We start from the raw sequence: 72,089 nt of genomic DNA, 5'->3' as shown, positions 1-72,089 counted from the left end.
AAAAAATGTTCATGGAGAATTTAAAAAATGTTCATGTAAAATTTTAAATATATTCATGAACAAAATAGTTCACAATTGCTTTCGGGCAAAAATGGTCACCAGTTTGAAGAACATTCTGAATTAAAATTGTCTGTGAACTAAAAAATGAACCCTTTTTGAAAAAAGTGAACTATTTCTGAAATCCAAGCAAAGAATTTAAAAACCATGGACAATTTTTAAAATTAATGAAAAATCTCTTGAAATTTTGAACTACATTTGTAATTCCGAACACTAAAAGGTGGGAACATTAACAATTTTTAAAATTTCAAGTATTTCCTGAAAAAATAAAAACCATTTGAATATTTGGTAAAATTATATTAATTATTATAAAATTTGGAAAAAATAAAAAGGGAAAAATTGAAGTAAGTACAAAATTGGAAACAGATGTAGGAAAAAGATGAAAAATGTAAAACGTAAACAAACCAAGTAAAACCAGCTGCCTTGTGAGCATGTGTCGCACGATTAATGGCCAAGCCCGCTCCAAGCGTGTACAGCGGGCCATATACTGCGGGCTCGTCTATACCTCGCTCCACGCTAGTTTGACGGTATCCTCGCCTGAAGCGAGCGCCATACAAGGCTGCACCACGTGCGCGGGAGTCTAGTACCTGTTTTTTTTCGTCTTAATTGTTTTTACTTTTGTTTATACCTCCAAATATTCTAAAAATTTCAAACATATACTTTACATACCTTTTTAAAAAATATTAATCATGCATTTTAAAAATGTTAAATATGTATAGAAAAAAGTATCCGACAAAAACATATACAACGAGCATGGGAGAAAATGGACATAAAACAAATGTATAGTAAAATGTTAATCATTTATTTGGAAACGTGTAAACATGTATAAAAAAATGTTCCCAATGTACGCAAAAAAAATAATATGTATGAAAAACAGTAGACATAAATAATATATGCTTTTAAAATTTGTTAATAATTTGTTTCAAAAATGTTAAATGTGTACAAAAATGAATTCTGATGTATCCAAAAAAATGTGGAATGTATATTAAAAAAATTGAACATCAAAATATAATTCCTTAAAATGTAGATCATGTATAAATATAATGTTAATCATATATTAAAAAAATTCCAAACGTGCATCGAAAAATGGTCTTGATGCATACGAAAAATGTAAATTTGCAGGAAAAAGTAGTACTCCAACACAAATATTTCAGAAAATGTTAATCATCTATTCCACAATGTTAATCATGTACAAAAATGTACCTTGTGTATACGAAAAATGTAGAACATGTATTAAAAAAATTGAACAAAAACATAAATTATAAAAAATGTTTGCCATGTAGCATTTTTAATCTTCTATTAGAAAATTATAAACATGTATTAAACATTTTTCCTGATATATACCAACAATGTACAACATATATGAAAAAGGTAGTCACGAGACATTATTCTTGTAAAATGTTAATCAGCAATTTAAAAAACGTTAAACATGTACAAAAAAATGTTCCTAGTGTATACATAAAATGTACAAATGCGCCTTAAAAATATAAACATGTGTTGAATTAAAAAGGAAGAAAAAATGTAAATACCAAAGAAATGAAAGAAAGAAACAAAATAAACACCTCAGAATTGAAGAAAAACATGAAACCCCCGAAGGCCATGAAAACGCATGTGGAAACGAAGAATGACTCAGAAAAACAAAACCAAACCAAAGAAAAACGAAGAAAACTGATGAAAAATAAGAAAGTAGAAAAAAACAAAGAAAAATAAATTTAGTATAAAATAAATAAAAATAATGCAAGAAATAAAAGAAACCAAAGAGAAAAAGGAACACAGGAGAGCTGGAGAAAAACAGTGCAGAAACAAATGTAAAACAAGGAATAAACAATAGAAAACCGAAAAAACGGAAAGGAAAAGGAAAAAAGAAAAGCCCTTGAAGAAATCAAAACCCCAAAAGAAAATTAACTAAAAATCAGGCCAAAACTGGAGTAGAAGCCGACACAAAAAAAGACAGGAAAAAACCCACGAACTAAACCCAGCTCACGAAACTCAGAAAATCCGAACAAAACATAACGAATTGAAAATACAATAGACGAAATTGGCCGGCCCAGTAGCTGCAGTGCAGCGATGAAGCTACACTCGAGATGGAATGAACACTTGTACTAAGTGAGATATAGCTCCCACGATATACGGCAGTTGCCACAAACTGGAGGGGAAATGCACAGTGTGCAAACTGATGGACCGGCCCAATCCAATTGTGAATATTTTTTGAAACTACGAACAATTTTATATAAAAGGCGACCATTTTTAACATGTTTTTAAATTTCTTAAAGAACAAAATGTTTAGAAAATTTGGATATTTTTGAAACACTCAAATATTTTTTGAAAACAGGAACATTTTTCAAAAAGTGCAAATATTTTAATTTGGAACGATTTTATAAAATCCGAACAAATTATTTTATTTTGAACATTTCATGTTATTGAGAACAAATTTTAAAATTCTGGACATTTTCTAAAACATAAACAGTTTTAGAATTTTTGATCATTTTCTGGAATATCATTGAATTTACAAATTAAAATTTTTCTAAATGTCTGAACAATTTTTCAAAAAACAAGAACACATTTTTGGATAGGTTTGAACATTTATTGAAATTTTGATGTTTTTTAAAAAATAAGAAAAAAGTGAATCGGAAAATTGAAAAACTTAAAAAAAATTAGAAAACGGGTAATATTCACGATGGAACCTTGGTCCCAAAATTGGGAGCCCTTAGCTCATAAATGGCCGGCTCATATCTTGACGCTCATTCGGTCCTTATACACAGCGTTGACACTTTGCTGCAGAATGCGGCAAATAGGAAAACACAAGAACCAGGCCACAACATGTTTCAAGATAGTCACGTCATTTCGGACTACAAAACTGAATTTGGTTGCCAAAAGCATGAGAAAAAAAACAAGAAATAGAGAATTTAACTCAATCTCAGAAAGGAGACACATATGGGTTTATTATAAAATAATTACACGCGTCCTCCCATTATAATGCTGACAATGATCCTAGAGATGGATAGACAGAGATCAAAAATAATGTTTAGGTTGAGGAAGTACTTATTGATAACACAAACGTCGACATTGATAATAATGATGATAACATCAGGACAACTAGTATTGATGTTAATTGGATACTTCGCCTATTGCGGATGTTGGTGGTTTCTTTTATGTTGTTGTATTTGATCCAATAATTTTGGTTTGTCTTAATTCTAAATAAATTGACATTTTCTAGCACAAAAGGGCACTAAAAGTGACTTATAAAATTTGAAATGTCCTATGGGTAGATATTCTAGAAGCGTTTTGGAACTATTCTATATCAGGATTCTGTCAAATGGGAAACATTCGATAGGGATTGGCTTGTCTATTCTAACGACCTCAACGGAATCTTTTGATTTGGTTGTAAAGGCAAGTTGACAAATGAGGGGCAAGATGATTGGATACATCTTGGTAGTAGACTTAAAGAGCATGAGACAAGTGCAAATTATGTTTTGAATATGATCACTTGGTATGAGCTGCGTACCAGATTGCGAAAGTATCAAACTAGTTATAAAGATGCTCGGCGACAACTTGAAAATGCGAAGGAGCGCGGGAGAGAAGTTTTTTTCTTAGAATTGGTGCATTATTAAATTTCTTGCCAAGCATAATCTAGACTTTCATGCTATTAACAGCAAAAGGTATGGAGATAGCAATGCATATCTCTTGGGTTTGGTAGAAATGTTTTTGCAATTTGACACAATTATTTAAGAGCATGTTCATCGTATTATTACAATTTACATATGAAGAAACTCCTACTCATTATCTTTATTATAAGAATCAGAATGACTTGATACACTTGCTTCCTTCTGCCATTAAGTCTAAGATTATTAAGAAAATAAAGAGCGCAAAGTATTTCTTGGTCATACTTGTTTGTACCCCTGATGCAAGCCATCAAGAACAAGTGTATTTAATTATAAGGTATGTGGACTCGTCTTCAAATGCTCGTTCGCACTCTATATGGTTGCACATATGAACTGGTTGCATTACAACCATCTTTATTAACAGAGTGAGCATGTTGTCATTCTCTTGGACAACTAATCACATGCAGGCAAGGTGGTAAAGCTGACAATATATTGACCAACTCCAATGCTTAAAGATGTGAACGCAGTCCCTGCATTCGAAATTGATGGAAGTTCTAGTTTTGTTCTGACTGAAACTTCTGTATATTTGACCAAATCTATAATTTTTTGGCTAATATACAACATCAACGAAAGTATATTTAATAATGGATGTGATGGAGCTAATTTGATCTCATACATGTTTATATATTTGCAACAACAGAGTAGATGCTAGGTTGAAAAACTTAGCGGTGATGCGAAGCTAATACCTTAACTTTTTATATCCATCTATATAACTTAACTAGACTTTTTCCCTTCCAATGGGAAACTAGTAGAATGCCCGTGCGTTGCTACGGCCATAATGCATATAAATGATTCAAACAAATTAGTAAAGTTGTCTTCAAGGTCGAAGCAAATTTCTCCCTCATACATTCAAGCATGTTCCGACAACCAACGACCACCGCTTCCCGGACAGTCTAGACAATGACTTTTAAATAATAAATGTTGACATAAACTTTTTTTAGATGGAAACCTTATACCGCTTACCGGAATCATGCAAAGAAGATATATTGTTGGAAAGCCACAAACATGCCCTATAACTTCATTTCCACCACAGCTCAAAAATGTGCACTGCTTGGTACCAATTTAAAAAGACTATGTTATTACCATTTGTTCAACTACCAAAAACAATTGTGTTTGCTTGATTTGGTTTTCTGATGGAGAGGTTACCTTCAAGCCTGGAAAACAAGTTTGGGATAAACTGGTCGAATTTTGGGTGGGCCTAGTCTCTTCCTTTCTATCTTTCTCCCTTTCCCTTTTTTATCTTTCTTCTTCCCCGTTCCTGGTCGTTTGATCAGGCAAGAGAGGGCTTGCGGCAAGAAACTACACATTATCTTAAGTTATTATTTTTATCTTCGCCTCCTTTTTTCTAACCCCTCGGCAACACGGCAGCAAAACAGTTGAGAGCAACATCCCTAAACTGCCCCTTTCCTTCAAACTTTTTTCCTCTGCTTCTCCCTTGTATTTTCTCTGTGATTGATTGATCGACTTTCTCCCAATTTTCTTAGTACAACAAGAAGATGGTGACTCACAATAATGATCAAGAGTGGCTAAGAATATACTATCGGCATAAAAAAATACAACAATCCAAAGATATTTTTGAACTCATTTGTGGCACATTAAGTAAATTGTCATTTTAGAGTGAACAAGACAAGAACTGAACCTCAACTCCATGGTACATATGAAAACATGATCAATACGAACGATGGATAATATTTTTTGTACCAACAACCATGTGTAATACAAAAGAGAACATAAACACTACCACTTGTGCTAAGAAGCACACTGATCATCTTGGATTAGTCATTGTATGTCATGTTTGTGTCCTTGACAAGGTACCTCTTGTATCAGCCTTTTCATTCTAGGCAAGTGAAGAAATACAACTTTTCTAACCTTAAATATATTTGTAGATTACTTCCTCTGTAAAGAAATATAAGAGCGTTTAGAACACTAAAATAGTGATCTAAACGCTCATATATTTTTTTACAAAGGGAGTAATAAATATTAACATAGATCTATAAAGGAAGTGATTCTCTCCCATTTTTTTCTGTTTTCCATCTAGTGGCTAAGAGATAATGTGGTGAAATAGAAATATGTAGGCAACAGGGAATAAACCTGAGCTTAGTTGCAACTTACATCACCCTTATGAAGGTGGACCCGTTTTTAATCAGTTTGCAGAAGTAAACACAACTTTGACAACCATTACAAGTATTTCTTCAACTCGACAGTGATGCTCGGCCCCGGCATATCAAACCTAAAAGAGGACACAACCATAAGTATCTATCCAGGAAACAAAAGAAACTTCTCTAATTCCTAAGTGGGACTCAACTAACAGGCTTATTAGGTTTTGATATAAAAGGCTAAGAGATTAATGCGATAAACTTTATGATGGAACAAAATTTGAAATCCGAGCACAGAAGAATGAAAATCGCACCTCAAAAATTTGTAAGAAACTATGAAGTATCATCACAAATGGAACATGCTGAAAGAAAGAAATTGTGTATTTATCGAGAATTGCACGAAGTTCCTCTGAAATATCCTCAATTTGAAAGATTACAAACGGAATTGATACATCAAGTACATTTGAAGTTGTGGAACACGCATAAATACTTCATAATTTCCTAACACCAAAAATTAGTTCCTCACTACCAAAAAGGTATAGTTATTTTCCACAGTTGTATCGTTCACACAATCATCTACACTAAGGTTGTGCAGAATTGCTAGTAGACAGGCTATGAAGATAATAGAAACAAATCCACAATTGCGCGGAGAGCTCAAGGTCAAGTTCATATTTCTGTTAGGCTGCACAACATTACATGGTGAAGAGACAACATATGCTGGTGTTAGATACCATGGAGGCTGTTTCTGTGCATTCTGTTATCCCCCCGTTAAACAATGCAAGCCGCAAAAGCTGTTAGAAACAGTCAAACAAACGGTTTGTGTGGTGTGGGCCCGACATGCAAGAAAACTGGTTATAATTTCAGCAACTGCTCATTGATTTTCTTGAAACAACCTTAGTTGACACCGTGAGTCCTAAATAATTATGTACTATTTGTTTTGTATAAAATATACAGTTCCAATGAGATGGATAACATTACTCTGTTTTAGTAATTCTGAAGTTGAAAATGAGCTACTATGTCTTTTCTAACAGGTTTGTCCTTGTCTTAGATTCAATAATCGCATAACAATGTTTCATCAATTAGTTTTGATCACCATAGGATAAGAACTGATGTAGTAATTTGAGCTGCCAAGTAAATAGCGGTCTATTTTTCATTTTGCTATACCAATCGAGTTCAATGGCTTAGGGTCTGCATAATGCCTGATACATGAGTTGAGATATCTCCGACTCCTTCATGTTGGCGCCCACCCCGCTCTAGCTCAGCCTTGAGTTCCTCATAACTGATCTGCCTGCCAAGTGCTCTGCAATCACCTGCAGGCACATAGGCACACAATGTGTAGATTCCCTTACATCTGAAGACTCAAATGGATATTGGTGAGGCTATAAAATAGATGATGGCAATCAAATTAATTTATCTCCCGGAAATCGGCATGGACGAACACCTGATTTCAAAATCCCTAGGACCCGAAGAAATAAACAACAACAAATTCAGACTGGCCCAGTGGCAGTGGATCCCGCATCCTGTCGAGTGCGGCCACGCTCAGGTCCTCATCTGCCAAGGAGGGACGCAGAGAAACAGTGGCGAGGGCAAGTGTTGCGGAACCAGCATCTCCCGCGTATCTAGTGCTCACCCTTTCTCGGCGCGCACAACTACATTCCAACAATATACATGAATCAAGACTGAAAAGATATGAATGGATTTATACGCTAGACTGTTATAAATGTTTTAATACTTCAGTAAGGAATTGGCAACCGGGCACCAACAGACCAACTCCTAAGGGCAAGACGACCCAGAGCTTTGGCATCGGCTCCGGCGGTGGCTTTCGAGAGAGACCACTCCTAAGGGCAATACTCTAAGAGGTGGCTTATTATCGGGTTAAATATGCTGACAGTAAGTGCATAAGTAAACAACAAAATATAGAGAGCAAAATGATAATAACATAGCTGCAGAGCCACATCCTCAAAAACTAACATTACCACTTGTGCACAAAAGAAATCTGAAGTTAGTCCAACACACAACCATTGAAATTCACTCTCCTAGAAAACATAACGAGTCATATACTTTTTTGTCAAATAAGATATATACCAACTGAACTATTTTGCAATATTAGTTAGCTAATAGAATATTGGTAATTAGTTACGTGCTTTTTATTTTGGCAAAATGTCAATAATCAGGAAACAGTTGACCAATCTACCATTGTTCACTACCATAAATTAGAGGCTGGAGCAGTTGGCACTTTGTAAAATCACATAATCATCCTTGCACATTTTTAAATAACTCTACATTGTTTTCTCAAATCACCACCACCCGGTGATGCGACCATGGAGTATAACCAACGATGAATTTTTCGTGTATCTATCTACAGAGGGGAAGTGTACAAATATGCAAAACCATTAAATTGATCGCTCCATGGTACCCCCATGAACAATAAATAAATAAATAGTAAAAAACAAAAAGATCTGAAATTTTGTGGCATTGTTTATGACCAAAAGTCTTGCATGCTTGCAAAATTTGGTGCTATATGACATCCGACGAGCACAAAACAAAAAAAAAAGTTCTGCTCAAAAGTGCACACAAGTTTGAGCACCAACTGTTTTTTCTGTATGAGCTCAAAGAATGCTATTTGGACACAAATTTGCAAGCGCATGCAACACTTTGTCATAATCAATCCCACAAATTGTCAGATTTTTTGGATTCTTTTTCTATTATTTTTATTTTACTGTTCGTGGGGGTACTGGAGCTGAAGCTCTGAAAAACCACTTTCCAAATTCAACCACTAACTGAGAAGCTAAATATACATTGCTCGTGCGTTTGCAACGGGGGCACACACTGTTAAAACACTGACATGGCAGTGAAAACAGGCCAGTTCACTATTTTATCTCCCATGGGGCGTGCATGCTGATTCTCTTTTAATTAAAAATAGCATTAATTTCAGTTCATTGGTTTTAAAGTGTGTAGTGGAAAAGAACAAAAGATTTTTGAGTATGTTTTATAACCAAGAGGAAAAATGTAGCAGAATATGAAAGCAAATAAACAGGAAATCATAGAAACATTTATCTCTCTTTTCAACCAGGCAACCCTTTTTCCATTAATTTCTCAATGGCAATAACCAGTACCATTACGTAGCACAAGAGACATGAAAGTCAGATGCGAGTTGAAGTATATACTCATTGGTTTGAGAAGGTGTTTCAACATCAGTTTAATATAGATGTAGGCTATTATACTGTCAGTATGAATATAGTAGCAATACCCTAACTTACCAAATAATCAGGAGCCACAAATGAACAACCATCAATCCAATGCGGTGGCAACCCAGTACTCATTCAGATATTGCGCGCTCTGCCTTGTGCCATGTCACTCGATACTGAAATGTTCTTTCACAGAAAACTGCTAGCAGCGAATACGAATATCTTGTGAAATGGTTAAAAATCATATGCATGTCCATCTGCACACATGACTATGCTTATTCATAGAAGGGAGAATGATTGTTTATGTGAGACGGGCAGGGAACAACCTGAAAGTCAACATATAAGTATTAGGAGTAAATAACTAAGATTTAGCAACATCAAGAGCAACTAAAATACAATGGGGAAAAATGAGCAGTGCATTGTCTAATACAAAACCACAAAACATAATGTCTGTATCATCATCTGAATCACTTGACATATACATTGCGTGGAGCAACAAACAAGCAGCAAATCAGTCGTCAAATAAATATAACATGAGCAGCAACGTCATCATTGTAGCAGCAACGTCATGAACTGAAACAACAACGTAGACACAAATATCTTGCTCTCTCTCAAAATATAAGAGCATGCAACATGCTTAGACGAACTCTGCACTGTACTTCTGAAACCGGCAACAATTTGAAGATATAATAGAGAGAGGTATTCAACGATGGGCACTAAAATGGTCACCCAACAAGGACCCACTTATATTGGCTGCGGATGAGGCTCCAGCTTCACGGTGTCAGGTAATCCGGGATACTGCAATCAGCGAGTGCTGGGAGAAATAGGGTTAGCCTAAGACGAGAATGATATTGTAGCTGGACAGAAATTACAGCTCAAATCGGATACATACCAGAAGATGAAGCAATACCTATCCTCCATGGGCACATCATCGTCCATTGGGGCGAGTGGGGTTGGTTACAAGTTCGAGACGGTCCATGGGACTCCGTGATTGGACGCGGGGTCAGATCGATCGGCAAAGTACAAGAAGAGGATGACGTTGGGCTTGGACGCGGGAATGGATCGGCCAGCAAAATTCAAGAAGAGGATGGCGTTCTCGATCTGCTGCGACAGTTCACCCGTGGAAAGACCCCGAGCACCACTTGTACTTCGCGGCGGCATGAAGCCAGGGCGGGACGTGCCTCGATGCCGTTCGTCGCGGCGGCATGGAGCGACGGCAGGACTATCTCCGCTGCGGGGTTGGGATTTGGGATAGAGGAGACGGGCGTAATTGGCGGGGAGGGGGTGAGAGATTGCGGGAAGAGGAGGCGGTGATTTAGGAGATAGAGGAGATGCGTAACCTTCAGGTTTTTTTCTGTTATTTTTTTTCGTGTGGGATTCGGTTGGCGAATAAAAATCGGTGCGGAGCGACAACGTGCGAGAGGTGGAGAAGGGGGACGAACGAACGAGGACGAACCACCGACGTACGGACTCGCACGTTAGGAGTAGAGATAGATTCTCCCTCCGTTCCTAAATACTTGTCTTTCTAGGCATTTCAACAAGTGACTACGTACGGACCAAAATGAGTGAATCTACATTCTAAAATGTGTCTATATACATCCCTATGTAGTAGTCTAGAAAGACAAATATTTAGGAACGGAGGGAGTAGAAAGAAAGAAAGGGAAGTTTTGTACGTACCAACCAACAACGTACAAGCATCATATACTTTGATTAGCTTACCCCGCAAAAAAATTAAAAATATTGATTAGCTGGCAAAGATTTGTTTTTAACACAACTGGCAAAGATTTTTGTCTCGCGTTGATAGTGACACACAACCTAAAGATTCTGTAGAGAGAGGTGGAGCTTAATTAGCTCCAACAGAGTACTGAGAGGTATAGCATGATGGGAATGCTGGACGCCGAGGCTCCCTTCCTTACGGAGCACACGGAAGATGGGCCACCGCTCGCAGGCGTCTCCGACTTCCGTGGCCGCCTCGTCTACCGCACCACCTCCGGCGGGTGGCGCTCCGCCCTCTTCGTCGTCGGTAAGTACACACGCGTGAACCGTCCTAGCTAGCTAAGCTTTTCATTGGCGACAACTGATCAATCTGCTATCAATATGGCCGGCCGGCCGGCGGCATGCATGCAGTGATGGAGGTCGCCAGCGCTTTCTCCTACTATGGCGTGTCGGCGAACCTGATCACGTACCTGACGGGGCCGCTGGGCCACTCTAACGCTGCCGCAGCTGCCGGCGTGAATGTCTGGTCGGGAACGGCCACGCTGATGCCGCTGCTGGGCGCCTTCGTCGCCGACTCATGGCTGGGGCGCTACCGGTCCATCATCCTTGCCTGCATCCTCTACGTCATGGTAATTTTTCCTTCATTTAATTCTTTTGATACATTTCAACGTACGGCACCATCAGTAGGGGATGGCAACGACCTTGACATCTGAAACTTGATTGCGCGGATGAGACTTGCCTGAATCGTAGTATGCAATAATGCAACTCCCAAAAAAAAAAGCTCATGTGCCATCAACTAACGGTAGGTTGAACAACAAATATGGATTTTTTCTGATACGGATCATGTATGTATTTGTTGTATTATGACGTGATGCGGAGTGCTTGCGATATATATAAGAAAAATAGTTGTATGAACTATCTTTAAGTAATAATCAAGTAACAATGGCAGGGGCAGTGGCCATACTGTTTGTGGGGGAATGACTATTAATTCCTACTCCCTCCGTTCGGAATTACTTGTCTCGAATATAGATGTATCTAGAACTAAAATACGTCTAGAAACATCCATTTCTGCGACAAGTAATTCCAAACAGAGGGAGTACATATCTAAAAGAATAATAATACTCACTTCGTCCGGGTTTATTAAGCCCCCTTGTATTTAGTGTCAAACTTTGACCATGAAATTAACCAAAAATATTGTATAAACTATATGTCACAAAAATTATATGTAGTGAATCCTCTTTCGAATATGGATCCTTTTTATAGCATATAAAACATATGGTGTAATTTATATAGATGGTACCACGTGACACATGTGGTAAGCAATTCAAAAAATTCCAAAATAAGATAAGATAATTTATATAGATGGTCAAAGTTTGGCCGAAAATGTTGGAAGGAGCTTAGGAGCCAAGTATCAATCCGGAAGAAGGAGGCAAGACCATTGTTGGCAAGAACAAAGGATATTTGCTCGAGGGTGGGTATGTGGTTGTTTATGGCAATCCAGAGGAAGGGGGTGGAGTGTTTATCATCAACTCTGTGGGAGTAGTGGAGAAGGTAGCATTGCACCCATCGAAGGTTGGGGCATTTGCAACAGTTTGAAAGTGAACATCCCAAACAATCAGTTATTCTTGTGAAGCACGTTGTTGATACCTAGATGGCAAATTTTTTTTTCTGTGGATGATGGGCTGAAAAGTGGAGGGGGGACGTTGATGGAGAAACTTATAAACCTAGGTAGGTCTGTGGGAAGGAAGAGCTCATGAAATAAAAATAGTGGCAATGTCAATCGCGTGGTGTAGGGGTTATTGTGAATGTGGACGAAGGTGGTTTTATGGAACATTAATGCCAAGTCTGGAGCAATGGCTTTGGCAAAGTCATCGAGGATGGTCTTAAGCTGGTTGTCAGCCTCTATGGAATTGTGGGCTAGAATCAGTGTATCTTCGGCGTATTGGAGGGCGGTAGGGGTAAGTTAGGGTCGATTAGGTGATGTAGAAGGTCATCTGAGTGGTCTTTGAGTATTTGATGTTGTACTAAGTCTGCAATGATGATGGAGATGCAAGGGGAGAGCGGATCACCTTGACTTAGTCCATTTTAGCAAATGTAGTCATGATATTAGTATGTTTTTTTAGAGTCATGATATTAGTATGTTAGGACATTTACCTTTGGGTCATGTGAAAAGAATTTGAGGCCATTAAATTTCAAAATTGTAGATAATATATTTATAATTCAAAACAATCATTCTTTAACCAAGAAGTACTCCCTACTTTCATTGCAAATCCAAAGGACCGTCGAGGTCGATTAGCTAATATTAGGATGTAATAGTTAATTATGCATGAAAAACGGTCACTCCGTGTAGTAGTTATTAGTTGCGTAGCATGTCTAGTAGATTAATCCATTGCAATCTCAAGTGTTGCTTGCCATTTTACATTAATTATATAGAGGGAGGGAGGGATTAATGAGATAAGTAGTTATCTCCCTTGGCCTTGCCAAATTGATTCTGGGACCTCACAAACCTGAATATATGGAGCACAATTTCTAAGATTTTATAGCCGATAAAGGGTTAGAATTAAAGCTTAATTGAATTTTCTAATATATATAATTAAATTACCCTAGATATATTCTAAGTGAGATTTTGAAACTGAAAGAAGTAGAAGATTAGTATGTTGTAGAATATTTCAGAGATTTTGTGAAATATAAGGGGCTACTCTATTCATCCATACCAACGTAAATTCAAATTTGACTACTAAAATCAATATAGAAAACAAGTAATTTCTATTGTAAGTTAGGTTATATGTTTTCAAATGTTTTGACAAAATATGATTTAGAGTTAAAATGGACTGATGTGATTGTTTGACTTTAAGAAAACCACTATATTTTTTCTAATATCTGTGACATGCCATCCATATTTGTGTCCGAGTTAGTCGTTCGATGAGCCTGGCATCTTGGTACGTCTCTCTCAGGCATGAAAATCATGGAATAAATAAACACAAGTATTAGACAAGTTCACTTAAATCTGGTCATTGTCTCGCACTTTGGAACAACGGGGGTTATCAAGGATGAAAAAGTGTATGACCCTTTAAGAAGCCGGTCAGTAAGGTGTTTTTTTTGCCTCGGTAATAATCTGGTTTTGAACACGTGTTCAAGATATACACGTAGAAAATGTTTCTTGTAGTTTGGATTTGTTCTTTATGGGTTGACGTTAAGCAAACACTAACAACTAAAAATTGTACATGTGCAGGGGTATGCCATGATCACTCTATCATCGGTGCTCTCGACACATCATCCATCATTACCCGATGACACCTCTTCTCATCCCTTGTCGTGGCAGGTGGCCTTCTTCTACGCCTCCCTCTATCTCATTGCCATCGCGCAGGGTGCAGACAATCCATGTGCACTGGCCTTTGCTGCTGACCAGTTCGATCCCGACCACCCTAGGGAGTGCGCCGCCCGCAGCTCTTTGTTCAATTGGTGGTACTTCTCCTTGGCTATAGGTATCACCATTTCTGTTGGTGTAGTCAGCTACATCCAGGAGAACCTTGGATGGGGAATTGGATTTGGCATGCTCTGTGCCCTCATGCTATGTGCCTTCGTTGTCTTCCTCCTCGGCACCCCTACATATCGCCTCTATGATGCCACTCCTGGCACGGATAGCCCCTTCGTGCTCCTTGCTCGTAGCCTCTCTGCGCTAGCCCAGCATGACAATGCCACTTCAAACTCAATGCTTGGTACAAAAATAGAATGCCAGCTAGAAGCCAAAGACGTTGCAGCCAAGAAGGAGGACGCACGTGCTGTGCTGCGGTTGTTGTCGATTTGGGTGGCGTGCCTGGCTTATGGTGTGGCATTTGCACAAGTCATGACGCTCTTTAACAAGCAGGGCCGCACCCTGGACCGCCGCATCTTTGGAGGCCTGGAGCTGCCGCCAGCGGCGCTGCAAACGTTGGGGCCTGCATCAATCCTATTGTTTATCCCCATATATGACTTTGTGCTTGTGCCAGCGCTGAGGCGCACCACGGGTACCTTGTCGGGGTTGACGTTGCTGCAGCGTGTGGGCACGGGCATGGCACTGACCCTGGCCTCGATGTCGGTGGCGGCATTGGTGGAAACACGTCGCCTTGAGACAGCACGGGAGCACGGCCTGGTGAACGACCCGGAGGCAACGGTGCCGATGTGCTGGGCGTGGCTGGTGCCACAATACGTTTTGATTGGGGTCGCAGGTGTGTTCGCGGAAGTGGGGATGCAAGAGTTCTTTTACGACCAGATGCCCAGTGAGCTACGCAGCTTGGGCATGGCACTCTACTATAGCGTGATCGGCATGGGTAACTTCATCAGCGGCACTCTTGTCTCCCTAATCGACCGCATCACCAGCAGCGGTGGTGGCGACAGCTGGTTCGCGGACAACCTTAACCGTGCTCACCTCGACTACTTCTACTGGTTGCTTGCCGGCTTCAGCGCCGCCCAACTCGCACTCTACCTCCGCTGCGCAAGTACCTATGTCTACAGCCACAAGAGGCTCCGCTGAAGTAAGGGCCTACCGGCCGGTGGATGTGCACTAGTACAATGTTTTTTTTAGTTGAATACCATGTTGTTACGTACTGAAACTTCTGACAATGGATGTATATACATTATTTTTTATCTATCTTTGTATATAAAAATAAAGAAAAAAGTCCATTTTACTACCCTGAACAAAGTTGGTGGTTCACATTACCCCCTAATATATTTTTCTGCTCTTTTCACCCCCTAGACAAACCCATACCGGACAAAAGACCCCCCTGGGTGGTTTGTCTCAACTTACAGCTGACGTGGCGCTGGTCAATGGTGGTTGTGACCTGCGGGTGGGGCCACGAGGATGAACTTAACTGAAATAGGAAATTAGCCTGCAGTTAATTAGGCAGTGGGACCCACTTGGTAGTGACTCAGGGGGTGGATTAACTAATTACTAATGATAGGTTTAGCCGGTGGCTAACCGGAGCACGAGGAAGCTAAGGGCACGGACGGCGGGGAGGTGCTGCAGCGGCTGGCGATGGAGCAGCGCTGGGCGTAGAGGTCGCCGGCGTGGAGGGCCTCAGTTCCGACGCATCGACGCGGTGGTGCTCTGGTGCAGCCGTGCGCAGAGGAGCTCCGGGCAGCGGTCATGGCGGCTGCAGAGGGCGTGGCCTCCCGTCGACCAGAGGCGGCCGGCCATGGGCGTGGAGGCGGCAACAAGGGCCGGCGCCGCGAGCAGGGCGACATCTAGGGGGTAGGGTCGGCGGGCCAGTGGAGCAGGGCGGCGCTCCGGCGACGGGGCTCGAGTAGGCGAGCCGAGGCACGTGCCGACAGCATAGATCCAGTGTCCTGCGGGAGGACGAGGGAGCTGGTGAACCAGGGCACAGGGGCGGTTGCCCTTAGCCGGCGGCGGCCATGGCCGATGGGGCACAGGGGCGAGGATTTAGGGTTCAGCGGGGTATGTGCCTTGGGCCCACTGGTCAAATACAACCTTTGACCAGCAGGCAAATCAGCCAGGGATGATTTTTGTTCGGTTTGGGGTTGTTTAGGGGGTGAAAGGAGCAGAAAAATAGATTAAGGGGTAATGTGAACCACCAATTTTGTTCAGGGTAGTAAAATGGACTTTTTTCAAAAATAAAAGAAATTGAGGAGCTCACCAGAACAAAGAGAAATATGCTATAAAATCACTTAAAAACTAGAAACATCTAACCGTTAATTTGATACATAATAAAATTACAGCCGCCAACAGCCTTCGACATTAAACTTGATGAAAACTACCTATGTACATGTGCCATTACGCAGAAAATAACCTTTGCGGATATCCTCTAAGCCTAGTTAGTCAAATCACCTATATTTCTCTTCGTAAAAAAAAATCATCCACAAAAAACTCAAGAAAAAAACCCTCAAGCATATGTACGCCACATGTTGGTTGTCGCCATCAATTGCATCTGTGCTTTGCGGTCTCCTCTCACCGCCTCACTGCCGTATCGCCCGGTGTGTTGGGGAACGTAGTAATTTCAAAAAAATTCCTACGCACACGCAAGATCATGGTGATGCATAGCAACGAGAGGGGAGAGTGTGATCTACGTACCCTTGTAGATCGACAACGGAAGCGTTTGGTTGATGTAGTCGTACGTCTCCACGGCCCGACCGATCAAGCATCGAAACTACGCCACCTCCGAGTTCTAGCACACGTTCAGCTCGATGACAATCCCTGGACTCCGATCCAGCAAAGTGTCGGGGAAGAGTTCCGTCAGCACGATGGCGTGGTGACTATCTTGATGTACTATCGTCGCAGGGCTTCGCCTAAGCACCGCTACAATATTATCGAGGACTATGGTGAAAGGGGGCACCGCACACGGCTAAGAATATGATCACCTGGATCAACTTGTGTCTCTAGGGGTGCCCCTGTCTCCCTATATAAAGGTTCAAGAGGGGGAGGCCGGCCGGCCATCATAGGGCGCGCCAGGAGGAGTCCTACTCCCTCCAGGAGTAGGACTTCTCTCCCAATCCTAGTTGGAATAGGATTCGCGAGGTGGGAATAGAGAGAGAGAGAAGGAGGGGGCGCCGGCCCCCTCTCTCCTTGTCCTATTCGGACTAGGGGGGAGGGGCGCGTGGCCCAGCCCTGGCCGCCTCTCCTCTTCTTCCACTAAGGCCCATTAAGGCCCATGTACCTCCCGGGGGGTTCCGGTAACCTCCCGGTTTTTCGGTAAAATCCCGATTTCACCCGAAACACTTCCGATATCTAAATATAGGCTTCCAATATATCAATCTTTATGTCTCGACCATTTTGAGACTCCTCGTCATGTCCGTGATCTCATCCGGGACTCCGAACAACCTTCGGTACATCAAAACGTATAAACTCACAACATAACTGTCATCGAAACCTTAAGCGTGCGGACCCTACGGGTTCGAGAACAATGTAGACATGACTGAGACACGTCTCCGGTCAATAACCAATAGCGGGACCTGGATGCCCATATTGGTTCCTACATATTCTACGAAGATCTTTTATCGGCCAGACCGCATAACAACATACGTTGTTCCCTTTGTCATCGGTATGTTACTTGCCCGAGATTCGATCGTCGGTATCCAATACCTAGTTCAATCTCGTTACCGGCAAGTCTCTTTACTCGTTCCGTAATACATCATCCCACAACTAACTCATTAGTTGCAATGCTTGCAAGGCTTAAGTGATGTGCATTATCGAGAGGGCCCAGAGATACCTCTCCGACGATCGGAGTGACAAATCCTAATCTCGAAATACGTCAACCCAACATGTACCTTTGGAGACACCTATAGAGCACCTTTATAATCACCCAGTTACGTTGTGACGTTTGGTAGCACACAAAGTGTTCCTCCGGCACACGGGAGTTACATAATCTCATAGTCATAGGAACATGTATAAGTCATGAAGAAAGCAATAGCAACATACTAAACGATCGGGTGCTAAGCTAATGGAATGGGTCATGTCAATTAGATCATTCAACTAATGATGTGATCCCGTTAATCAAATGACAACTCTTTGTCCATGGTTAGGAAACATAACCATCTTTGATTAACGAGCTAGTCAAGTAGAGGCATACTAGTGACACTCTGTTTGTCTATGTATTCACACATGTATTATGTTTCCGGTTAATACAATTCTAGCATGAATAATAAACTTTTATCATGATATAAGGAAATAAATAATAACTTTATTATTGCCTGTAGGGCATATTTCCTTCAGTCTCCCACTTGCACTAGAGTCAATAATCTAGATTACACAGTAATGATTCTAACACCCATGGAGCTTTGGTGCTGATCATGTTTTGCTCGTGGAAGAGGCTTAGTCAACGGGTCTGCTACATTTAGCTCTGTATGTATCTTGCAAATCTCTATGTCTCCCACCTGGACTAGATCCCGGATGGAATTGAAGCGTCTTTTGATGTGCTTGGTTCTTTTGTGAAATTTGGATTCCTTCGCCAAGGCAATTGCACCAGTATTGTCACAAAAGATTTTCATTGGACCCGATGCACTAGGTATGACACCTAGATCGGATATGAACTCCTTCATCCAGACTCCTTCGTTTGCTGCTTCCAAAGCAGCTATGTACTCCACTTCACATGTAGATCCCGCCACGACGCTTTGTTTAGAACTGCACCAACTGACAGCTCCACCGTTTAATGTAAACACGTATCCGGTTTGCGATTTAGAATCGTCCGGATCAGTGTCAAAGGTTGCATCAACGTAACCATTTACGATGAGCTCTTTGTCACCTCCATATACGAGAAACATATCCTTAGTCCTTTTCAGGTATTTCAGGATGTTCTTGACCGCTGTCCAGTGATCCACTCCAGGATTACTTTGTTACCTCCCTGCTAGACTTATAGCAAGGCACACATCAGGTCTGGTACACAGCATTGCATACATGATAAAGCCTATGGCTGCATAGGGAACATCTTTCATTTTCTCTCTATCTTTTCTGCAGTGGTCGGGCATTGAGTCTGACTCAACTTGACACCTTGTAACATAGGCAAGAACCCTTTCTTTGCTTGATCCATTTTGAACTTCTTCAAAATCTTGTCAAGGTATGTGCTTTGTGAAAGTCCAATTAAGCGTCTTGATCTATCTCTATAGATTTTTATGCCTAATATGTAAGCAGCTTCACCGAGGTCTTTCATTGCAAAACTCTTATTCAAGTATCCCTTTATGCTATCCAGAAATTCTATATCATTTCTAATCAGTAATATGTCATCCACATATAATATCAGAAATGCTACAGAGCTCCCACTCACTTTCTTGTAAATACAGGCTTCTCCGAAAGTCTGTATAAAACCAAATGCTTTGATCACACTATCAAAGCGTTTATTCCAACTCCGAGAGGCTTGCACCAGTCCATAAATGGATCGCTGGAGCTTGCACACTTTGTTAGCTCCCTTTGGATCGACAAAACCTTCCGGTTGCATCATATACAACTCTTCTTCCAGAAATCCATTCAGGAATGCAGTTTTGACATCCATCTGCCAAATTTCATAATCATAAAATGCGGCAATTGCTAACATGATTCGGACAGACTTAAGCATCGCTACGGGTGAGAAGGTCTCATCGTAGTCAACCCCTTGAACTTGCCGAAAACCTTTTGCGACAAGTCGAGCTTTGTAGATAGTAATATTACCGTCAGCGTCAGTCTTCTTTTTGAAGATCCATTTATTCTCAATTGCTTGCCGATCAACGGGCAAGTCAACCAAAGTCCATACTTTGTTCTCATACATGGATTCCATCTCAGATTTCATGGCTTCAAGCCATTTTACAGAATCTGGGCTCACCATCGCTTCTTCATAGTTCGTAGGTTCATCATGATCTAGTAGCATGATTTCCAGAACAGGATTACCGTACCACTCTGGCGCGGATCTTACTCTGGTTGATCTACGAGGTTCAGTAGTATCTTGTTCTGAAGTTTCATGATCATTATCATTAGCTTCCTCACTAATTGGTGTAGGTGTCGCAGAAACAGGTTTCTGTGATGTACTACTTTCCAATAAGGGAGCAGGTACAGTTACCTTGTCAAGTTCTACTTTCCTCCCACTCACTTCTTTCGAGAGAAAATCCTTCTCTAGAAAGGATCCATTCTTAGCAACGAATGTCTTGCCTTAGGATCTGTGATAGAAGGTGTACCCAACAGTCTCCTTTGGGTATCCTATGAAGACACATTTCTCCGATTTGGGTTCTAGCTTATCAGGTTGAAACTTTTTCACATAAGCATCGCAGCCCCAAACTTTAAGAAACGACAACTTTGGTTTCTTGCCAAACCATAGTTCATAAGGCGTCGTCTCAACGGATTTTGATGATGCCCTATTTAACGTGAATGCGGCCGTCTCTAAAGCATAACCCCAAAACGATAGCGGTAAATCAGTAAGAGACATCATAGATCGCACCATATCTAGTAAAGTATGATTACGACGTTCGGACACACCATTATGTTGTGGTGTTCCGGGTAGCGTGAGTTGCGAAACTATTCCGCATTGTTTCAAATGTACACCAAACTCGTAACTCAAATATTCTCCTCCACGATTAGATCGTAGAAACTTTATTTTCTTGTTACGATGATTTTCAACTTCACTCTGAAATTCTTTGAACTTTTCAAATATTTCAGACTTATGTTTCATTAAGTAGATATACCCATATCTGCTTAAGTCATCTGTGAAGGTGAGAAAATAACGCTATCCGCCACGAGCCTCAATATTCATCGGACCACATACATCTGTATGTATGATTTCCAACAAATCTGTTGCTCTCTCCATAGTACCGGAGAACGGTCACTACAAGAGATAGGGCCTACTATGACGAGCTAAAAAATGTCATCGAATAGCTAATAACGTCACAAATTACCCCTAGTGACATTTTACGGGCGTCACAAGTATCGTCACAGAATCCCCGTCACAGATTACTCCTAGTGACGGCGCACGCGCAAAAACGTCATCGAAATTGGGACCTTCAGTGACGTTATATAGAACGTCATCGACTTCCTGTTTCCATGACGGTCAATTAATGTCACATGTTAGGAGAAAATATGCCATATTGTACCATATTCGATGATGAGGCAGCGTCACTAACATTATGCCACATCATCACCCGAGCGGCTATCCCACTACTAGTGCCATTACTTTTATTATGGATGTAGATGTCATCAAAATATATTTACTTTCTTTCGAATCTAAATTGCGATGAAAATAAGCATTTACTTCACATCACATCAGATTATATAAAAAAGTTGTAGAGAAAAATCACATCATAAATTGATATGTAAGACAAATCATATTATATATGAAATCGTCTCAGCCAAATCATTCTATAAACAAAAATGAGGGTAAAAAATTGACTCAAGTTTGACACAAGAAAATAGATAAGATGAAAACTAATATTAACTAAAGACCACATATGTTGTCCTAATGATTGCAATGTAAGGATGGCTTTCATGAACCATCTGGTTTGGACTGGGACTGCAAAGTTGGTTGCTAAGTTGCTTGAGCCCAAGAGAAAATCAAGCAGATTATCCATCTCCTTTTGCTTCTTTGCCTAGGCTTCATTCTTCTCTTGTTGGATCTTCTTTAGAGCTTCCAATTCTTCTTGCTGCTTCTTTTGTATCTCTTCAAATGATCTCTCTTGTGCTTCAAGTCTTGCGGCTAACTCCTCTCGATGCCTATAAATGACAAACACAACAACGTTGCATCATAATGAGATGAAAACTGACAAGATAACATGCATAACCTAGAGCTAGAGGTATAATGGTTAAATTACATGTAATCAATGCACCCCTTAGCTTAGCATACACATCACCCATGCGTTTATGTTCCGCCAAGAATGCCCTCCTTTCCCTCTCACTCTCCCGAACTAGTGGCATGATTGTAGTACCTGAACCTGCAAGATGAAAAAGAGTGGAACTAAATGAATTGCAAAATACTTACTAGCATGTGTCATAAAACTAACTAAATGAATTCCACTTCAACTCGTTTGGAATTGGACCTTAGACAATGCAACAATTTTTCATGCGCATATGTACTTTCCTAAGACAAACATGAATGTAATAAAGTAGCAAAATTCGCACGCAAATACATGTTTGTCGTTGCATTGATGGTAAAAATTAACAAAACAGATTATGTAATGTAGTACTTTAAATAAGCATTTCACGTAATATTGTATTAACAAGAAATGAAGGTTTGAACGCTTTGGGGTCTAACGAGTGTACCAAGTAGCATAGAAGACCCAGCCAGCAAGCCTATGAAAACAAGATGAGAAAATTCAGAAGAGAAAAATGGCAAAACTTAAGATTACTATAGGTGATACGCAAGTGCTTGACTAGAAAGATTACTTACAAAAACTTGCCAATAATGGTAGCAAAGATTTACTAGTACATTATGAAGCTATTTACTCAATCAAGCAATTTAATTTGATGGCAATGTGATAAAATATAATATAAGAAACAATGATTCCTTAAATATTAGAGCATCTCCGAGTGCAATGCTGGGACCAAAACCCGTCCATGCCCTCCTCCACCTTCAGCCTGCTCAAAAAGATTTCAGCTAATCAGGCTATCACTGTTCAGATATATGTTCTGTGTTAGGGTTTGCCTATCATATCCCCAATAGTCGGTGCTGCTCATTCTTGCTGCACTCATGTAATTGAAAAATAAAAGTATAAAACTCCTAGCGATTGCATATTTCAGTTGAAAAACATCAATTGCTATCTAAGTGTTGATAAGCTTGCAGGTGCCAACGTTAGTCATTATCTCCAGAGTATACACATACTAATAGAAGCATGGGTAAACACGTCAAAAATACAACAAGAAACATTTTGCTCACCTTGGGTTCAGTCTCATCGACGATGTCAGCTTTGAACTTGAGAAATCCCACACGCACTGAACATGTCCACTCCTGCACAGCCAGAAAGCGCCATTGATTTCCCGCTCAAACATTTAAATGGAGAGAATGATAGGAGGAGCGCTACAACAAAGCATCTGGATGGGAGCAGCGCCGCAAAATGCCTGCGACAATGGCCTCGTCAGGGAAACAGAGAAGGGCGGCATGGTCTCGAGGAGGATGCAGCGGGCGTGGTAGAGGAGCGTCACGGTGGCTGGCTCCGGCTAGAAGCCCAGAATCCGCCCAGCTGTAAGCCAAGTGAAAGAACTGGAGCAAGAGGTCAGCGTGGTTGGAAGTAGCTGCAGCGGAGATCACGCCATGGACGAGCAGCGCCGAGAGCGTCCATAAGAGCAACCGCACGACACAGAGTTCTTCAGGTGGGTCGACCGCTTGCTTCACTAGATCATGTGGAGATTTGTCCCGTGCAGAGGCTGCTCCTACCAAGCGCGGCTGCCTGCGGCGTCGGCGGGCCTCTTCCACCACCGGTGCTGCAACGGCTTCCTCCGCGGTCTCGATGGCGGCGGTGGCGGTGGTTGTTGCGTCGATGGTGGGGGCGGCGGAGGTGAACGGGGTGGGAGTGGGAGCATGGGGGCTGCTGCAGAGGAGCGGCGGAGGGGATGCTAGCAGATTGGATCGAGACGGTGAAAGGAAGGAGACGGCGCAAGATTGGATCGGGGCGACGCCAGATGAGATAATGGGGATTAGGGTGGAACTATGGGTAGTTAAATGGGCTTCGTTGAGAAAGTTTTGCCATCGAGCCTAATTAACTTAAAATTTTAATTCTTGGCGCATAGGGGAGAATAAATTATATGCTTAAATTAGAAAAAATTGTGGGTTTGACACGCTCACGTAGAAAATTGTGTTTTTTATAGGGGTAAAAAATGAGGGTTTGTCACGTACGATGAATGTCTATAATTTGAGCAGAAAAATTAGAAAGGCACATACCATGTTTGTGTATATTCTCCTAATAAAAAAAGTAAAAAGGCACCAGGGGATCTCTCTTTTCGGAAAAACATACCATATACGCGTATAATCTGATCAAAAAATTATGAACATTGAAAAAAAGTCTGCTCTACATGTGGGTTAGACATAAATACAAACGTTTGCCGTGCAAGAATAGCGAAAAATACCAGCAGATCAAAATGTTCACCTCGGAAATATTCTTACCATAGGTCGTGTAGTACAATGACATGATAAAGATATATTCGCATTGTTTAGATCAACGCGTGAACTCTACCCCGTTGGAAATCCCTATAGGAAAGACCATGTGGGAGGGAGTACTTTTTTCTGTTAGGAAAACAACTGTTGCACTATACTGACATACCCACAACTCACCAGCTCAACCAATGAGCATTTTTTTCGGCCACTACTTATTTATATTAGACTCAAAAAATATTTACATTGCTCAATACGCCGTAAAGAAATTCTCAAGGGTCCTACGTGTGGACCCCATAGAGAAACACTGAAGCATAGGTCCCGTAGAAAAATCCTCCTACCAAATCATTCCCAACCAATCTCGTATTTACTTTTTTGAGATGGAGCGAAACAACTGCAATGTCACCCCTCAAAAAAAAAAAAGAAACAGCAGCAACGTCATATTCATCAGCTCACGATCCTACTAATGAACTTTTTTCTGGCCACCACATATTTATATTAGATTGAAAAAAATAATGGCATCACACAATAACCTATGAAGAAATTATGGCGTGTTCAACTACCGAAATTGACACATGGGTCCCATAAAAACACGACGTGTTGGTCCTACCACTCAATAACCAGTGAAGCAGATATGGCAGGTCCCGCTACTAGTAGTTACATTTGTAAGTCGGTGACTATAGCAAGTTCGTCATGAAAATTACCGAAACGTCATAGAAATTGGTAGCTGGGTGGTGCTCAGCGTCCGAGTCGATTCAATGACATTAATCGTCACTGATTTACAAAAATCAGTGACATGACCTCTAGACCGTCACACATTAGGTACATATGTGACGTTGTCAACCACCGTCATGAGGATTTTCGTCACAGTATCTCAATTTTGTTGTAGTGGGTGTTTTAGTCATCTTGCCCATGAGGCACGGTTCGCAAGTACCAAGTGATTCATAATCAAGTAGTTCCAAAAGTCCATCAGTATGGAGTTTCTTCATGCGCTTTATACCGATATGACCTAAACGGCAGTGCCACAAATAAGTTGCACTATCATTATCAACTCTGCATCTTTTGGCTTCAACAGTATGAATATGTGTGTTACTACTATCGAGATTCATCAAAAATAGACCACTCTTCAAAGGTGCATGACCATAAAAGATATTACTCATATAAATAGAACAACCATTATTCTCTGATTTAAATGAATAACCGTCTCACATTAAACAAGATCCATATATAATGTTCATGCTCAATGCTGGCACCAAATAACAATTATTTAGGTCTAATACTAATCCTGAAGGTAGATGTAGAGGTAGCGTGCCGACCGCGATCACATCGACTTTGGAACCATTTCCTACGCGCATCGTCACCTCGTCCTTTGCCAGTGTTCGCTTAATCCGTAGTCCCTGTTTCGAGTTGCAAATATTAGCAACAGAACCAGTATCAAATACCCAGGTGCTACTGCGAGCTCTAGTAAGGTACACATCAATAACATGTATATCACATATACCTTTGTTCACCTTGCCATCCTTCTTATCCGCCAAATACTTGGGGCAGTTCCGCTTCCAGTGACCAGTCTGCTTGCAGTAGAAGCACTCAGTTTCAGGCTTAGGTCCAGACTTGGGTTTCTTCTCTTGAGCAGCAACTTGCTTGCTGTTCTTCTTGAAGTTCCCCTTCTTCTTCCTTTTGCCCTTTTTCTTGAAACTAGTGGTCTTGTTGACCATCAACATTTGATGCTCCTTTTTGATTTCTACCTCCGCGGCTTTCAGCATTGCAAAGAGCTCGGGAATAGTCTTATTCATCCCTTGCATATTATAGTTCATCACAAAGCTCTTGTAGCTTGGTGGCAGTGATTGGAGAATTCTGTCAATGACGCAATCATCTGGAAGATTAACTCCCATCTGAATCAAGTGATCATTATACCCAGACATTTTGAGTATATGCTCACTGACAGAACTGTTCTCCTCCATCTTGCAGCTATAGAACTTATTGGAGACTTCATATCTCTCAATCCGGGCATTTGCTTGAAATATTAACTTCAACTCCTGGAACATCTCATATGCTCCATGATGTTCAAAACATCGTTGAAGTCCCGATTCTAAGCCGTAAAGCATGGCACACTGAACTATCGAGTAGTCATCAGCTTTGCTCTGCTAGACGTTCATAACATCTGGTGTTGCTCCAGCAGCAGGCTTGGCACCCAGCGGTGCTTCCAGGACGTAATTCTTCTGTGCAGCAATGAGGATAATCCTCAAGTTACAGACCCAGTCCGTGTAATTGCTACCATCATCTTTCAACTTTGCTTTCTCAAGGAACGCATTAAAATTCAACGGAACAACAACACGAGCCATCTATCTACAATCAAACATACATAAGCAAGATACTATCAGGTACTAAGTTCATGATAAATTTAGGTTCAATTAATCAAATTACTTAAAGAACTCCCACTTAGATAGACATCCCTCTAATCCTCTAAGCGATCACGTGATCCAAATCAAGTAAACCATAACCGATCATCACGTGAAATGGAGTAGTTTTCAATGGTGAACATCGCTATGTTGATCATATCTGCTATATGATTCACGCTCGATCTTTCGATCTCAGTGTTCCGAGGCCATATCTGCATATGCTAGGCTCGTCAAGTTTAACCTGAGTATTCTGCGTGTGCAAAACTGGCTTGCACCCGTTGTAGATGGACGTAGAGCTTATCACACCCGATCATCACGTGGTGCCTGGGCACGACGAACTTTGGCAATGGTGCATACTTAGGGAGAACACTTTTATCTTGATAATTTAGTGAGAGATCATCTTATAATGCTACCGTCAATCAAAGCAAGATAAGATGCATAAAAGATAAACATCACATGCAATCAATATAAGTGATATGATATGGCCATCATCATCTTGTGCTTGTGATCTCCATCTCCGAAGCACCGTCATGATCACCATCGTCCCCGGCTCGACACCTTGATCTCCATCGTAGCATCGTTGTCGTCTCGCCAATCTTATGCTTCCACGACTATCGCTACCGCTTAGTGATAAAGTAAAGCATTACAGCGCGATTGCATTGCATACAATAAAGCGACAACCATATGGCTCCTGCCAGTTGCCGATAATTCGGTTACAAAACATGATCATCTCATACAATAAAATTTAGCATCATGTCTTAACCATATCACATCACAACATGCCCTACAAAAACAAGTTAGACGTCCTCTACTTTGTTGTTGCAAGTTTTACGTGGCTGCTACGGGCTTAAGCAAGAACCAATCTTACCTACGCATCAAAACCACAATGATAGTTTGTCAAGTTGGTGCTGTTTTAACCTTCGCAAGGACCGGGCGTAGCCACACTTGGTTCAACTAAAGTTGGAGAAACTGTCACCCGCAAGCCACCTATGTGCAAAGCACGTCGGGAGAACCAGTCTCGCGTAAGCGTACGCGTAATGTCGGTCCGGGCCGCTTCGTCCAACAATACCGCCGAACCAAAGTATGACATGCTGGTAAGCAGTATGAGTGTATGACTTATATCGCCCACAACTCACTTGTGTTCTACTCGTGCATATAACATCAACATATAAAACCTAGGCTCGGATGCCACTGTTGGGGAACGTAGTAATTTCAAAAAATTTCCTACGCGCACGCAAGATCATGGTGATGCATAGCAACGAGAGGGGAGAGTGTGATCTACGTACCCTTGTAGATCGACAACGGAAGCGTTTGGTTGATGTAGTCGTACGTCTCCACGCCCGACCGATCAAGCACCGAAACTACGGCACCTCTGAGTTCTAGCACACGTTCAGCTCGATGACGATCCCCGAACTCTGATCCAGCAAAGTGTCGGGGAAGAGTTCCGTCAGCACGACGGCGTGGTGACTATCTTGATGTACTATCGTTGCAGGGCTTCGCCTAAGCACCTCTACAATATTATCGAGGACTATGGTGGAAGGGGGCACCACACACGGCTAAGAATATGATCACCTGGATCAACTTGTGTCTCTAGGGGTGCCTCTGCCTCCGTATATAAAGGTTCAAGAGGGGGAGGCCGGCCGGCCATCATAGGGCACGCCAGGAGGAGTCCTACTCCCTCCGAGAGTAGGACTTCTCCCCCAATCCTAGTTGGAATAGGATTCGCGAGGTGGGAATAGAGAGAGAGAGAAGGAGGGGGGCGCCGGTGTTGGAAATATGCCCTAGAGGCAATAATAAAAGTATTATTATATTTCATTGTTCATGATAATTGTCTTTTATTCATGCTATAACTGTATTATCCGGAAATCATAATACACGTGTGAATACTTAGACCACACAATGTCCCTGGTAAGCCTCTAGTTGACCAGCTCGTTGTGATCAACAGATAGTCATGGTTTCCTGACTATGGACATTGGATGTCGTTGATAACGGGATCACATCATTAGGAGAATGATGTGATGGACAATACCCAATCCTAAGCATAGCATAAAAGATCGTGTAGTTCGTTTTGCTAGAGCTTTGCAAGTGTCAAGTATCTCTTCCTTCGACCATGAGATCGTGTAACTCCCGGATACCGTAAGAGTGCCTTGGGTGTACCAAACGTCACAACGTAACTGGGTGACTATAAAGGTGCATTACAGGTATCTCCGAAAGTAGCTGTTGGGTTGACACGGATCGAGACTGGGATTTGTCACTCCGTATGACGGAGAGGTATCTCTGGGCCCACTCGGTAATGCATCATCATATTGAGCTCAATGTGACCAAGGTGTTGGACACGGGATCATGCATTACGGTACGAGTAAAGTGACTTGCCGGTAACGAGACTGAACAAGGTATTGGGATACCGACGATCGAGTCTCGGGCAAGTAACGTACCGAATGACAAAGGGAATTGCATACAGGGTTTGATCGAATCCTCGACATAGTGGTTCATCCGATGACAACATCGAGGAGCATGTGGGAGCCATCATGGGTATCCAGATCCCGCTGATGGTTATTGACTGAGAGAGTCTCGGTCATGTCTGCATGTCTCCCGAACCCGTAGGGTCTACACACTTAAGGTTCAGTTACGCTAGGGTTATAGGGATATGTATATGCAGTAACCCAAATGTTGTTCGGAGTCCCGGATGAGATCCCGGACGTCACGAGGAGTTCCGGAATGGTCCGGAGGTAAAGATTTATATATGGGAAGTCCTGTTTCGGGCATCGGGACAAGTTTCGGGGTTATCGGTATTGTACCGGGACCACCGGAAGGGTCCCGGGGGTCCACCGGGTGGGTCCACCTGTCCCGGGGGGCCACATGGGCTGTAGGGGGGTGCGCCTTGGCCTAATGGGCCAAGGGCACTAGCCCCACATAGGCCCATGCGCCTAGGGTTTAAGGGGGCAAGAGTCCTAGGAGGGTAAGGCACCTCCTAGGTGCCTTGGGGGGAGGGAAAACCCCCCTTGGCCGCCGCACCCCCTAGGAGATTGGATCTCCTAGGGCCGGCCACCCCCCCTTGGCACCCCTATATATAGTGGGGGAGAGGAGGGACTTCATACCTGAACGCCCTGGCCTTTGGTTGCCTCCTTCTCCCCCCCAACACCTCCTACACCTCCATAGTGCTTAGCGAAGCTCTGCCGGAGTACTGCAGCTCCATCAACACCACGCCGTCGTGCTGCTGCTGGTGCCATCTCCCTCAACCTCTCCTCCCTTCCTTGCTGGATCAAGAAGGAGGAGATGTGGCTGTTCCGTACGTGTGTTGAACGCGGAGGTGCCGTCCGTTTGGCGCTGGTCATCGGTGATTTGGATCACGTCGAGTACGACTACATCATCACCTTGCAAGCTTCCGCACGCGATCTACAAGTGGTATGTAGATGCAAACTCTCTCCCTAGACTCGTTGCTTAGATGAACTCATAGATGGATCTTGGTGAAACCGTAGGAAAAATTTTAATTTTCTGCAACGTTCCCCAACAGTGGCATCATGAGCTAGGTCTATGCGTAGTTCTCTTTGCACGAGTAGAACACAACTTTGTTGTGGGCGTGGATTTTGTCATCTTACTTGCCTCTACTAGTCTTTTCTTGCTCAACGGTATTGTGGGATGAAGCGGCCCGGACCAACCTTACACGTACTCTTACGTGAGATCGGTTCCACCGACTGACATGCACAAGTTGCATAAGGTGGCTGGCGGGTGTCTGTCTCTCCCACCTTAGTTGGAGCGGAATCGATGAACAGGGCCCTTATGAAGGGTAAATAGAAGTTGACAAAATCACGTTGTGGTGATTCGTAGGTAAGAAAACGTTCTTGCTAGAACCCAATTGCAGCCACGTAAAAGATGCAACAACAATTAGAGGACGTCTAACTTGTTTTTGCAGCGATTGATCATGTGATGTGATATGGCCAGAAGTTGTGATGAATGATGAATTGTGATGTATGAGATCATGTTCTTTGTAATAGGATTCACGACTTGCATGTCGATGAGTATGACAACCGGCAGGAGCCATAGGAGTTGTCATTATTTTTGTATGACCTGCGTGTCATTGAATAACGCCATGTAAACTACTTTACTTTATTGCTAAACGTTAGTCATAGAAGTAGAAGTAGTCGTTGGCGTGACAACTTCATGAAGACACGATGATGGAGATCATGATGATGGAGATCATGGTGTCAAGCCGGTGACAAGATGATCATGGAGCCCCGAAGATGAAGATCAATGGAGCTATATGATATTGGCCATATCATGTCGCAACTATATAATTGCATGTGATGTTTATTATGTATTATGCATCTTGTTTACTTAGGACGACGGTAGTAAATAAGATGATCCCTTATAAAATTTCAAGAAGTGTTCTCCCCTAACTGTGCACCGTTGCTATAGTTCGTCGTTTCTAAGCACCACGTGATGATTGGGTGTGATGGATTCTTACGTTCACATACAACGGGTGTAAGACAGTTTTACACAGCGAAAACACTTAGGGTTAACTTGACGAGCCTAGCATGTGCAGACATGGCCTCGGAACACGGAGACCGAAAGGTTGAACACGAGTCGTATGGAAGATACGATCAACATGAGAATGTTCACCGACGATGACTAGTCCGTCTCACGTGATGATCGGACACGGACTAGTCGACTCGGATCGTGTAACACTTAGATGACTAAAGGGATGTCTAATCTAAGTGGGAGTTCATAATTTGATTAGAACTTTATTATCATGAACTTAGTCTAAAACCTTTGCAAATATGTCTTGTAGATCAATGGCCAACGCTAATGTCAACATGAACTTCAACGCGTTCCTAGAGAAAACCAAGCTGAAAGATGATGGCAGCAACTATACGGACTGGGTCCGGAACCTGAGGATCATCCTCATAGCTGCCAGGAAACAATATGTCCTAGAAGGACCGCTAGGTGACGCTCCCGTCCCAGAGAACCAAGACATTATGAATGCTTGGCAGTCTCGCGCTGATGATTACTCCCTCGTTCAGTGCGGCATGCTTTACAGCTTAGAACCGGGGCTCCAAAAGCGTTTTGAGCATCACGGAGCATATGAGATGTTCGAAGAGCTGAAACTAGTTTTTCAAGCTCATGCCCGGGTCGAGAGATATGATGTCTCCGACAAGTTCTACAGTTGTAAGATGGAGGAGAACAGTTCTGTCAGTGAGCACATCCTGAAGATGTCTGGGTTGCACAACCGTATGACCCAGCTGAACATTAACCTCCCAGATGAGGCGGTCATTGACAGAATCCTCCAGTCGCTCCCACCAAGCTACAAGAGCTTTGTGATGAACTACAACATGCAGGGAATGGAAAAGACCATTCCTGAAGTGTTCTCGATGCTGAAGTCAGCAGAGGCTGAAATCAAGAAAGAACATCAAGTGTTGATGGTCAATAAGACCACTAAGTTCAAGAAGGGCAAGGGTAAGAAGAACTTCAAGAAGGACGGCAAAGATGTTGCCGCGCCTGGTAAGCCAGTTACCGGGAAGAAGTCAAAGAATGGACCCAAGCCTGAGACTGAGTGCTTTTATTGCAAGGGGAAGGGTCACTGGAAGCGGAACTGCCCCAAATACTTAGCGGATAAGAAGGCCGGCAACACCAAAGGTATATTTGATATACATGTGATTGATGTGTACCTTACCAGTACTCGTAGTAACTCCTGGGTATTTGATACCGGTGCCGTTGCTCATATTTGTAACTCACAGCAGGAGCTGCGGAATAAACGGAGACTGGCGAAGGACGAGGTGACGATGCGCGTCGGGAATGGTTCCAGAGTCGATGTGATCGCCGTCGGCACGCTGCCTCTACATTTACCTACGGGATTAGTTTTGAACCTTAATAATTGTTATTTAGTGCCAAGTTTGAGCATGAACATTGTATCTGGATCTCGTTTAATACGAGATGGCTACTCATTTAAGTCTGAGAATAATGGTTGTTCGATTTATATGAGAGATATGTTTTATGGTCATGCTCCGATGGTCAATGGTTTATTCTTAATGAATCTCGAGCGTAATATTACACATGTTCATAGTGTAGATGCCAAAAGATTTAAAGTTGATAACGATAGTCCCACATACTTGTGGCACTGCCGCCTTGGTCACATTGGTGTCAAGCGCATGAAGAAGCTCCATGCCGATGGACTTTTAGAGTCTCTTGATTATGAATCGTTTGACACGTGCGAACCATGCCTCTTAGGTAAAATGACCAAGACTCCGTTCTCCGGAACAATGGAGCGAGCAACCAACTTGTTGGAAATCATACATACCGATGTGTGCGGTCCAATGAGCGTTGAGGCTCGCGGAGGATATCGTTATGTTCTCACTCTCACAGATGACTTGAGTAGATATGGGTATGTCTACTTAATGAAACACAAGTCTGAGACCTTTGAAAAGTTCAAGGAATTTCAGAATGAGGTGGAGAATCAACGTGACCGAAAGATAAAATTCTTACGATCAGATCGTGGAGGAGAATACTTAAGTCACGAATTTGGTACACACTTAAAGAAATGTGGAATCGTTTCACAGCTCACGCCGCCTGGAACACCTCAGCGAAACGGTGTGTCCGAACGTCGTAATCGCACTCTATTGGATATGGTGCGGTCTATGATGTCTCTTACCGATTTACCGCTATCATTTTGGGGATACGCTCTAGAGACAGCTACATTCACTTTAAATAGGGCACCGTCTAAATCCGTTGAGACGACACCGTATGAATTATGGTTTGGAAAGAAACCTAAGCTGTCGTTTCTAAAAGTTTGGGGATGCGAAGCTTATGTCAAGAAACTTCAACCTGAAAAGCTCGAACCCAAGTCGGAAAAATGCGTATTCATAGGATACCCTAAGGAAACTATAGGGTATACCTTCTACTTAAGATCCGAAGGCAAGATCTTTGTTGCCAAGAACGGATGCTTTCTGGAAAAAGAGTTTCTCTCGAAAGAAGTAAGTGGGAGGAAAGTAGAACTCGATGAAGTACTACCTCTTGAGCGGGATAGTGACGCAGCACAGGAAACCGTTCCTGTGATGCCCACACCAACTGAAGAGGAAAACCATGATAATGATCAAAGTACTTCGGATCAAGTTACTGCTGAACTTCGTAGGTCCACAAGGACACGTTCCGCACCAGAGTGGTACGGCAACCCTGTCCTGGAAATCATGTTGTTAGACAACAATGAACCTTCGAACTATGAAGAAGCAATGGCGGGCCCGGATTCCAACAAATGGCTTGAAGCCATGAAATCCGAGATAGAATCCATGTATGAAAACAAAGTATGGACTTTGACAGACTTGCCCGATGATCGGCGAGCGATAGAAAACAAATGGATCTTTAAGAAGAAGACGGACGCGGATGGTAATGTTACCATCTATAAAGCTCGACTTGTCGCTAAGGGTTATCGACAGGTTCAAGGGATTGACTACGACGAGACATTCTCTCCCGTAGCGAAGCTAAAGTCCGTCCGAATCATGTTAGCAATTGCCGCATACTATGATTATGAGATATGGCAGATGGACGTCAAAACAGCATTCCTTAACGGGCATCTTAAGGAAGAACTGTATATGATGCAGCCGGAAGGTTTTGTCGATCCTCGGAACGCTAACAAAGTATGCAAGCTCCAGCGATCCATTTATGGACTGGTGCAAGCATCTCGGAGTTGGAACATTCGCTTTGATGAGATGATCAAAGCGTTTGGGTTTATGCAGACTTATGGAGAAGCCTGCGTTTACAAGAAAGTGAGTGGGAGCTCTGTAGCATTTCTCATATTATATGTAGATGACATACTCCTGATGGGAAATAATATAGAATTTCTGGACAGCATTAAGGCCTACTTGAATAAGTGTTTTTCAATGAAGGACCTTGGAGAAGCTGCTTATATATTAGGCATCAAGATCTATAGAGATAGATCGAGACGCCTCATAGGTCTTTCACAAAGCACATACCTTGATAAGATTTTGAAGAGATTCAGAATGGATCAGTCCAAGAAGGGGTTCTTGCCTATGTTACAAGGTATGAGACTGAGCTCAGCTCAGTCACCGACCACGGCAAAAGATAAAGAAGAGATGAGTGTCATCCCCTATGCTTCAGCCATAGGATCTATTATGTATGCCATGCTGTGTACCAGACCCGATGTAAACCTTGCCGTAAGTTTGGTAGCAAGATACCAAAGTAATCCCGGCAAGGAACACTGGACAGCGGTCAAGAATATCCTGAAGTACCTGAAAAGGACAAAGGACATGTTTCTCGTTTATGGAGGAGACGAAGAGCTCGTCGTAAAGGGTTACGTCGACGCTAGCTTCGACTCAGATCTGGATGACTCTAAGTCACAAACCGGATACGTGTATATGTTGAATGGTGGAGCAGTAAGCTGGTGCAGCTGCAAGCAGAGCGTCGTGGCGGGATCTACGTGTGAAGCGGAGTACATGGCAGCCTCGGAGGCAGCACATGAAGCGATTTGGGTGAAGGAGTTCATCACCGACCTAGGAGTCATACCCAATGCGTCGGGGCCGATCAAACTCTTCTGTGACAACACTGGAGCTATTGCCCTCGCAAAGGAGCCCAGGTTTCACAAGAAGACCAGGCACATCAAGCGTCGTTTCAACTCCATCCGTGAAAATGTTCAAGATGGAGACATAGAGATTTGCAAAGTGCACACGGATCTGAATGTCGCAGATCCGCTGACTAAACCTCTCTCGCGTGCAAAACATGATCAACACCAGAACTCTATGGGTGTTCGATTCATCACAATGTAACTAGATTAGTGACTCTAGTGCAAGTGGGAGACTGTTGGAAATATGCCCTAGAGGCAATAATAAAAGTATTATTATATTTCATTGTTCATGATAATTGTCTTTTATTCATGCTATAACTGTATTATCCGGAAATTATAATACACGTGTGAATACTTAGACCACACAATGTCCCTGGTAAGCCTCTAGTTGACCAGCTCGTTGTGATCAACAGATAGTCATGGTTTCCTGACTATGGACATTGGATGTCGTTGATAACGGGATCACGTCATTAGGAGAATGATGTGATGGACAAGACCCAATCCTAAGCATAGCATAAAAGATCGTGTAGTTCGTTTTGCTAGAGCTTTGCAATTGTCAAGTATCTCTTCCTTCGACCATGAGATCGTGTAACTCCCGGATACCGTAAGAGTGCCTTGGGTGTACCAAACGTCACAACGTAACTGGGTGACTATAAAGGTGCATTACAGGTATCTCCGAAAGTAGCTGTTGGGTTGACACGGATCGAGACTGGGATTTGTCACTCCGTATGACGGAGAGGTATCTCTGGGCCCACTCGGTAATGCATCATCATATTGAGCTCAATGTGACCAAGGTGTTGGACACGGGATCATGCATTACGGTACGAGTAAAGTGACTTGCCGGTAACGAGACTGAACAAGGTATTGGGATACCGACGATCGAGTCTCGGGCAAGTAACGTACCGAATGACAAAGGGAATTGCATACAGGGTTTGATCGAATCCTCGACATAGTGGTTCATCCGATGACAACATCGAGGAGCATGTGGGAGCCATCATGGGTATCCAGATCCCGCTGATGGTTATTGACTGAGAGAGTCTCGGTCATGTCTGCATGTCTCCCGAACCCGTAGGGTCTACACACTTAAGGTTCAGTTACGCTAGGGTTATAGGGATATGTATATGCAGTAACCCGAATGTTGTTCGGAGTCCCGGATGAGATCCCGGACGTCATGAGGAGTTCCGGAATGGTCCGGAGGTAAAGATTTATATATGGGAAGTCCTGTTTCGGGCATCGGGACAAGTTTTGGGGTTATCGGTATTGTACCGGGACCACCGGAAGGGTCCCGGGGGTCCACCGGGTGGGTCCACCTGTCCCGGGGGGGCACATGGGCTGTAGGGGGGTGCGCCTTGGCCTAATGGGCCAAGGGCACCAGCCCCACATAGGCCCATGCGCCTAGGGTTTAAGGGGGCAAGAGTCCTAGGAGGGTAAGGCACCTCCTAGGTGCCTTGGGGGGAGGGAAAACCCCCCTTGGCAGCCGAACCCCCTAGGAGATTGGATCTCCTAGGGCCGGCCACCCCCCCTTGGCACCCCTATATATAGTGGGGGAGAGGAGGGACTTCATACCTGAACGCCCTGGCCTTTGGTTGCCTCCTTCTCCCTCCCCAACACCTCCTACACCTCCATAGTGCTTAGCGAAGCTCTGCCGGAGTACTGCAACTCCATCAACACCACGCCGTCGTGCTGCTGCTGGTGCCATCTCCCTCAACCTCTCCTCCCTTCCTTGCTGGATCAAGAAGGAGGAGACGTGGCTGTTCCGTACGTGTGTTGAACGCGGAGGTGCCGTCCGTTTGGCGCTGGTCATCGGTGATTTGGATCACATCGAGTACGACTACATCATCACCTTGCAAGCTTCCGCACGCGATCTACAAGTGGTATGTAGATGCAAACTCTCTCCCTAGACTCGTTGCTTAGATGAACTCATAGATGGATCTTGGTGAAACCGTAGGAAAAATTTTAATTTTCTGCAACGTTCCCCAACAGCCGGCCGCCTCTCTCCTTGTCCTATTCGGACTAGGGGGGAGGGGCGTGTGGCCCAGCCCTGGCCGCCTCTCCTCTTCTTCCACTAAGGCCCATTAAGGCCCATGTACCTCCCGGGGGGTTCCGGTAACCTCCCGGTTTTCCGGTAAAATCCCGATTTCACCCGGAACACTTCCGATATCCAAACATAGGCTTCCAATATATCAATCTTTATGTCTCGACCATTTCGAGACTCCTCGTCATGTCCGTGATCTCATCCGGGACTCCGAACAACCTTCGGTACATCAAAACGTATAAACTCATAATATAACTGTCATCGAAACCTTAAGCGTGCGGACCCTACGGGTTCGAGAACAATGTAGACATGACCGAGACACGTCTCCGGTCAATAACCAATAGCGGGACCTGGATGCCCATATTGGTTCCTACATATTCTACGAAGATCTTTTATCGGTCAGACCGCATAACAACATACGTTGTTCCTTTTGTCATCGGTATGTTACTTGCCCGAGATTCGATCGTCGGTATCCAATACCTAGTTCAATCTCGTTACCGGCAAGTCTCTTTACTCGTTCCGTAATACATCATCCCGCAACTAACTCATTAGTTGCAATGCTTGCAAGGCTTAAGTGATGTGCATTACCGAGAGGGCCCAGAGATACCTCTCCGACGATCGGAGTGACAAATCCTAATCTCGAAATACGTCAACCCAACATGTACCTTTGGAGACACCTGTAGAGCACCTTTATAATCACCCAGTTACGTTGTGATGTTTGCTAGCACACAAAGTGTTCCTCCGGCACACGGGTGTTACATAATCTCATAGTCATAGGAACATGTATAAGTCATGAAGAAAGCAATAGCAACATACTAAACGATCGGGTGCTAAGCTAATGGAATGGGTCATGTCAATCAGATCATTCAACTAATGATGTGATCCCGTTAATCAAATGACAACTCTTTGTCCATGGTTAGGAAACATAACCATCTTTGATTAACAAGCTAGTCAAGTAGAGGCATACTAGTGACACTCTGTTTGTCTATGTATTCACACATGTATTATGTTTCCGGTTAATACAATTCTAGCATGAATAATAAACTTTTATTATGATATAAGGAAATAAATAATAACTTTATTATTGCCTCTAGGGCATATTTCCTTCACGGTGGTGCCCCTGCCCTCCTCCCTAAGCTTCACCGGCCTGTTCGGACATCATAGGCTGCTCGCGATCGCCCAACATGACCAAATAACACCTTACCCATCCATCACAACAGCATGGGGAAGCAATCTGCACGGGTGATGTCATGCCACTGGTCTCAGAAGACGAGATATGGAATGTGTTCATTGCACAATTTGAGCAAACCAATGTGCAATCCATTTGCTTTTTCCTTTCCTACATCAAACTGTGAATTTCATGGCTACCGTGTTGATGCATAATGTTAAGTATTGGTTTAGCTTTCTGTATTATCTATATATTTATTACTTTTGCTTAGGCATTTGTTTGTAGATTGTCATAGCAAAACTGCCATGGTGTAATTATTTCTTGCTTTTTATAATTTCTTGTTCATTTTTGAATACATGCAAACTTTTTCCAAATACTCGTTGAACATTTTTGGTGTACAGGTTGAACATTTCCAGATACACGTTGACCATTTTTCAGATATACGTTGAATATTCCTCTGAAATAGACGCTGAACATCTTATGAAATGTGCAGTGAACTTTTTTTTTAATTCAAGGTGGACATTTCAACCCACATTTAACATTTTTCATAAATGCCATGAACATTGTTTTTAGAGCATGCTGAACCTTTTTTCACATTGTATAAATTATTTTTAGGATGTGACCAAATTTTGGAGACGTGTAATTTTTTTATATAAATTATTAAAAGTTTTTAACACTGCATTAATATTTTTAAAATGTGTGACGTTTTATTTAAGATGTCACAAACATTTTTTCCTTAATATTCGAACATTGTTTTAGAACCGCGAGAATAAAATTTTATCACTCCCTGAACAATATATAATACATGGTGAACCTTATTTTAAAACTAACCAGAGTTATTTTTCCCAATTATATAGATTGAGAGAGAGAGAGAGAGAGAAGTTTCCGAATTTTAATATATGTAAGAAAACAAAAATGAAAAACAAACGGCCTTGCACCGACAAGAAAAGATAAAAAAAATCCTATAGTTGGCTGGCCCAGTAGAGGTTGCCCTTGAACCGAGTGGTTTGTCTGTCTAGCACAAGATATAGACACACCCCTGGAACTAAGCTGATCCGAAGGAGACCTCCTAATCGGTGCCTTCTGAGCCAGTTAGGGTTTATGGCGCCCATGCGCATGCAGATATGGGCCAGCCCAGCGAAACGATGTGATCTATCGCCCACTATGCAATGGTTTCCTTTCAGTCACCCGCTGACCAGTCAACAGAAAAAGGCGCTAAAAATAAAAATAAATCAATACAAATAAAAATATGTGAATTAAAAGGTCAACTCATTTGAAAAAGTTTCACTCATTCGAAAAAGTACATGAATTTGTAAAAGTTCATGAATTTTCAAGAAAAACATGAATTTGAATAAAGTTGTTCAATTTTTTAAAAGAAATCACGAATTTGAAAAACGTTCATCAATTTTGATTTTTTTTGAAAATAAGGTTAACGGGATTATGAAAGAAATTACCGGATTTGTATAAGAGAAAATGTTTAACATATATTAAAAATACAGCGTGTATTTTAAAATTATTCCCTATATATTTAGAAAAATGTTTATTGTACAGAAAATAAAAATAAAAAAGTACAAAAACAAAATAGACTAAAGAAAAACAGGACCGAAACGAAACCCAAAAGGAACTATGAAAATTGAAAAGCCATTTAAATATGAATGAAAATCGGATAAAAATATAAAATAATAGAGGGAAAAGGAAAAATAAAAATACTTAAAGCAAACAAAAAAGTACACACCTTTGGGAAGAAAAAAAGAGTGTGCTGACCACAAGAACAAGACACACTTTCCGTTATATTTTATGTTAAATATTATTTTGTTCAAGAAAAACTTTGAATTCAAAACATATTGATGAAAAAATCTGGACTTTCTGAAATATTTTAAAAACCGGATTCTTAGGCCCCTAAAAATAAACCTTGCTCCTTCGACCATTTCTCCCTCTTGTCGAGCACCACCTCATCGTCAATGGCCGGGACTTTTCATGAGCATCGTTGCTCACCATTGGAGTTCGAGGTGCATTTGATGTGCAACCATGATCTGTGACGAAGAGCCGCGTGGAACTTCAGCTAGCGAGAGTTACCGGTACCAAACTCACGGTGAAGAAGCTAATGGTTCGAATGTTATGTGTGTGATGGTGAGTGACTAAAGATTTACTAATTTGTGTTGTTATTTTTGCATGCATGCCATGGATGTATATCTTTCTTGTTGCGTACAAATGGATGGTATATATAAGATGCAATGGTTCTACATGTCTTTTGCATATATAGTTTGTGTCCAGGTTGAACCCATGTTTTTGTGTTGTTGCATAAGTTAGTCACTAACTTACCATGCAACCTTTGTTTTCCTTTTGCTTTTCACTTCTTGGGAAAATGGCCTCGCATTATAGATATTTCTACTTCTACGAACCCATCAAACGATTGTCGTTGGCTTTAAAATCTTTAGATGGGAAAATATCTTATGTACTTCGAATGCATATTGGTATGCCACGTGATTGCACATAAGGACCGTCTTGATGAATAGAGTGAGCACATTGTCTTCGTCTTGGACAAATAATCACACCCGAGCAAGGTGGTAAGGCCACAAGATATTGACCAACATCAATGCTATAAAAGATGTGAAAGCACTCCTTCGTTCCAAATAATTGAAGTTCTAGATTTTTCCTAAGTCAAACTTCTGTATATTTGACCGTATCTATATAAAAAAATGTCTATATCTACAACACATCGAAAGTACATTTAATAATAGATCTGATGCAACTAATTTGATCTCCTAGATGTTTATATATTTGGAACAAGGGATAAGGTACTAGGTTAAAAAACTCCACCGTGATGCCAAGCTAGTACATTAATTTTTCTATATACATTTATAACTTAATTGGAATTTTTTTCCTTCAGAAAGAAAAGAAAGGGAAGTGTTGTTGAATATCCATTTCGGCTCCCGAGCTCATCTGATCTCGGTGAACAGTAAAATCAATATAAATACAAAAAAATTCAAAAAGTTCTGCATTATTTTTGCATGGAAGACATTGTAGTGTGTGAGGTCCGCTCCAAATTTCAGCATATTTGGACGTCCGAGCAGCTCTCGGAAAAAATTATCAGTCCGGAGCGGTTAACTTTTTCAAAGTCCCCAATTTTGTTTTTTTCCTGAGAGCAGCTTGGATGTCCAAATGAGCTGAAATTTGGCACAAACATCACGCACTAACACATCTTCCACGCAAAAACAAATTCATTTTTTTATTTTTTTCTAGTATTTCTTTTGATTTTACTGTTCACGCGCAGGTTCAGATGAACTCGGGAGCCATTTAGCTGCTCTCAAATCTTGTAACTAATCCAACCAACAACGTACAAGCAGCATATATATAAGCTAAGCTGGCAAAGATTTTTGTCTCGCGTTGACACTGACACCCAACCGCAAGATTCTGCAGACAGAGCTGGAGCTTACTTAGCTCTGACAGAGTAGAGTGCTGAGGGGTGTAGCAAGATGGCGATGGTGGACGCGGAGGCTCCCTTCCTTACGGAAGACGCGGTCGATGAGCCACCGCTTGCCGGCATCTCCGACTTCCGTGGCCGCCCCGTCAGACCCGTCTACAGCAGCACCTCCGGCGGGTGGCGCTCCGCCCTCTTCGTCGCCGGTATGTACTACACGCGTACGCACCGTCCTAGATAAGCTTTTGCTTTGGTAGCGCCAACTAATTAATCAGCAATGAATACGGGCCGGCCGGCGGCATACATGAAGTGATGGAGGTCGCCAGCGCTTTCGCCTACTACGGGGCCGCTGGGCCACTCCAACGCCGCCGCCGCTGCCGCCGTGAATGTCTGGTCGGGAACGGCCACCCTGTTGCCGCTGCTGGGCGCCTTCGTCGCCGACTCGTGGCTGGGGCGCTACCGATCCATCATCCTCGCCGGCACTCTCTACGTCCTGGTATGGAAACCAAGTAGAAATCCTCCTTCATTTAACTGTTTCTACATTTCTACTTACAGCACACTCGATCAGTAGGCCACGACCTTGAATACTGAAACTCGTTGCTTTCAAATCTATTTAATCTAAAAATAATCGATTGTGTGGAGTCGAATGCAATAATGCAACTTTCAAAAAGGCTGATTTCTCCCACTCAAAAATGGCTGATGTGCCATCAACTAACGGTAGGTTGGTCACCAAGTATGGATTTTTTCTGATACGGATCAATCATGTATGTATTTATTATATAATGACGTGATGTACTTTCCATATATAAAAAAAATAGTTGTATGAACTATCTTTAAGTAGTCAAGGAACAACGGCATGGGGCAATGACTACTTTTTTCGGCGAAAGGACTATTAATGCCTACAGTTCTAAAAGAATAACACTAACAAGGTTTTAGCGTTGCCTCGTGGCGACAGTCTAACAAGTTTATGAGCCTAAAGATATAGTTCAATATAGGCATGTTTGAAATTCAAATTAAGTAATACGTGTTCCTAGAATGGATGTCTTATGATATACCCCCTCCGTCCAAAATAAGTGTCTCAACTTTGTACAACACTTATTTTGGGACAGAGGGAGTAAAACATACCTCAAAATTATTTATTTTCTATTTTTGAATTATGAATTTCTGCTACATTTTAAAGTACATGTCACTTAAATGTCCTTCATGTGTTAGGCTTTACTTATTCTTGGCAGTTCTCCTTTGAAAGATTGACCATGATGACCTTACACATTATAGTATCAATATTTTAAATTTAACATTTTCTTTTGTACAAATTATGTTCTTATATATAATCTTTTTGAACAATCAAACGGGCAGCCGCAATTGCGCACTTTTGGTTTCAAGCCGATGCCCACCTTACCAAAGTATTAGCTTGCGCCAGACATCCTTCGCCAAATATTTGGGTGGCAACTCCCTTTGATGTTCATGTAAAGAAGCTCCCTTTGAACATCCAGGGTTTTCTTTCAGATTTTCCGATCTTTTCATTCCCTTTTTTCAGCCATCCTCGCATGATAAACTCTGGTGACAATATTTCATGTAGTGCATGGATTTGGTACAAGTACGTAAGAAGATTCAAATCCACCTCAGTCCTCAATCATCTCTTGTATCGCGATTCACATTCATGTCTTAACCTTTTTTGGGGTGGAGATCTAGTTGCATGCATTTTGTAGTTGACTGGTCCTGATCATAGGATCGAATAAAATTAGTTGCCAACCAAACAGGTCTATCCATTTTGCCAAATATTTGGTAAATGGCAATGGTTGCAATCCAAATGATTGATTCTTTTCAAATATTTGGTAATTCCCTTGTTTTGGCGATACCAAAATTTTGGTAGGGATATTGGGGCTCAAACCCTACATACCCATTAACTCTAAAGGACCAAATAATGAAGTCGATGAGAATATTCCTAATAGTGTACTAACAGAGTGTCTTTTGTTAAACTTTGAGTATTTGTGCAAGTTTTCATCCTCCATCAAACGGCTCCCTAGCGACAAGGTTTTTCCCGCCTCCCTCTGTCGCTACTGCCGATCTCTCTCATCTCCTATGGCCTTAGGCCATGGAGGCATGGTGGATCCCGACCCTTGACAGCAGGAGCGCTCCTGCTCGGTTTTTATTATGTTTAGGGTTCGTATCCCGCTTTGGAAGGTGAGGAGGCAGCGGGTCCCTAAAGATGGAATAAGGTCCTCCCCACCTAGCCCCCCCCGCCCCGCTCTGATGGAGCATTTAGCATTGGGGGGGGGGTGAGGAGTTGTTTCACCGGCGGATCTCGCGGGAATCGATCGGTGTTTGTCTTTGCTGGATCTTCTTGGACCTGGTCTTCGTTTGGCTGCGATAGTGTGCCTACTAGTTAGATCCTTCCGACATGCAGTTCTCATGAGGCGGGAGCGATGGAGTCGGCGTGCCTTCGGCTCGCTCCAGTGCTTATAATCTTCGCTAGGTGTCTACAGACATGGATGTAATTTCTCTCACATCTAGTATTCTTTGTACTCCCATGTTGTTTGATGAATATATCAGAAGTTTTTCCCATGAAGCAAAAAACAGAGTGCGTTTCATTGCGGAAGACGCCAGAGTTCCTGGATTCCCAAATATTCCACAGAATGGAAAGAGCCACTGATGGCCATAAGTTATTGTCGAGGATGAGCCGGAAGGGGACATCCCAAAGGCAGTCAATGGAGGTGGGCATTGGGAGCCTTACCACATGGACATTGGGTGAATAAGTTGAGTACATCCTCGCAGCGGGCATCACATCTTGGGAAGGATGTATTGTGGATGTTCTTGTGTAAGAGGTTGCATTTTGAATTTAGTGCATCTTTGAAGAGTAGTCACCTAAAAAATTATACTTTGACTCGCATCTTGGAGTTCCAAATAAGAAGGGCGTTGGAGTCTTTGTCCTACTCAATCGTGAGGAAGGAGTAAGCATGCTATTAGGGGAAGGGGTCCGGATTAGGAATCATTCATCATTTCTATCGTTTGGAGCAAAATCATGCAATAAAGATAGCACAACATCTAAATCGAACAAGGCAACATTAGTAATGTGGTTTCGTAGGCTAGACAATAGCCCGTTTTGCATGATCCGTGAGACACCATAAGGGGTTTGTTTGAGGAGCCAAGTATATTCCTAGAAGAAGGTGGTAAGACCATTATTGGTAAGAACAAAGGAGATATGTTAGGGAGTGGGTTCATGGTTGTTTGCGGTTATCTAGATGAAGGAGGGGTTGGTGTGTTTATAAACAATTGTGTGGGAGTAGCGAAGGTGACCTTGCCACCCAAGTTTCCCTTGGGGCTGCCGACATGGGACACTATGGGCAGCATTGCCCACATGGAAGTAGGGCGTAGGCTGATGAGGAACCTTCTAGAACATCCTAGTAGCTTCTAAAACCTTTTGACACCTTTCGGGACACTTCTGATCATCACGGGGACATTCCAGGACTTCCCGGGATACTTTTGAGATCATCCGGAGCACCTTCAAAAGTTCTTTTTCACAATCAATTATCTCCTAGTTCTCTTAGAAACCAATAGTGGTTAAGCGTGAGACCCTATAGGTTTGAAATCATGCAGACATCACCTAGAACACCCTTCGGTCAATAATAATCAGTAGGTCTGGACACCCTTAATAATTCTCGCATATTCACGAGGATCTTTATCGAGCGAACCTGACTTTATCGCATACAATTCTCTTTGCTTCAGGACATGTTATAAAACCCAATGCGAGGCTTTTATTGGTATCCCCGTGATCAACACTTTGATCACTATACCAAGTTATCCTCGTTACCAATTTCGTTCTCTTTTCTGTTTCTTCATTCTTTTATCCCTTTGATGTCAATCACTATGTCTGGCCAGACAATGTTGGATAGAGAAATATTGAGTGGGCCCAAACTGTATCACACCATCGTCAGATGAGCTAATCCCAGTCTTAAACTATCGAGCATTGTGACTTACTTCTTTGGTATACCTGTCATCTACCTTTATAATAACCCAGTTATGGTGTGACGTTGGCAAAATCAAAATTATCCATCTGATATACATGTCTATGATATTCTCATGGTCCAAGGACGCAAGTAAACATAAACACTTCATAGAAAATATCAATAATAATTTATACAACGCGATCTCGCAGTACTTCATAAGTCTGGTCCATCGAACACCACTGATCTCGTAACAATCTGTTCTCATTATTGTCTGCATCCTTGTCACACTGAAAATGCCTATGATCACGTAAAAAGGATCATCAACAATATAAGCTAGTCCTAGAGGCTAGATTATGGATCTTTATGGTGTCTATGTTTTCACATATGCAACTGAGTTTTCCTTTGAATCTCATATTCAATAACCATTGCTATTATATCATAGAAATATAAAATTAATTATGAGCATGAAAATAACAAAATAATCAATTTATTGTTGCCTCTAGGGCATATTTCCAATAAATGGGGAGAAAGGTGGCTTTGTGGATGTTTAATGAAAGACCAATGGCTAGCCAAAGTCATCGAGGATAGTCGTAAACTAGTTATCAACCTCTAGGAGGTGTGGGATATAATCAGCATGTCTTCTGCATATTGGAGGATGGTAGGGGTATGTTAGGGTTGCGGGGTGGGGCGTTGAAGGCCATCTGAGTGGGCTATGATCATTTGGTGTTGTACTAAGTCCAGAAAAATGATGCGGAGGTAGACCGGATCACCTTCATGTAGCCCATTTTGCAGTTAATCCAATTTTCATGGACACCACCCAGGAGGACCACCATTTTACCGGAGGAGAGTGGTGTGTGAATCCAAGAGCACCAGGCTGGTTGGAAACCCATGTGTGTAAGAATGAGGAGAAGCGAGTACCAAACAATGGAGTCAAAAGCTTAATGGGAATCGTGTTTTGAAGATCATAGTGAGTGTCTTCCTGGAGAGATGCCAGGTAAATAAAATTCTCTCAGGTAGACATGCCATTGATGTATCCAGCTTGATCACCATGAGTAAGGAGGGGGGGTTAGGGGGTTTAGACTGGTAGTTAGAAGCTTGGCAATGGCTTTGGGCAGGCAATTTTTGAGAGGGATGTGTCAATAGTCATTGGCAGATCTACCAATGATGCCCTTGCGGAGGAGAATCGTATGTGCTCTATTGAAACCCTCTAGATGGACCATCTGGTTGTGAAAGTCCCAAAAGAAGGGGAGAACTATTTATTTTATGAAGTGCTATTACATTCTATAGAAACCGGGCCCAGAACCATCTAGTGTAGAGCTAACATTGGGGTTCATATGTAGAAAGGCATAGTACACTTCTTAGTTGGACAAAGGGGCATCGAGTCAGGAAAGTTGTGGAATGGAGCTAGGGCAAATGTCTTGGAGGGAAAAACACCAAGAGGTGATTTTGGGGGTACAGATGAGGTCGCGGTAGTAGGATTTTAGAAAATTTACCTTTTGGTCGTGTGAAAAGAATTCGAGGCCATTGAAATTTTACATTGAAGATAATTTATAATTCCAAACAATCATTCATTAATTAAGAAGTACTCCCTACTTTCATGTTTGTAAATCCAGGGCCATCGAGGTCGATTCACTAATATTAGGATGTGTAGTTAATTACGCGCGAAAAACACGCACTCCATGTAGTAGTTATCGGTTGTGTAACATGATCAATTGATTTTTCCATTGCAAGCACAAGTGTTGTCTGCCATTCTACATTAATTAGCTAGAGAGAGAGAGAGGGAGGGATTAATAAGATAAGTAGTTATCTCCCTTGGAAAATGACGAATTGATTCTCAGACCTCACAAACTCGATCAAAGGGAGCACTTTTGGAGATTTCATAGTGGATAAAGTGTTAGAATTATAGCCTAATGGAATTTACTAAAGATGTGTAATTAAATTACCATGAATTTTTGCAATTTAAAGGAAGAAGAAACTTTTTATGATGTAGAACATTTTAGAGATTTTCTGAAAGACAAGGAATTGCCCTATCCATCCATTCCAACCTAAATAAAAAATTGACTACTAACTGTAATATAAGAAACAAGCAGTTTCTATTGTATTTTAGATTATGGTTTGAGAACATACAATTTAAAGTTAAAATGGGTGACATGCAATTGTATGAATTTAAGAAAATCACAATATTATTTCCTAATATCTATGACAAGACATTCATATTTGTGTCTGAGTTATATTCATCTGATGAGCCTAACATCTCATTAAGTTTCTCTCATGTAGGAAAATCATGGAATTAATAAATGCAAGTATTAGACATGTTCACTTAAATTTGATAAGTATCTCACAAATCCCTCTCAGAAGCCGATTGGTAAGGTGTGGGAGGCTTTTTTTTCCAGTCGTTACTAATCTGGTTCAGAATATATCTTCAAATTATACACGTAGAAAATGTTTCTTGCAGTTTTGAAATCTTCTATAACTAAATAGCTAACCCCCACTAATATATTTCTCTCAACATGCAAGCATGCCACCTCATCATTCAACATGCATAGAAAAAGGCCCACCTCAACATGCAACTATGCATATTAAAAATCCACTTTACCATGCAACCATGTATGCATGTAAAATTCCATTCTATTATGCTATTTACATCAAATTCTTATATATTTTTAAAAACTATTATTTCAAATATTGATGTTTTGTGTAACCAAAAACCTCATTGAAATATTGCAAAATATTCCGCAACTACATGTGGGACTTCATCTAGTTGTTATTAATGGGTGGATCACTAAGCAAACGTTGACAACTATTTTTTTACATGTGTAGGGGTATGCCATGATCACTCTAGCATGTGTGCTCACGGCGCAACATCCATCGTTATCGGGTGACACCTCTTCCCATACTTTGTCGCTGCGGGTGGCGTTCTTCTACACCTCCCTATACCTCATCGCCATCACGCAGGGCGCAGACAATCCAAATGCATTGGCCTTTGCCGCTGACCAGTTCGATTCCAACCACCCCAGGGAATGCGTCGCCCGTAGCTCCTTGTTCAACTGGTGGTACTTCTCACTGGCTGTAGGTATCACTATTTCTGTTGGTGTAGTCGGCTACATACAGGAGAACCTTGGCTGGGGAATTGGGTTTGGCATGCTCTGCACCATCATGCTCGGTGCCTTAGTTGTCTTCTTCCTTGGCACCCCTACATACCGCTTCTATGCACCCACTCCCGGTGCTGAGAACCCCTTTGCCCTCCTTGCTCGTAGCCTTGCCGCGCTAGCCCAACATGACAATGCCACTTCGAGCTCATTGCTTGGTAACAAAAAAGAATACCAGGTAGAACAGAAAGAGGATGCGGTAAAAAAGGAGGAGGCGCGTGGCATAGTCATGGTTTTGGGTACCGCCCGGAAAATTCGGATACCGGGCGGTATCCGCGTTTCTCGCCGCCCCACGAGAATTACCAATCCCGGGCAAAAAAATCCATTTTTTTTGAATATTTTGAATTTAAACGCTCAAACTCGGGTAAACTACGGTAGCATCCTTACTTAAATAGTGTTCTTGTATGTGGCGTAGTGGTAAGCAAGTGTTTTGCACCTCCAGAGGTACCTGGTTCGAGTCCTCTTCTCGCAGCTTTTATTTTTTATGTTTAGAACACGCAAGTAGAAAAAGTCCTAAAAAAAGAAGGAGCAAGCTTTTATTTTTTATGTTTAGAACACGCAAGTAGAAAAAGTCCTAAAAAAAGAAGGAGCAAACGACTCGAACTCGCAACCTCAGAGCATCTCCAGCCGTTGGCCCCGGGCGCCTAAAATCGCCGCCTAGGGGTGAGTCGGTGCAAACATTGGGCCTGGGGGCGAGTTGGTCCTCAGCTGCCGGCCCCAAGGCCGCCCGCAGGCGCGTTTGAAAATAAAATTTGTATAGCAAATTTCGGTAAAGTTCGGCGAAACACGATAAATTTCGGCAAACTTGGGCATATATTAGACATGTTCGCCGGTTTTCATTACATAGTAAAATAGATAACTAAACTAAAAGAGAAACTGGCTGATCGCCGAGTAGTCGCCGTCGTCGGACTTCTCCTCCTTGACGCGGCCGTCCCTGGTGGACCCCTGACCGGCGTCGCCAACGCGGGCTGGTGGCGGTGGCGCGTCGTCTTCGTCGCTGTCGCAGATGACGACGACCCCGCCTTCGTCGCGGCCGCGTCGGCGCTCCGCGAAGCGGCGCAGGGCGGCGCACTGGCGCTCCTTCGCCTTCTCCAGGCGCTCCTTCTCCATCGCTATGGAGTCCCTACGCGCCCATTCCAGGGCCGCGTCGTCGTCATCGAGCTCCGTCTTCATCGGCGCAGCCGGCTCCTTCTTCACCGGCGCGAGCCCCGGCTCCGTCTTTGGCTTGACGAAGCGCGGAGGAGGAGCCGACGAGGAGGCGCACCGGCCGCCCTCATTGATGACGATGCCGGCGCTGCGAGTGCGCCAGCCGAGCGGCGTCTCCGCCGCGGGCTCGGCCTTGACGCCGAGCAGGGCCGGAGCACCGGAGGAGTGCGAGGAAGATCGCGAGGAGGAAGAAGAGGAGGAGGACCCCAACCTCCTTGGCGCCCATGGCCCGGCGCGTCGGTGGGGCGCCGGGGCGGCCGCCCTCGCCGGGTACGCCAACGGCGGGTCATTGCCGCCCTCAAGGTGCGTCAGCAGGCCCTCGAGTGTGCGGCCGGGGACGCCCCACCACAGGTGGCGCCCCTCGCTGTTCTTCTGGCCACCGACCACCGGCGCGTCATTGGTGGACGCCAACCGCTGCCGCTGGCAGCGCTCGAAGTACGCCGCCCAAGGTTGTCGGCGGCATACTGGGGGAGGGAGAGCTGGGCGTCGGTGAGGGAGGCGCGGACGACCTCGACCTCCTCGGCGAAGTAATTTGGCTTGGCCACGACGTCGGGCAACGGGGGAACGGGCACTCCCCCGTCGCTGAGCCTCCACCCCGTCGGCCTGGCGCGCATGTCCGGCGGCGCCGGGATGTTCGCCTGGAACAGGAGCCAGGACTCCTGTTCGCGCAGCGAACGGCGGCCGAAGCCGTTGCCCGCCGCCTCGTCTTCGGAGAAATGCTCTGCCATGGCGACGGGCTCGGGAGAGGTAGAGAGGGAGAGGAAGGGGCTGGGCGGCGGCGCTCAGGAGAGGTAGAGGGAGGGGCGGGGCTGGTGTGGGCACAGGCGAGTGAGGCCACCGGCTATATAGCCGTGCCGCGCCCGTGTGAACGTGTGCGAGGGAGGGGAGGCGTCGGCGTGCCGCCCGTGAGGAATCAATGGCAAGGCTGACTGGCGGCAGCCTTGCCATTGATTCCCTGCGGGAACCGAGGCCGTTGGGGGAAGACGAGGCGCCGTGTCGCCGACGCGGCAGGCCCGCGGCTTTTTCGCGCCAAAACAGTTCGCCCCGGCGCCCCCGGGCGCCCCCAGTGCGCCGGGTTCGGCCTGGGTCCGCCGGCGCTATTTTCGGCCCAGGCCGGCAAAAATCGGGCTCCTAGGGGTGCGACTGGGCCGTTTTTTCAGCGCCGGCGCGAGAAAATCGTTTGGGGAGGCCTTCCTAGGACGCGGCTGGAGATGTTCTCACAACACCTCCGACTGGCGTAGTAGGCTTTCCACTGAGCTACTACCTCTTCTCTGTACAATGCCAGTTCAAGTTCTTTCTATATCTAGTTTAGAAGAATTTGAATTCAAAATTCAATTATAAATTTCTTCCGAAATATGTTCGGATTTTTTGGGTAACCGTGGTAACCGTAAATATCGCCCCTCACGAGAAAATTTGTCCATTTTGTTGGAATTAACCACGATACGATCTATGTCCGGCTCGGACTAGAGTCAGTCACCGTATAGGTTTCCTACTAGTTGGCTAGGTTAGCTACCTCGTACACCTATATATACTTATGTATCCCCTGTAATATTGTAACTCAGATCAAAGCAATAAAATCCCAGGAGCGACACGCTCCTGTTGCGATCCATCGGCGTCCCCTGTACCCGTGTGTGTATTGCTGAAACTAGCTCGTATTGATCAGGCAAGCCGGCGGCTTGTAGTCTCATACGTGCGTGTATAGGCTTGAAGTGAAAATCCATCCAGCAGCTAGCTTGGCTGCTTCGTTTGGTACGTGTACCTCTTGCCGTTTGCGTCTACGTACGGCGAGTCTCCGCTGAACCGACCGGAAAGTAATCGGCCGTGGTAGCTTGTATGCGCGCATCGTCGGAAAGTACTCGACGGTTGCGTCATCAAGGTTGGGACTGTACCAACAATTGATATCAAAGCAAGGTTGATCTTCTAGTAATGGAGGATCATGGCGGACGACAAGAAGAATAAGCAGCTGGCGGAGTACTCTGGTGCGGCTAAAGTAATTGCTGCTCCGGCGAGTTCGTCGTATCCACGGTTTGATCGCGAGAACTTCGGGGTCTGGAAGGCCCTCATGGAGTGTGGTCTCCGCGCTAACGAGCTATGGGACGCGGTGCATCCCGGAGGCGACACGTTCAAGAAGAAGGGAGCCGAGCACCGGAAGGATCGGCAGGCGGCGTCAGTGATTTACTCGGTGATGCCGATGGATGTCCTCCAGCACCTAATCGCCAAAGCAACGGCAAAGGAGGTGTGGGATACACTGAAACTCATGTTCGAGGGACACACCCGCGTCAAGCAAGCCAATCTCCAAACTCTCCTAAGGAACTACGAGACTTTGGTCATGGGCGACGATGAGTCCATGAACGCGTTCGCTTCACGGGTGGCAACTCTCGTCAATCGAATTCACGCGCTTGGAGAAAACCTCACTGAGACCTCGGTTGTCCGACGGTTCTTGCGCGCGGCTCCTCCCCGGTACCTGCAAATTGTCACGGTGATCGAGCAGTGCGTCGATCTCGCGACTCTCTCCATCGACGATCTTGTCGGACGGTACAAGGCTCACGATGAGCGGATGTGGTACAGTCTTGGGGATGGGAGGAACGACGAGCTTGTGATGCTCACGAAGGCGCATTGGATCGCCCTAGAAAAGCAAGGCGGATCCAGCAGAAGCAGCAAGAAGAAGGGCAAGAAGCATTCGGCGAGAAAGAACTTCGCCGACTTGGATGGCGAGGCTGCACCTGAACCACCGAGGAGGAAGTTTGACATCAGAAAAGTAAGGTGTTATAAGTGTGGCCTCTTCGGTCACTTCAAGACTGACTGCGAGGAAACACCGAAGCAACGGGCGCTCATGGCCGAGGAAGGAGACGACGGGGATATGATGCTGATGTGCGAGCTAGTGGACGAAGAGGATTCAGATGATCATGATCAACTGGACACGGGTCCGGTGAGTGCATCCGCGCCAGTAACCCCAGGCAAAGTTGTGGTGCCAGAAGACCATGACACAAAGCGTGACAGTATGGTTACGCTAGAAGCAGGCGATGTTGTGGCACCAGAAGACCATGACACAAGGCGTGATGATGTGGTCACCAGGCCCGTACCATGGACATGTGCAGGGTGTGCGCCTGCACAGGGCCCCTAAATCAGTGGGGCCCCTAGATTTGTATATACGTAGTACTAGTATATTTAGTACTCCCTCCGTTCCTAAATACTTGTCTTTCTAGGCATTTCAACAAGTGACTACATACGGAGCAAAATGAGTGAATCTACACTCTAAAATATGTCTACATACATCCGTATGTAGTAGTCATTTAAAATGTCTAGAAAGACAAATATTTAGGAACGGAGGGAGTAATTAGCAAAAATTAGTGCAAAACAGGTTGGATAATGGTGCAGCATGCCATCAGGGCCCCACAATGAATTAACCCCCAACTTGCGTTCCCAAGAGAAGGTGGTGGGACTGCACGAATTAACTACTGGGCCCTTTCCTCACGCACGTCTCTCTTTTTCTCTTCGTCTTCTTCACAACGCAGCCGCCGTTCCTCTTTCCCAGATCGTGAATCAATCTCCAGCTCTTCACTAGCAGCCGCCGTTTCGTTCTCAATCCCCCAGCTATTAATTTTATTGCGATTTCCCCAAATTATCCGTTGCAATGAGCTGTGGAATAGGTAATGTCTACTTCCAATCTCCATCTATTTATTTGGTTGGCGTTCTGTTCTTCTCAACTCTCAAATCGGGCCTGCAAATCAGTGTTTCACTTGACCTCATTCATTTCCAGTTGCCGCCTTGCCGGTCCTGCGACCCGCGTGTGTCAGAATCAAGTGGAGCCTGGATCCCTGGAGGCCCTGCTCGTCATAGAGATTCGACTGCTTGGCAGGCCAGACAAGGCTACGAGTTCTTAGTCGCCAAAGCAACAAGCGTCTCCTCCCTGGCTCCCCCTGATCTGCTTCTCACATCAATCAAAGACAAGTTGTTTCATTCCTTTTTGACCGCAAGTTCAGTTTTTAGTTCCTTATCTGTCGCTTAGTTTACTTTCTGCAATGTCCTCTAGAATTAGAAAGTGCCCGTCAGGATATGAAAAACGTCAGAAAAAGAAAAAAAAGAAACTTGATGAATCTCTGAAAGGTAGTCTTGATGTGTTTTTTGTTAAAGAACCAAAGGTTTCTTCTGAAAATCAGAGTGTAGATGCTAATACTAATGATGTACACGACGATGACTCTATCCATACTGAAACTCAGGGCGAAGAGGTTAATGTTGTTAGTAACATGGATGAGGTACATGTTGAGAATAATAACCCCGATGAAGCAAATCATGGCGATGAAGTACCTGCTAATGTTGATGTTTCTTTGCAACCTGATATATTCGATCCTCGAAATTGGGATGGCCTTGATTCTAAAGCAATTGATAATTTGGTAGAGAAGGGTCCTAAGAGGGCGCCTATCCAAAAGGGCCATAAAGATAAACTTGGTAGGAGATTTTCTGCTGTGTTTTATAGTAGAGGTTTGCCAAATGGAGAAATGTGTGATAGAGAGTGGCTTGTATATTCTAAAGAGCTCAATAGAGTATTCTGCTTTTGTTGCAAAAATTTTGGGAAGGGGCGTGCTAGAGGTCATTTGGCGAATGAGGGATTTAGTGACTGGATACACCTTAGTATCAGACTTAGAGAGCATGAAACCGGAGCTGAACATCTTCAAAATATGGTCACTTGGCATGAGTTGCGCCTCAGGTTGCAACAGAATAAAACTATTGATAGCGCTGCTCGACAACAACTTGAGAAAGAAAAGGACCATTGGCGTAAAGTATTGCTTAGAATTCTCTTGATTGTTAAATTTCTTGCGAAACATAATCTAGCCTTTCGTGGTACTAATTCCAAATTGTATCAAGATAGCAACGGAAATTTCTTAGGCTTGGTTGAAATGTTGGCTGAGTTTGACCCGGTTATTCAAGAACATGTTCGTCGCATAACAAATGATGAAACTCATACTCATTACCTTGGTCATGGCATCCAAAATGAGTTAATACATTTGATTGCTTCTGCAATTAAATCTGAGATCATTAAAAAAATAAAAGAAGCAAAATATTTCACGGTGATACTTGATTGTACCCCTGATGCGAGTCACCAAGAACAGATGTCTTTGATTATACGGTATGTTGAAACATCTTCAAGTTCTGTTTCCGTTGTAGAATCCTTTTTAGGATTTTTGGATGTAAATGATACCACTGGAAAATGACTCTTTGAGGTTTTGCAGGATGAATTAAAGAACCTTGATCTAGACATAGACAATGTGAGAGGGCAGAGCTACGACAATGGATCAAACATGAAAGGTAAGAATCTGGGGGCTCAAGCCTTGCTTTTGAATATAAATCCTAGAGCTTTTTATTCTGCATGTGGGTGTCATAGCCTTAATTTAACAGTATGTGATATGGCCAAGACTTGTGGTAAAGCTAAGGACTTCTTTGGAATCATACAACGTATCTACACAACATTTGCTAATTCCACGAAGAAATGGAAGATTTTGAAAGATAATATAGGAGATGGATTGACTCTGAAATCAGTCTCATCTACTCGTTGGGAGAGTCACATAAATAGTGTCAAAGCTATTAGGTTTCAGATTTCAGACATACGAAAAGCTCTACTGCAAGTAGCTGATGTCGATAAAGATCCTAAAACTAGTAGTGAAGCTAAATCTCTAGCAAATAATGAACTTGGTGATTTCGAATTTGTAGTAGCGATAATCATTTGGTATGATATATTGGCTGCAGTAAATTTGATTAGCAAGGACTTACAGTCAAAAGATATGCTTATTGATGTTGCCATTGAAAAAGTGCAAGGCTTGATTACCTTTTTTAAAGGTTACAGAGACACTGGTTTCACTACTGCAGTAGAAATAGCAAGGGAAATAGCACTTGAAATAGATATCGACCCTGCATTTCGGAAAAAGCGTGAAATTAAAAGAAAAAAACAATTTGATGAGAATCCTGATGATGTGTTAGATGCTTCACAATCTGCACAAGAGTCGTTTAGGATAAACTACTTCTTACCTGTTGTTGATCAAGCTATTGCTTCACTTACTACGAGATTTGAGCAATATAAATCATACGAAAAAACTTTTGGTTTCTTGTTTACTTCTCATGCACTAAACTCATTGGATGATAAAAATTTGAGGTCTTCTTGCAGTAGCCTTGAGACTGCACTTAGAAGTGGTGACAAATCTGACATTGATGGTAATGATTTATATGTTGAGTTAAAGTTACTCCAAGATTTCATTCCAAAGGAAAAAAATATGGGACCTATTGACATTTTAAATTTTTTGAAACGCTTGAATTGTTTTCCCAATGCAACTATTGCATATAGAATTTTATTGACCATCCCAGTAACCGTTGCATTGGCGGAGAGAAGTTTTTCTAAACTAAAGTTGTTGAAGTCCTATTTGCGTTCTACAATGACACAAGAAAGACTTAGTGGACTGACTTTGATAGCAATTGAAAACGACATCTTGGAGAATGTATCTTACGAGGAACTAATTGAAGAATTTATCTCAAGGAATGCAAGAAGGATGTCACGCTTCTGCTAGATAATGTATTATTTTTTAGTTTCTAGAATCACTTTTGCGACAAGATGTTATTCAGAAGATTGTACTATGTACCAACATGATATATAATAGTAATAATAATAGCAATTAGATCCTGTTTTCCTCATTGCCACTTGCTATGCCGAGGGCCCATTTTCTGAGTTTGCACCGGGCCTCCATTTTCCCTAGTACGGCCCTGGTGGTCACACCAGTAAGTTCAGGCGTAGACGTGGTGCCAGAAGTCCACGACACAATGCGAGATGGTGTGGTCGCGCTAGAAAAAGGCGAAGTTGTGATGTCAGAAGTTCACAACACAAAGCAGATCGGTATGGACGCACCAGGAAAATCATATGCGGGAGCGGCAAGCAGCGCGGGCATCTCGTCTGAGGACGGCGTGACGAGCTGGGACATGTCGAACTCATATAGGGACATGGTGCAGACAAACCAGTATCCAGAAGGAAGCATCGCTCGGCCAGGAGGGCTCGAATCAGTCGTGTCAGCTCTGCTTGGTAGCACAGCAAACGCTACGCCGGCTGGAAAGGGTGCTGCACTGAGCGGCCCAGCAGCAACCGTACGTAGCAGCAACGACGGAGGCGCTGCATGGCCTTGTGCAGCTCCGCATGTGCCAGAAGGAGCGGGCCAGTACAAGCTGCATACAACAGCCACATTAAGGAATCCACGTGATGACCTAATGGATGGACTACAAGGTGGGCAACGTCTAGGAAAAATAGACGTGCCTCAAAAGATCAGCCCATCTACTGTTGCAAATTCTCTAGAGAGCAGTTTGGATGTGGCTAGAATGCCGGTAAAGGGAGGTTTGGCAACTTCAAAAGACGTGACGTCTTCGACAGCATTGGAGACAGAAGAACAGCCACATGAATCTAAGGAAGCGCTTCGAATGAATTCGGTGAAGATGAAAAGTAAAGGGCAACGATGTTTGCACATCGAGGAACCGGAAAATTTTGAAGACGCAAAGACGGAAGAGTGTTGGCGTCATGCTATGGACGAAGAGTTGGGGTCGATCCGAGACAAGATACATGGGAGCTCGCGGATCTTCCCAACGGACATAATGCCATAGAGCTCAAGTGGGTATACAAAGTCAAGAAGGATGCGAAAGGAACTTGGTGAAGCATAAGGCAATGCTCGTGGCTAAAGGATACGTGCAAGAGCAAGGTGTGGACTTCGAAGAAGTGTTCGGTCCAGTTACAAAGATAGACTCGGTGAGGCTACTTATAGCTCTCGCGGCTCAAGAATCTTGGAGACTACATCACATGGATGTGAACTCTACTTTTTTGACTGGAGAGTTGGAAGAAGAAGTATATGTGAAGCAACCACTAGGGTACATCAAAGAAGGAGAGGAACACAAGGTATTGAAGCTACACAAGGTGTTGTACGGGCTACGGCAAGCTCCTCAGGCATGGGACATCAAGCTTGACCGTACATTGATTTCTCTTGGATTTGAGAAAGCCCCACTGGAGCATACGATGTATAAGCGAGGTAAAGGCAAGGATCGTCTGTTAGTGGGCATCTATGTGGATGATCTGTTGATAACTGGAGCAGACGAAGAGGTGATTGCAAACTTCAAGCTACAAATGAAGGAGCTATTCAAGATGGCTGATCTAGGGCTCTTGAGTTACTACCTTGGGATCGAGGTACAACAAAAGCCGGAGGGGATCACAATATGCCAGGAGGCATATGCAAAGAAAGTAGTTGAAAGTTGTGGCATGAAAGATTGCAATCCAAGTCATGTTCCGATGAAGCCTCGTCTTATGCTAAGCAAGAAAAGTGAAGCACCCGCGGTTGATGCAATGGAGTATAGAAGTGTGGTCCGAAAGTTGAGGTATCTCACGAATACAAGACTGGACTTGGCCTATTCCGTTGGCATGGTGAGTCGCTTCATGGAAGCACCCACGATGGAGCATTGGGTAGCTGTGGAACATATACTCAGGTACATCAAAGGGACAAAAAACTTCGGTTGTGTCTATTTGAGAGAGAAGAAGGAGATGATGGAGCTACTTAGCTATAGTGATAGCGACATGGCAGGAGATGTGGACGACCGTAAAAGTAACTCGGGCGTGGCATATGTCTTGGGAGGAAGTATAGTGAGTTGGCTACCACAAAAGCAGAAGGTGGTCGCATTATCATCCTGTGAAACGGAGTATATTGCAGCTGCAACCGCGGTGTGTCAAAGCATTTGCCTAGGAAGGCTACTCGGTGACCTCACAGGCAAGGAACCGAAACGAGTGGTGCTCAACATTGATGACGAGTCTATAGTCTCTCTATGGAAGAATCAAATGCATCATGGTGGATGCAAGCACATCCATACGAGGTATCGATACCTAAGGGAGTATGCGAAAGAAAGCAAGATCGACATCAACTATATTTGCACCGATGATCAGCTTGCAGATATCCTAACTAGATCTTTGGGACGACAGAAGTTCGTGAAGATGCGGCGAAGGATCGATGTCCAAGCTGTGACGTGAGGACATCGTGTTTAGGGGGGTGATTGTTGGAATTAACCACGATACGATCTATGTCCGGCTCGGACTAGAGTCAGTCACCGTATAGGTTTCCTAGTTGGCTAGGTTAGCTACCTCGTACACCTATATATATACTTATGTATCTCCTGTAATATTGTAACTCAGATCAAAGCAATAAAATCCCAGGAGCGACACGCTCCTGTTGCGATCCATCGGCGTCCCCTGTACCCGTGTGTGTATTGCTGAAACTAGCTCGTATTGATCAGGCAAGCCGGCGGCTTGTAGTCTCATACGTGCGTGTATAGACTTTAAGTGAAAATCCATCCAGCAGCTAGCTTGGCTGCTTCGTTTGGTACGTGTACCTCTTGCCGTTTGCGTCTACGTACGGCGAGTCTCCGCTGAACCGACCGGAAAGTAATCGGCCGTGGTAGCTTGTACGCGCGCATTGTTGGAAAGTACTCGACAGTTGCGTCGTCAAGGTTGGGACTGTGCCAACACATTCGGAATCCAAAACCTTGGGCATAGTACGGTTGCTGTCAATTTGGGCGGCATGCCTGGCATATGGTGTGGTGTTTGCGCAGTTCATGACACTCTTTAACAAGCAGTCCCGCACCCTGGACCGCCGCATCTTTGGCAGCCTGGAGTTACCGCCGGCGGCGCTTCAGATGTTAGGGCCTGCAACAACTCTGTTGTTCGTCCCTATATATGATTGTGTGCTGGTGCCGATGCTGAGGCACGCGACAGGCACCCCGTCGGGTCTGACGCTACTACAACGTGTTGGCACGGGCATGACATTGACCCTGGCTACGATGTTGGTGGCGGCATTGGTGGAAACACGACGCCTTGAGACAGCACGCGAGCATGGGCTGGTGGACAATATTGACGCAACAGTGCCAATGTGCTGGGCGTGGTTGGTGCCACAATATGTTTTGATCGGGGTGGCAGGCGTGTTCGCGGAAGTCGGGATGCAGGAATTCTTCTACGACCAGATGCCCGGTGAGCTACGCAGCTTGGGCATGTCACTCTACTATAGCGTGATCGGCATGGGCAACTTCATCAGTGGCGCTCTGATCTCCCTGATCGACCGCATCACCAGCCGCGGTGGTGGCGACAGCTGGTTCGCGGACAATCTCAACCGTGGGCACCTCGACTACTTCTACTGACTGCTTGCCGGCCTCAGCGCCACTGAGCTGGCGCTCTTCCTCCGGTGCTATACATTTCTACAGCCACAAGAGGCTCCGCTGAAGCAAGGACCTACCATGTACTAAAAAATGCAAAGCACCTGCCATTCCCTTACAAAAATGTTGTTGTATACTGAAATTTGGGACGATAAATTATGAATGCGTGTCTACAAATCCAGGTGATCGATGAGCTACAAAGAATTTCTCACTCCATGAACTGGGTAGATAGAAATGTATATCCGCATACGCCAGCGCTATATTAATTAATATGGTACTTGGCTTTTCACAAAGCCCATTTCTACATGCTGTTTTTTCTTAACTATCGAAAGAATCCACTTGGTTTGGTCACCGGCGCCACATTAATCGTCTTGGGACTATTAATCACGTGGCATTGGTTACTTACTTGGTTTCAATTTCTGACTGAAGGTGCTCTCCCCTCTCCCCTCCCGACTCGCCCCCCGCATGGGCGGCCGGGAGGCCCCCAGATCCCGTCGGCCAGCCCTCCCCCACTCCTCCTCCTCCTCCCTCGCCGCCGCCCAAGGGCGCGGCCAGGCGAAGCCTGGTCGTCGCTGGCGGCGGCGGGGACTCGGGCCCTCTCGCTCGCATGGGGCTGACGCGGGCCGGCGCCCCCGGGCTGGAGCGTGGCGGCGGGCCGGACGCCACGGCGGATGGTGGTGGCGCCTCGGCGACTTCGCTCCCCTGCGGCAGGAGGCCTCGCGATCTGATGCGTGTCGGTCGCCAGGGACGGCGTGACCGGATCGGATCGCAGCGGCGCGGCCGGATCTATGCCCACGCCTGGGCCTTGATCGCTGGTCTGCCGTCGGCACGGTGGCGGGTGCGACTCGTCGGTAGCTGGGCAGATCCGCCGGGATTCTACCCTTGTCTGATCCTTGACAGCGCGGGCATCTCCGGGGGAAAACCTAGATCTTCTTGGAATCGAGTGATGATGGCGATTTTGCGTCGTAGTCCCTCTTTACGTCATTGTTTTGGAGGGACTAGCGACGTCGGTGGTGCACGTCTGGTGGAGCAACTGCCGATGAAAATCGCGTCGACTACGGTGATGGCGGACGATGACGGCGTCTTAGATGTCGTTCCCTTGTCGAGGCATCGTCGTTGCAGTCTGCGTCATCAGGCTTGGGATGCTCTGGGGGAAACCCTAGATCTGGGTCTTCCGGATCGGACGATGATGGCGTTTTATCGCTTTCCCTCCTGTGGGTATCGTTTTGGAGCAAGTGATGGCTAGGGGGATGGTGGAGCGGTACTTCATCTCACACATTGATGACGGCGGAGATCGGCGGCATGGCGCTCTGGAGGCTCGGCGTCCGAGACGCGGAGATGGACTCGTGCAGGAGGAGGTAGCTGTCTGGCATCATGGTGATGTCGATGACAGAGTGACCAGACAAGATAGAAGCCTCAATATGATCTGAAGATGGACCTGTGAAAGATGGCGGCGACGACACACGAGTGCGTCTGACCAGATTGTGCCCCAGACCCGGTATGTGGCTCGGCTGGGGCTTCCGGCTTTTGATGTTAGGCTTAGATGAGTGATTTAGGTAGTGGCCCAGCTAGCATCCCTTCATCATATGGATAGGAGTAGCGGCATATGTTGCCAAGATTGTGGATTCAGGTATATTGTTTGTAATACTTTATAAGGTCCTCGAGAATAATCAATAAAATGGTTGTATGCATCTCCCAGATGCAGAGGCCGGGGATCATCCTCCTTTTTAAAAAAAAAAATTGGTTACTTACTTAAGTTAGCAGGTTCACTCTTGCTACCTGCAACGACGCTTAGTTAACTGCCGTCAGTGCTCGGTGCAGTGTGCGTATCTTACTTAATCTGCACTTGCCGCCTGCAACGCTTCCTACTTGATCGTAAGTAACTACTACGGTGCAGTTTGAGTATCTATTGGTGTGCGTGCTGTATAATACGGCTTCCCAGTTGCTAGATCCAGTATCGATATCCCCGCTCTCCAAATTCAAATCCAAAACACCTTACTGGACGTCCACTAGCTATGCACCACCACACATTTTATCGAGATCCGTGCAGCAATTTTCCAGAAAGAACACTCAACTCATCACAGTTCATGTCTTCAAGCCCCTACCAGTTTGCAAGGAAACAACTAAGATTTAGAAGATTTCTCAACTGCATACATACATGCAAACATGTTCCCTTTTTATTGACACGACTATGCTGAGCATCATCATCCAATATATCCAAGTCAAGACTCTCCACATGAATTAATGAGGTAAACACTTGTAGAAAATAATGTGAAGCAAATTTTCAGTGACAATCTGGAAAGAAACAGAATTAGCAAACCATGGTTATGTAAGCATTTTTGTTGACACAATCCCTTTTTTTATTGACACAATCATGCTGAGCATCATCATCCAACATACCCAAGTCAGGACTCTTGGTCTCTCTCAACATGAATTAATGAGGGTAATATTTTTAGAGAATAATGTGAAGCAAATTTTGGGTGACCATCTGGAAAGAAACATAATTAAGAAATTAGCAAGCCATGGTTATGTACGCATTATTCACCTAAAATAGAAAACATAAAAAATCCTTTACTACTTCTAATCATCAATAAATAAAACCACATATATTGTGAACATGAAAAATATGCCCACGTCTTCAATCCGCATCAGAGATCATTCACACACAAAACCCGGAGCTGAGAACATTCAATACAAGATTTTTTTTCTTTCAGATCAGAGATCATTCAACGAAAACCCTTCCTTTTCGCCAAAAAAAAAGGAAAAGAAAACAAGAACTCTCCTGTGAGGCTGACCGCAATAAACATCAATACTACTCCCTCGATGGATTTCGATCTAGCCATTTGACGACCACAGCCTCGCGCTAGGGTTCCCCCGCTCCCCTCCCGCCGCCGCCGCCCCTCCCGCCGCCGCCGGCCGTCGGCCCCGCCCCCCGCCTCCGCCCCCTTCCGCCCTACCCCCCCTCCTTCTTGGCCGCCTCGCGCCGCCTCCCCGGGAGGTGGCCGAGGCGGAGCTCGCGCCCCTCGCCCGCGGGACCCCGCCCTCCCCATCTCCCCCCGCCGCCGTCGGCGGGCGCCCCCGGCGCTGGCCCGGGTGGTGCCGGCGGCGGCGGGCCTTCCAGTCCCCGCGCGCCCGTGCTCCCTTCCCGGGGCAGGGAGGCGGCGGCGGTGCAGCCCGGCTTGGCTGCGGTCCGGCGGCCCTGCGGTGGCGGCCGGCGGCCGGCGTGGTGACGGCGCCGCTCCTTGGCGGCGGGGCGGCGTGGTGGTGCCGGGTGGCCGTCGACGCGCCCCCGGCCCAGATCCGGGCACGTCGGGCCCCATCTGGGCCCCTGGGGGCCGGCCCCCCGGCATGGTCTCGTTGTCTGCGGCGCGGTGAGGAGGAGGAGCGGCTCGGACTTGGGGCGTCGGCGTCGATGGCGTGCCGGCAGCAGCGCGAAGGCGGGAGCTTTACGGGCCCACGAGGGCTCGGCCGGGCCTGTGGGCCTACGGGCCTGGTGTGCTCCTGCTATTGCGTCCGGACGGCTACTGTCGCTGACGGTGGAGGTGGGGCCCTCCCGCGTGCCGATGGTGCTGATGCCCTAGTCCCGGCTCTGATTCTTCGTCGTGCTGTTCTCACTTCGCGGTGCCGTGGTGAGACGGCGTGGAGGCCTCATGACTGCGTTGGCGTAGGGTGGTGGTTGGTTTGGTGGCGGGATCCGGAGCGCCCGAGGTGCGGGTTGGGATCGGGGGAAACCGCTGTCGGCGTGGCCGACCCCGGCGCGGTGGCGCCTGTGGGTGCCGCCTGACCTTCCGGGAGGGCGTCGGGGGCTACTCTTCCTATCGCCTCGTCGTGTACCGGGGGAAACCCTTGGCAGCAGCGTCGTCATCGTCGCGATCCTTCTTGGAGGTGTTGATTGGTGCCGGCGCTTCGGAGTCTTGGAGCCTAGTGGATAAGACCGGTGGGCCTAGCGATCGCGAGGCTTCTTCGTTTTTGTTGATCCGCGGTTGTCGGCATTTGTTTCTTTTGCTCTTTCTCTGTTGTTTCTTTTGGGCGTGACTGTGCTGATTCCGCCCCAGCACCTATCCCTGTATGATCCGGTTGGTTGCTTTATATACAAAGCGGGGGGAAACCCTTTTTCGGAAAAAAATACTACTCCCTCCGATCCTAAATATAAGTCTTTTTAGATATTTCATTACCAGAAGCACAACAAGTTATATATGCCAAAAAGCATACTATTTGAAAGTTATATTATACACCAAACGCATACTATTTAAAAGTCCATGATATATCGGAAGCGTTTCATTTTCTTCTTTCATGTGGTGGCGGTTTCCGACCGACGACTTGTCTTCATCTTCCCCAAATCTTGCTCCGACGGCTTGGGATTGCTCAGGCTCTTGCCCAGGGCGAAATCCTCGCTCGGCCTTTCGATGCCGGCAGCGGCGGCACCCGCGGGTGCCACACCCTTCTCGGAAGGGCTGCCATGGGCGTCATCTGTGTCTCTCTTCGAGCAGCGGGGGAAACCCGATGTCCGATTATCCAATGTTGGTCGTCGTGTTGGTTTGTTTTGGGCTTGCTTCCTAGGGCGGGCGAGTTTAGGGACTGAGCATCCCATGTCTCTCTGCTCCGAGCATCATGCCCACGCCTTGTATATTTGTGCCATGCATAGTATCATCTCTTGCGTTCGCAAGACTGAGCCGGTATATCACAGGAATAAATGCGAGCACCAGGATTTGAACCCTGGTGGGCTGGGAATACCACAGTCCCTCTAACCATCCAACCACAGGTTAGTTTGCAGTAGATCTGATTTTTTTTAATATTTTTTTTGAACATCAGTACAGACACAAGCGCTCGTATACACGCGCTGAATAGAAAAATTCCACGGAGGGTGGAATGTGTATATATACGGCCAAAATCTGTTATCGCTCGCACTCTGATCCTAAATATAAGTCTTTTTAGATATTTCATTATAGACTACATACAGATAAAGGAACCAGTTGTAGTGACAGGGGTGGAACAGAGACGGTGCATCTGGTCTTTGCGGGTAGTGCATAGAACTGCGATAGCTGCAGGTTGTAAGTGCAAACAATTGTCATCAACCCTTAATGTATATTGGATGGTTAGAGGATGTCCGACTAGGCGTTGATCGAGCCTCTTCTAGTGGGTGAGGGAGCGAGTGCCTCCATCTGCTATAAAATGGCAGCATCTTGGACGTGAGGAACCCACACTCTCACTCACTCACTCCCTCACTCACTAGAAGAGGCTCACTGAGCTTGGACCGATGGCGTCGAGCGGTGCAATGGTGTTGGCCATGATGGGCCTCCTGGCCGCACTGGTGTGCCCTGCTGCTGCTGCGGCGGCGGGGTTCATCTCCATGCCCACCGACAACGTCGGCGACCACTCTTACGGCGTCCACGCCACATTCTGCCCCAACCTGGAGAAAATTGTGCTCGACAAGGTGGCGGAGGCGCGCAGATGGGACATCGGCGTGGTCGCCGGCCTCCTCCGCATCTTCTTCCATGACTGCTTCCCTAACGTACGTTTGTCCGTGCTCCTACCAACCAACAAGTACTACAGACATGTACATATTACACTATTACTAGTACACTAGCTAGGTACGTACGTACAGTGACCTTGAAAGAGAGACTTGGTGTCTAATCCTCCGTCCCATAATGTCGTTTTTTTAACACTATACTAGTAATAGTATATTGATTACGACATTATAGTCACCCGCAAAAAAAAAGAGATTAATTACTACATTGTAGTAGTACTATTATATTGATTGATTTTGGTGCTAGTATTTATTACCTACTACTCCTACTAGTATTATTTATAAAGTGTATCTTGTGGATCCATCGTGTAGGGCTGTGACGCGTCGCTCCTGCTGGAGCCAAGTCACCTCTACTCCAGCGAGCGTGCGCGGGAGCGTCCCCAAAACCAAGGGCTGCACCAGGGCGCGCTCGATCTCATCCAGCGTATCCGCGACGCCGTGCGCGACGCGAAATGCACGGAAGTATCCTGCGCCGACATCACCATGCTGGCCACCCGGCAAGCCATCAAGCTGTCCGGGGGGCCAGATTACGGCGTGCAGCTCGGCCGGAAGGACAGCATCGACCCCGCCAGGATTGACCAGGTCAACCAGTTCCTCCCCGCCCCCGACGCCAAAATCTGGAAACTCATCGAGGTCTTCCAGAGCCGCGGCTTCGACAGGACCGACCTCGCCGCGCTCTCCGGCGCGCACACCATCGGCAAGACAAGCTGCCCCAACCTCGCCAGCCGCACTGGGGACGCCGCCTGGTTCGTCGAAGCTATCAAAATGAACTGCCCCGGCTCATGGGACAAGAAGCAGGTGCTCGACGTCGACACCCCCGACGATTTCGACCACAAGTACTACAAGAACATCGTGGACGGCAAGGGGGTGCTCAGCACCGACATGGAGCTCCTCAACGACCCCTTCATCAAAGATTTGGTCCACAAGTGGGCTACCGACAAGAACTTTTTCTTTTGGAAGTTCGGCGAAGCCATGGCAAAGATGGCGCGTTTGCCCGTGGGCGGACCAAGTGAGTACCGCGAAAACTGCTTCAAGCGCAACTCTATGAGGGAGACAGTCAACCTCACCGCCGAGGGTTTCGCGGCCTCGGCTTGAGAGATCTATCCAATGGATCACCCGCCATCACCACGCCGACCGCACGCCCTGGCCATGCCATATTATATGTGCATGTAATAAGAGCAATACACCTAACTTATCTTTTGCTTGATTGAAGTTTACCGTATGTACGCCCACCTAGTCTAGAGCCACTCGGCCGGCGGGGCCTTGCTGTATCGTCTCAGTCCAGCAACTATTCCAGCTCCCTGTTTGTTGGGAGTTGCTCTCAAGTTTTATCTTACAATTGTTTTCCATCCTTTAATTAGATTGTACATCTGTTTCTGTCATGAAAATTAATGGAGAAGTAAGATTTTGTTTTGTAGCTGATGGATGAGTAAGTTAATATGTTCTTTTTCTTAAATAGTAAGTTAATCAAAGCCAATGAGAGACCCAAACATATGATGTTTTAGAGCACTGCAAAGAATGTTGTGATATAGACCGAGTGAATTAGAGAAAACCACCATATTTGCGCTTAGGTTTGCAGAAAACACTCTTCTACGAATTTCTATCGAAAAGCACTGATTCTCGGCCTAATCTTTTGCAAAAAACACTAATCAGTCTCTTTGGACATTTTAATCTCGATTATGACAGGTAGGTCCCACAAAAACTGATGGGGTGTAACTGTTGGTCCCAGAAGGCGTTAGACAAAATGTGATATGCAATTACCAAGTAGTCCCTGGTAGTTTTGCATAGACACCCTTTAATTAGAGTAGGAAAAGGCAATCAGGCCCTTGTTGCCGGCTGCCTCACCCCACTCTCAGCACGCCGTCGCCGCCTCCGGCTCCGGCACTGGGAGGCGGCGTCTAGGCCCGAGCTTGGGCTCGAGGTTGTCGCCCGCCTCCGGCACTGGGAGGCGGCGTCCAGGCCCGAGCTCGGGCTCGAGGTTGTTGCCCGCCTCCGGCACTGGGAGGCGGAGTCCAGGCCGTCGCCTCGCCCATCTCCGGCACTGGCAACCGCCGTTGGGAGGCTGGCTACGATGCAGTCCGGCAAGGCCCTGCTGCTGAGCGGAGTTGGAGGAGACAGGGCGACGGGTCGAGGTGCTAGCGGCGGCTGCTGGTCCTGGCCGGAGGTGGCGGCCCGTGGTGGCTGGTGGTCTTGACCGGCGGAGGCCCGCGGGAGCTGGTGTTCTTGGCCGCCGGCGGCAAGACCTTAGCTGCTGCGTGCGCTTCTTGTGTGGCATGGCTGTTGCGGAACTCGGTGCAGGTGGGCGACGAGGCGCCCCTCGGGCTGACGAGGCGGATGCAGGGGCGGCCTGAGGTCGATGACGCCCACCAGATCTGACGGTTTCTGGCGGCCGGCGGAGCTCGATCCAGCGGCGGGTAGCAGAAGACCGGCGAGGGGGCAGGATTTGGGGGGCGACACGTGTTGTGTGCTCCGGCGGCACAACCTGTAGCGGTGAGAGAGAGAGAGAGAGAGAGTTCAGGGACGAGAGGAGGGGCGGCGACGTGAGTAGGCCTGCCTGGGACGGGGCCAGTGGTTGCTGGCGGCGGGGCGCGTGAGCATGCACGAGTGACAGGGGTAGGTTGGTTGTTTTGTGTGTTCAGGAAGGGGCTTTTGGCAAAAATAAGAATTTAACAACGTCTAGCCCGAACCGTTACGCCAGGTCATAAAAAACAGGCCTCACATGTCATAATCAAGGTTAAAATGCTCAAAGCGACGGGTCAGTGTTTTCTGCAAAAGATTAAGCTCAAAATTAGTGCTTTCTGGCATAAATTCGTAGAAGAGTGTTTTCTGTAAACCTATGCTGTAATGTGGTGGTTTTCTGCAATTTACTCGATATAGCCTAATCCAGAAATGCCATGCTCTGTACATTTTGTAATAATTAAACTTTTTCTGCGAGGATAACTAACTAATAATCTATTAATAAGTATAGTATCGCAACAATTTTCAAAGCAAATATGGTTTGCACATGCTTTAAACTTTAAGGGTCATGTTTCAGTTGTAAACTGGCTAGCTAAAGCCAGAGGCGGATAACATTGTTGGTCTTTTTCACCCGTCCTTTTTCTCCTCGCAAACTAGTTCCATTATTATCCATGTGCTCCCTCTCCAAACACCCCGATCAGCACAAGCTACTTGGCTAACAATAGCACCATCTCATCTTCGGACGTGAGGAACACACACAAGCTATTTTGCATCATGTTTCTATTTAGTGTTTTTGTCCCATTACCGAAAAAGGTTTTCGTCCCGCTTTATATATAAAGCACCGATCACAACAAGCACCCAGTACAAACACACACCACCGCAACACACGCACACACCCAAGACAGGATACATAGGCGCTGAGGCAGCAACACCACCCCTAGCACTACCACTACGAAGAGATGAAGCTACATATGACGGACCATGTGATTCAAGGCGGTGCCTTCAGGAAGGGTACGACACCGGAGCGCCGCCACCGCTCGATCCAAGGATCAGAATTTCCCCTGGAGCCGCATGATGGGCAATGAGAGCCGCGACGACGCCTTCAAGAAGGGAACGATCTCCGCCGTCGCCGGTCCGTCCGAAGATAGAGCAGGTTTTCACCTCGGCCAACACTCACCGCCACCGAACGCCACACCCCGGCAACCACGCCGCCCACACGGCCATGATGACCAGGCATCACCAAGGCACGGGCTTTGCCCAAGAGCACCGCGCCACCACCACCAGGGCCACCACCCCGGCATCCAAGACCTTGACACCACCTCACCCGAGACCCGCCGCAACCCCAACTAAAGAGACGAGCAGAAAGGTCCCACCTTTCACACCCCTGGGCGACCCCCAACGTCGAGACCCGATAGGTCGGCCAGAACTGGCATCCATCCGCCCGTCCTGCTGCCCCGTGCGCGAGGCGAGCTTGGTCCTGCAGCACCGAAAAGGGGACGAGGTTAGTCCTGCTGCACCGTGCGCGAGACGAGCTCAGTCCTGCTGCATCGTGCGTGAGACGAGCTCGGTCCTGCAGCACCGGGCGCGAGATGAGCGGTAGACCGCAGCTAGAAGAGGATCAGCCCTTTCATGGGAGTAAAGCCCAGACGACAAGGAGATGGGGCGAAGGCCGAGACGGCCCGAACACAGATGAGCCGACGCCGGAGAAGCCGGCCGCCGCCGCGGACAGATCCATCAACCACCGTGAAGCCGCAACGACACCGGGAGAGTACCACGACCTCCCCACGCCGCGGCCCACGGCCGAAGCAGCGGCCACGCCCGAAGCAGCGGCCACGCCCGGCCGCTACCCTACCCGCGTCGCCCGGCGAGCTCCAAGCGCCGGAGCCGCCGGGCACGCACCACCGATACCACGCGCCGCAAGCAGGCCCCCAACGCCAGATCCGGCCGGATCCAGCAAGAGACCGGCCGCACGCACACACCCCCCGCGTCTCCATGCCCTGGCCAGGTCCAGCCGGTGCCCAGCCATCCCGCCGGAGAGGAAGAACCCCGGCTGCACCACCACCACCTTAGAAGGGGCCGCCGGTCGCCCCTACAGCGGCGAACCGCCAGCACCCGCCGGATCTCGGCAGGGGGCTCCAGATCCGCCGCCAGCACACCCCAGGGCCTCCAGAGCCCCACGAGGAGGGGGGAGGAGGAGAGGAGGCGACGCCGGCAGGTCACGAGAGAGCGAAGCGGAGGAAGGAAGCCGGAGCAGAGGCAAGCCTGCGCCCGATGCCACCGAGCAGGGGAGACCGCCCCGCGACGTCCGCCACCCGCGCGAGGGAGAGAGCCGCCCCGCCGCCGCCTGCGCCACGCGGCCTTTGGCCGGCGACGCCACCGGCGGCGGCGAGGGAGGGAGGAAGGGGCGGAGGGACGGAGGCGGCGGCGCTAGGGTTCCCTCCCAAGGGCGCCCGCGGGAGCGCCTCGGGAGGGGGAGGGGAGAGGGGACAAGAAACTACCACAGTTTGATCTTTCAACCCCGTTCTTTTTGTCCCATTTCACCAGGACCTCCAGAATAAGGAGATTTGGAGCATATTTTAAAAAATCCTTTTTTAATCTATGTTGATTGGACGCATGGGAACCTTCCTTGCGAAGGGAAGAACACTTGGTAAGAAACCACACGCCGTTTGGAGGTTCCAGAAAAGAAGATGACACGTGGTTGTATGGTGTGCTGCTGCCTTCTCCTGCCCGTGCAATCATGTCTATGAGATGTCAAGACAAGACGTTCAACTCTGAGCATTGTTAAAGCACCTTATTTTCTATTTTCATATATTTTCTCCTCCTTTTCTTTGTTTTTAACAATGTCCATTTTTGTTCATGTTCAAATTTTGATTTTTAAATACATGGACTCTCTTTAGTAGGGCCTGCTCGTAGAACATGAATTCTTATACTCGCAGTCTCTTGCTAGATACATGTACTTGTACACACCCAACACAATAAACACAAGCAGGACGTATGGTATTATCTTCTCAGATAGCGCAAACCTGGTAAACTTTTGTGTTGTTACCATCGCACCCGGACGCCTAGCCTAAGGGCCCTACCTCATGATCTGCTGGTTTACGTTCCTCGACCGGCTTTGTTGTGATGCTTCTATAAGTTTCCTGCTGGGTTTGTGATGCTTTCAGAAGCTTCCAGCTGATTTCGTTTTTGGTTTTCTGTTTCATTTTTATTTTTATATTTTCCTTTTTTATGACTTTTTCTATGAATGCTTATCTTTTTACAAATTCATGAATGTTTGCCAAGTTCGCGAACTTTTATCAAATTCGTGAACCTTTTTGCAACTTCATGAATTTTTCAAAATTTCTGAATCTTTTCAGACTCATGAACTTTTTTGTCAAATTCATGCGTGGATGTTTTCTCAAGTTCATGATTTTTTAACTTTGCAATTTTTTTAAAATTTGAGAACTGTTCCAATTTCCCAGCAAACCGCTGTGTGTCGACGACTTTTTTAAGCTATATTTCCTTTTTTTTTCAAAAACGTGTATGTTGTTTTTTTCAGAACCAGCCGTTATTAGTTTTTCTTTTCTGGGCAGTGAGCAGCGAACGGCACGAGCCGGCGAGCGCAACCGAGCGAATATCCTAATGGGCTGGGCCAGATGATGCTCCCGGCAGCGCCAGGTTCCTTCTCAGGGGCCCATCTCGAATACCTCGTCGTTTAGGCTATCTCTCGTCAAAAACAGAAAAGGCGATCTGTATCGTAAAAGGAGAC

At 45.2% G+C, this 72,089-nt stretch overlaps 3 protein-coding genes, 1 long non-coding RNA gene and 1 pseudogene across 5 annotated transcripts; 4 read left to right on the top strand and 1 right to left on the bottom strand.

The window, feature by feature from the left end:
* Window positions 1-10,887: 10,887 nt before the first annotated feature.
* Window positions 10,888-15,431, top strand: LOC123186701 (protein NRT1/ PTR FAMILY 5.10). The gene is made up of 3 exons (XM_044598417.1): window positions 10,888-11,026; window positions 11,131-11,348; window positions 13,952-15,431. The coding sequence occupies exons 1-3, from the start codon at window positions 10,891-10,893 to the stop codon at window positions 15,230-15,232; spliced, it is 1,635 nt and encodes a 544-aa protein (XP_044454352.1). The 5' UTR covers window positions 10,888-10,890; the 3' UTR covers window positions 15,233-15,431.
* Window positions 15,432-21,740: 6,309 nt separating this feature from the next.
* LOC123186700 (uncharacterized) lies at window positions 21,741-22,661 on the bottom strand. The gene is made up of 3 exons (XR_006493693.1): window positions 22,424-22,661; window positions 21,976-22,089; window positions 21,741-21,877 (listed from the first exon to the last, which is right to left on the bottom strand). It is a non-coding gene; the product is annotated as an uncharacterized lncRNA (long non-coding RNA).
* A 19,243-nt stretch (window positions 22,662-41,904) lies between these two features.
* LOC123191168 (protein NRT1/ PTR FAMILY 5.10-like) lies at window positions 41,905-60,645 on the top strand (annotated as a pseudogene).
* LOC123191166 (zinc finger MYM-type protein 5) lies at window positions 53,491-56,878 on the top strand. 2 transcript variants are annotated; one of them, XM_044603953.1, is made up of 2 exons: window positions 53,491-53,795; window positions 53,906-56,878. In XM_044603953.1, the coding sequence occupies exon 2, from the start codon at window positions 55,446-55,448 to the stop codon at window positions 56,700-56,702; it is 1,257 nt and encodes a 418-aa protein (XP_044459888.1). In that variant the 5' UTR covers window positions 53,491-53,795; window positions 53,906-55,445; the 3' UTR covers window positions 56,703-56,878. The 2 variants fall into 2 exon arrangements, with proteins under 2 accessions (XP_044459888.1, XP_044459889.1); XM_044603954.1 differs by having other exon boundaries at window positions 53,496-53,795.
* Window positions 60,646-65,548: 4,903 nt separating the features above from the next.
* LOC123186699 (cationic peroxidase SPC4) lies at window positions 65,549-67,301 on the top strand. Its single transcript, XM_044598415.1, has 2 exons — window positions 65,549-65,869; window positions 66,197-67,301. Exons 1-2 carry the CDS (start codon window positions 65,615-65,617, stop codon window positions 66,977-66,979), a joined length of 1,038 nt encoding a protein of 345 aa, XP_044454350.1. The 5' UTR covers window positions 65,549-65,614; the 3' UTR covers window positions 66,980-67,301.
* The last annotated feature ends 4,788 nt before the right edge of the window (window positions 67,302-72,089 follow it).

This window comes from Triticum aestivum, chromosome 2A (assembly GCF_018294505.1).
Source record: "Triticum aestivum cultivar Chinese Spring chromosome 2A, IWGSC CS RefSeq v2.1, whole genome shotgun sequence".
Classification (NCBI taxonomy): Eukaryota; Viridiplantae; Streptophyta; class Magnoliopsida; order Poales; family Poaceae; genus Triticum; species Triticum aestivum.
The sequence above is the reverse complement of the archived record's forward strand: the minus strand, read 5'-3'. Positions and strand labels throughout refer to the sequence as shown.

Excerpts from the sequence above, each read along its gene's own strand:
- LOC123186701 (XM_044598417.1), top strand. The coding sequence starts at position 10,891 with ATGCTGGACGCCGAGGCTCCCTTCCTTACGGAGCACACGGAAGATGGG. Across the intron at positions 11,027-11,130 it reads CTCCGCCCTCTTCGTCGTCG|TGATGGAGGTCGCCAGCGCT; the intron begins GTAAGTACACAC and ends GCATGCATGCAG. Across the intron at positions 11,349-13,951 it reads CCTGCATCCTCTACGTCATG|GGGTATGCCATGATCACTCT; the intron begins GTAATTTTTCCT and ends GTACATGTGCAG.
- LOC123186699 (XM_044598415.1), top strand. The coding sequence starts at position 65,615 with ATGGCGTCGAGCGGTGCAATGGTGTTGGCCATGATGGGCCTCCTGGCC. Across the intron at positions 65,870-66,196 it reads TCCATGACTGCTTCCCTAAC|GGCTGTGACGCGTCGCTCCT; the intron begins GTACGTTTGTCC and ends TCCATCGTGTAG.
- LOC123191166 (XM_044603953.1), top strand. The coding sequence starts at position 55,446 with ATGAAAGGTAAGAATCTGGGGGCTCAAGCCTTGCTTTTGAATATAAAT.